Source organism: Stenella coeruleoalba, assembly GCF_951394435.1.
Source record: "Stenella coeruleoalba genome assembly, chromosome: 15".
In the NCBI taxonomy this organism is placed as follows: domain Eukaryota; kingdom Metazoa; phylum Chordata; class Mammalia; order Artiodactyla; family Delphinidae; genus Stenella; species Stenella coeruleoalba.
The window spans coordinates 38,842,532-38,914,620 of NC_137161.1; the positions used below are offsets into that span (position 1 = coordinate 38,842,532).

Consider the following 72,089-nt stretch of genomic DNA (forward strand, 5'->3'; position numbering starts at 1 on the left):
TACTTTCCCCACTTTCTTTCTGATAAATGGTATAGTTTAGTAATGAATAATTGATTTATTGAAGCATATAGGGGTGGGGGGCTTCTTAATTCTAGTTTTGTAAACAGTTGTTTTGGCTGTTTGCCCAAGGCTCCCAGTTCTAGAACTGCTAGTTTAATATTCTGGAATCATGAGTTTGGTGGCCTTTCCTGTTAACACACCTCTGGTCTATGTCTGTAAATAAAATGACTCTGACTCACTTTTGCTGTGTCTGTCTTCCAGGGTTTCAATTTAGTATTCAGATGCTGCTCTGTGAGTGTACGTTTAAGAAATGGGTTGCCAATAGATAGATATAATACAAAGACAGAATTACCCAGTTAGAAATGCCAGAAGACATCTCTGAGCAGTTATGGAGATAAAGACATCTGGAAAGTTTATTGCCCTTAATTTGATGGCGTTTCCTTCCCTCCCCCTTCCCCATCTGTAGGTGTTAGGAGATCTTTAAGGGAGCTTGACATTTAGCTTGGAAATGAATACACTTTTTTTTTGGGGGGGGGGTTCTTCTTAACAACCAGGGTAAGTTTTCATGGGTAATTTAGCAAATGTCAAACTTTTCTAATAATGTAGGTTTGATTTATACAGCCAAGCTTTTTATTCTCATTACCTAGAAGCCTCAGAACTTGGGCAGCTTTCAAGCCAAGTTTCACCACTGGCCTCAAATGCCCACAGCCTCCCAGGGAGACATGTGCCTTCTTCCCTCTTAGCATTTCGGCTCCTGCCTCTTTTTTACCTGCTCTGATTTCGAACTCCACCAGTCAGGATGCCAGTAGGTACAAATATCAGCTGCTTGGGTTTCTTTCTGATTCCTCCTTAATACAACAAAACACATCAACAAGTCACTTCTCTTGATAATCACACAATATCCTGTCTTTTAATGATGCGAGCAAAGTGGGAAGTTTTGGCTTGTGACCAATCAATCAAGACTTATTTGTTGAATGGCATTGCACGCACCGTCCTGTCTACACAAAATTCTTATTTGCTGACCCAGTATCAATTTCCATTTTTTTTCTAGTAATCCTTCTTTTTTCTTGGTGCACGTCATTTGGTTCATGTCAGTGTTCTCCCAGGGTGAAACTGATTCTGCTCTCACTTCCTTGTCCTGTGATCCAGTCTGGCCAATTGGAGCCTAACATCCCCTGGTCTCTGTGATTGGTTAAAGATCAGCAGGTGACCTGATGAAAACCAACCAGAACTGAGAATGACCATGAATAAGAACCTCTTTTCCCACTTCGGTTGCTGAAAAAAGAAATTGCAAGCCTGTAACTGTCAGTGTCCATCTTTGGGTATAGCCTGCCTGAGAATAAACTACCTCAGGGAAAATCAGTCAAGAAATAGAGAAAGAGGCCCACTTTGAATCCTTGGACTGCCACACCTTAAGGCAGAATCCACCCTTAGCCTTTTCTTCCTTTTTCTTTAAGCCAGTCTGAGTTGAATTTTTTGTCATTTGCCACTGAATGAGACATATTCCTCTCCTGCAAGAGCTGGTGTGGGGAGATAAAAGTACCAGGTCAGGTTTGATATATGGGGCGATGGAGGCAAATGGGGGATGGCAAACATCCCTGTGAGTGAGGGGTGTCTGTGAAGGCTTCATATTATGGAAGATTTTGCGTTTCAGCCAGGCCTTGAAGGGTGAAGAGGATTTGGAGAGCCAGAGAAGGTCCTCATGTGAGCATCTGTTCCTCCTTCTATTCCACCTCCCTGAGACCACTTGGTCTCTGCTGGGTGTCTTCTCTCTCCATTGATCCTTTAATGCTCCTTTTCCTCAGGATTCTGTGCTTGGATGACTTCCCATCATGCTCTCTAGCTCTTGGTTCAATCAACACCCAGAGTTTTTGATTACCACCTCCATATGCAAATGATTCCCAAATCCATTTCTCCTACCAAGATGTCAGTTTTGAATTCTAGCCCACATTTACGACTGGCACCAATTTTCACCTTTTAAGTCTTAGAGGCTTCTCACACTTAATATACTAAACTTAAACTCATCACCTTCCCCGCCCCTACCTCTTTCCTTTCTTCCAGGTTTTATTCCTAATTTTGGCACACTGTATTGTCCACATCAAGGAATAAACCCTGAATTCATCCCCGATTCCTCCCTCTTTGAACTTAAAATAATCAAAAAATTTTTTCTACTCCCTCAATATCTTGGAATGTTATACCCCTGGCCTTAGTCAAATATCTCTGCAGATTTTTGCAAGAGTTCTAGCTGGTTTCCCTTACAACATTTGCCTTTACTGACAGAAAGATTTTTTTTCAGATCTATTTTTATCATATCACACCCATATCTTGGGTTCCCTTTTGACTAACAAGGTTACATGCAAATCCCTTAGCATGGTATATAACACTATTCATGGTCTGGCCCCTGAATTCCTTTTCTTGCATTATCTTTCACAAATCACCAATGTACTCCCAGCTGTATCAAGCTAATTGTAGTTTCCCAAACACACTGTGTTCTATTCACAACTGCTGAATTGGCAAGTGATTTTTGTTGGCTTAGATGGGCAGAAAGACCAGGCACCAGTAATCTTTGGGTAAATCTAGGATACAAAGAGAAGTCAAGCACGGTCAGCACTCAAGGCAGAGACACTAGCCATCTTCTCCAAGATGGATGGAGGTGCACGTTATGGGCTACAAGGTCCTTACCAAGGGGGTGCCCAGCAGAGGATAGTCAGGTATGAATAAGGGAACCTCATGGTAGACCTTCAGGAGGCCTAACTACTTCTTCCAGGCCCACCCTTACTTACAGAAGACTGAGCAATTTCTTCCTCTAAGTTTAGATGGAAATATGTCAGGAATCATCTCGCCTGGGCCAGGTGCCCCACATAAATCTTGGGGTTAAACTATGTAGATTGTAAAACAATCAGGCATGAACACAAGCCTCATGCATCACTCTTGGATTAGGTTAATGCTGCCTGGCTCAAAATCGTTCCTGAACTTGGGTTGGCTGTCCAGTCACCTCTGGGGTCGTGCTCATCAGTCCTTAGACCAGCCATAGGGATCATGCTGCAAGACACCATGGTCCCCATCCCAGTTCAGATGCCAGGTATGTGAGTGAAGCAGCCCCAGCCAGGTCCATCATTCAGGTGACTCTCACCCCGCCGCCACCTGACGTCAACCACACGAGAGACCGTGCGTGAAAACTTTGCACGCTCCCTATGTCTGACCTGCCCTTTTTCTCCTTCTCTACCTGTGAACTGCTGCTCACCTGTTAAAATTCAGTATGGATGTCACCACCTTTGTAAAAATGTCTCCGTCCTCTCACTGTTAGAGAAGCAGCTCTGGTGTTCTTGATGCACTTTGTATACCCCCTCTTGTAGAGCTCACTGTGTTGCTGTGATTGTCTCCCCTGACCACTTTCTGTTTATCTTGGCATCCCCAGGATATGCGTAATGTCTGGCCCATAGCAGGTGCTCATAAAGAGTTTTTGAATAAATGACTGAATGAGGCGAGGGATGGAATGAGCAAAAGTAACAAACCCAGAGAGTCAAATATACACAGCTTGCTTGTGAGAGCTTGTTGCAGGTGTGGTGGAAAATACATTGCAGACATAGATTGAAGAGGTCAGCTTTATTTTTGTAGTAAAATGTAGTAAAATTGCTCTAAATGTACAATATTGTGAATTTGATTGAAGAAAGTGTGAACTATCTAAACAAATGTATTAATGGGTTCCCATTGAAAATGGTGTTATAGAAATGTATTTGTTGCTAGAAATGTTCAATTTCGACATCAGTTTAAAGTACTGATGTAGGACAAAGTCTCACAGGATTGATTCTGGGAATGAACTAGATGTATGCATCAGTGTAGTTTAGCTGTTATAACAAACACCCCTCAAATCCAATGTCTTGACCCAATAAAAACTTAATTGTTGCTCACGCTTAATGCAGTGAAGATATTCTTGGTTGGGTGGCTGTGCTCCAAGCAGTGAATTAGGGACCAAATTGTTTCTACCTTGTGACTGTACCACCTTGTAGCTGCCTGCTGGCAGCAGGCATAGGCAAGAGAGCAGGACAGTTCCACAGGACCTTTACTCTCTGTCCTCCTTTGGGGTGTGTGTGTGTGGCTGACTAGGATTATAGCCTAGAACTCAGTTTTGTGGCCCTACTGAAGTTCAAGGGGGCTAAGAAATGTGGCCTTCCTTTATGGCTAGGAGGAAAATGGTGTGGTTTCATAACCATAGTACACTGCTCCTTCTGCACTAGAAAATTAAAAAAAGAGAGAGAGTATGCATTTAAAACAAATTATAGCTCAATGGAAATAATATTCACAGCTCTAAGTCTACCCTAAAAAGACCTGTAAAAAATTACAAAAGGCATGTGGCATTATTTTTCAACTGTGGAAATGGTTGCTTTGTACTCATTCAAGTGGACAGGATCATTTAACAGCAGTGACTCTATCAGCATCACCATCATCATCCTCATCATTATCACATCTTCATTGAAAGCTAATATGATGGATAGGTCACTGCACTAGGTAATGGAGTTTCAAGGAGGCATAAAGGCCTTGAGGATCTTATAATTGAGTTGAGAAGTCAGAGTAACTACATTTATAAGGTAAATCATACTGCAAGACTGTATGTGCTTAGTGCTAAATGAGTGGCACTGATATTTTGGAGAATTGGGCTTCCTCAAGATGGATATAATGGACTCTAATAAATATGGGTATTGCCTGTGTCAGAGCATCGTGGACTATGAAAACCATGATGGCCTTTAGGGATATAGGCCACCTCCTTCACTTAATAGCTGAGTGTAGCAACTCTTCTCTAAAGATGCCCCCCTTTCCAGATCTTATAGAATTATAATCCCACTCTTATGTAAGACCCTCTCCTTGAGTCTGGGCTAGCCCCCTGAGTTGCTTTTTACCCAGAGAATGTGGCAGATGTCACACTGGGCCAGTTGCAGGGCTAAGCCTGGCAGCTTCTGCCTTGGTTTGCTAAGAATGCATACTCTGGGGGAAGCCTGCCACCATGTCAGTGGGCAAAGCACTGTGAGGTGCATGCTGTGAGGAAGCCCAAGCTAGCCATGTGGGGAGGCCATATGGAGGGAGAGATGCCAGCTAGCCGTTAGCCATCCCAGTTCAGATGCCAGGTATGTGAGTGAAGCAGCCCCAGCCAGGTCCATCATTCAGGTGACTCTCACCCCGCCGCCACCTGACGTCAACCACACGAGAGACCCCGCGTGAAAACTTGCCAGCTGCGTCCAGTCAGCTCACAGAACCATTGTTGCCTCGAGCCTCTAGGTTTTGGAGTGGTGTATCACACTGCCGTAATGATCAGAACAACGAGGAAACTGGGATCCCAGGGGCTACACGAGCTCCCCAAGGGCAAGCACTGTTTGTGACAGAGGCAGGAGGAGGGCCACGTTCCTCGACTGATTTGCAATCATGTGTATCTGAAAGCAGGGCTTCGTGAATGGTAGTTTAGGGAGGGTGCTAAGGCTTTGATTCCTGGGCTCCACCCTCAGCTGTTCTGATTCAGTACGGCTGAGCCTGAATTTCTAACAAGCTCCCACGTAACATGGATGCTACCGATCCGCACGGCACTTTCAGTAGCCCTGCCTTAGACCAGGCCAGAGCTGGTATCTCTCCCCGCACAGGGTTGGCAAACAGCAACTGCTCCTTTCCCATGGTGCCTTTTCGCAATTGCCTTCTTGCTGCATTTCCAGGTAAGTAATTGAAAAGTGCAAAGTGACAGGCCTTGTTCAGGAAGTGCCCGGTCACAGCTGAGCCAGATTTTTGCTTTTCGAGCTGTAGGTTGAAGAGACCCATATGGTCTGTGAGAGGAGCCCCACTTCTCTGAGCTCTGCTTTCTCTCGCTATGACAGCCTGAGTCTCATAACCTTGTTACCAGAAGCAATTAGGGGCATCATCCAGATTTGCAGATCCATTTCCCATGGAGATGCATGTTAGGAATCTCCCACAGTGAATTTAATTAGCAGAAAACGCGGTTCAGCCAGCGACCTGCAGTGCAGAAAACAGTCATGGCTGCCCAGCAGTCGAGGCTCCCTTTTCTTAAAAAATGACAAGTTTTCTTAAAAGGTGGTGATGAGTCCCAGCCAGACATCAGGTGGGACTCTGTGCAGTCTGATTTCCTGTAACCAAGCAACTCACACATCTTGCTTCTATTCAGTTTAAAGAACTCACCTAGGCAGAGATGCCGGTGAGAGACAATAATGGCTTGCAAATGATGGTGTTTCCTTAGTGTACCTGGACATAGGTTGGCCACTGGTGGACCTCTGCAGATGTTTTGGATGTGATACAGTAATCATATTTACTTCTGGGATTGTTAATGAAGATTGCCTAATGCGTGTTTATATCCTACCTTAGTGATGGGTGCACTGTGAATTTGCTTTAGCTGTCTCTGCATAAAAAGCCAGAGGATTAGAGTCTTCTTTCACTGTGTGCTGGAGATGAAAGGTGACCTTGTTAGGCATGAATGAAAGTCATGGGCAAACATTTGTCAAGCATCAGTGGGGGAATAGACCCCTCTTCTGCAGAATATTCATGCTATTAGAATACCTATTATATATGATGTGAGAAATTGATTGAATATGCTCCTTGTACTAGAATCCTATATGAGGATTAACGAATATATTAGGTACCAGATGGTATAATTTGGCATTGACTAAAGTTATTGGTAAGCTGAGAATTTTTAATGGGCCCCAGTGTTTCTGGTTTGGACTAATTGATTGATGATAAAATTTAGCCAGGGCTTCTGCAGGGCTGTGACTTAAGGGTGGGTGTTCATGGCGGTAACTCCAAGGGGAGGATTTAGTTGTGAACGAGGAGCTCTTGGGTCAGTTGGTGAGTGCCTCTTACTTTTGATTATAATACCAATTTACATGACCATAAGCAGCCATAGTTGAAGATGTCCATCCATCTTTCTTTATCATTTCTAAGATGGAACAGTGTTATTAAACAAACAAAAAACCCTGGTTTGTCGCACACCTCTTAAAAATCATACCTATTTGTTTTTATTTACATTTATTTGATCACTACTGAAATATGTTTTTTTCTTACATTTATTGGGTACTCACTTCTTTCTCTTTCTGCTCTATTCATGAACATTAACTTTTTTTTTTTTTCCATTGGTATTTTTGTCATTCTTTCTCATTGATTAGAAAGATTTTAAATATAAAGGCTGTTGAGCCTTGAACCATGTTGGTAAGCATGGGTATTGAGGGCACTTAGGAGTGTGCTTGAGCTGTTGGGCCAGATAAGTTGGTTATGCAATGGGTGATGGGACAAAAAGGTGGGTTCTGTGAACGCCACCTAGGTGTTTGCATGCAGAGCAAAAGAAGAATATTTGCAAGTGGGGCTAGTGGACAGCTGTCTAAAAAAGTTGAAATTTGGGGTAATGTATTACTTTAATTTACATTCACTTTACAGTCTGTGCACATGAGAATTATTTAGAAGAAGTTTAATTTTACTAGCTGCTGAAAGCAGGAAGGTCGCTAGCAACAGAGCAGAAAGAGCTAGGCAGTTTGTTAATGCACTGGGACAATATTGTAACAACGCAAGGCAAGGCTAATGGCTCAGCGGGGGAGTCCATCGACCTGCAGTTCTCTGGCTTTGAGGGTAATTTGTTTTACTGCACCAATATGTTTTCTTTCTAGCTAGCATTTTCTGTAGTGTTCTGTTGTTGCCTCAGTTTAAAAAGCTTGTAAATACAGCTTGAAGGTGCTCTGGAAGGACAAGGTATTGCCAACTTCATCCTGGTGGATTAAATTCACTGCATCCACTTCTTTTCCCATGAAACCCAAACGTGCTGACCTTGTATGTCTTTCGAATTATGGCAGAACTGAACTTAAAACCTGGACCTTGGGGCTTCCCTGGTGGCGCAGTGGTTGAGAGTCCGCCTGCCGATGCAGGGGACACAGGTTCGTGCCCCGGTCCGGGAAGATCCCACATGCCGCGGAGCGGCTGGGCCCGTGAGCCATGGCCACTGAGCCTGCGCGTCCGGAGCCTGCGCGTCCGGAGCCTGTGCTCCGCAATGGGAGAGGCCACAATAGTGAGAGGCCCGCGTAACGCAAAAAAAAAAAACAAAAAACCTGGACCTTTTCAGGTGGGTGGGTCCTCATCTTGAGTAGACCCAAAAGAACTCTTAAACTAGCCAGAAAATCTAATTCTGTTCTATCACAACCTACCCAATTTTGTCACATTTATTATGTTTAGAGTGACTTGAATGTTTAGCCATTTTAATCAGTGAAAAAACTATATTTGGTCGAAAATTTAGTTTGTGACTACTGGGAAATTTGATTTATCTGTTTTAAGCAACCATCTGGAGTAAGTTTATTTGTACTACGTGTCATGCATATATTTATGCTGCAAGATCAAAATCCTTAAATTGCATCTTTTTGAAATTGTATATATTATATAACGACAATTGCCAACATCACAATGAAGTGATTACATGGCTTTAATCACTTAAAAAATGTAAACATTGTGCAACAAAAAGATTACAGTGTATAATGAGCAAGTTCATTTACTAGAATATAAATGTGTGGTGAATAATGAAATGTATACACTGTGAGCTGAGATGAATCTTCTGTCATTAGAAATACAATTACAGTGTATTGAAATTTCCAAGGTCTAACGAAAGTGAATAGATTGTTATCCAGCCGAAAACAGATCCAATTCATTTGTGAAAGTTTTCCTTAATTATGCCATAAATATATTAATTTATATTTAATAAAGACTGCAAAATATTGATAATGTGTACATACATATGTGTATTTTTTTCAATCAAAGAGCAGTGTTTGTCTGGGTCTGCTCTGTGTAAAATTTGAAGTCTTCCCAGGTGGTCTTCAGTGGCTACTATTGTCCCTTTACCCCACACCCCCTGTATCTTCCTGAGAGCACCATTGCATCCCCTTATGCTTTATATTCTCCCTATCAAAATCATTTCATAGGAAAAGATCTGAGGAACACAGCCATACAAAAGGATGAGCTAAGGGATACTAATTCTTCATGCGTCTGGCATAGCAGATCCCTCCTGTCGCTGGAGTCATACCAGCTTGGGTTGAAATTCCAAAATTGCCACTTCCTACTTGACCTTGGGTAAATTACTTAACCTCTCTTGAGTTTTCTTTTATGAAATAGACTATCCGTAATATCCTCTTAGGGTTTTGATGAGGATTAAGTGGTGTATTTCATATATTGCTCTTGATAGAATGTGTTGCTCATGATGGGTTAATAATGTTACTTCCGTTCCTCTACTATAATGTCAATTCCTTTCTTTTGCTAATTGCAGTGCGATATTTTTGGTAATTAGCTTCTCCTGTCTTCTTTCCTGTTGTGTCAGGTAGGACATTTCAGACATGTAACATAACACCCACCTAAAAGTAGTTTAAATTATGAGAATATTTATCATATCACATAGCAACAAGCATAGCAATTGGGGGTTCAAGGATTGGGACAGTGCTCAATGGTGTCATCAAGGATCCCTCTTTCTGCTTCCTACCTTCACCATATTGAATTGGTCCTTTAGCTCTCTCTCCTCAGGGTTGCAAGATGGCTGCTACTGTTCCAGGCATCACACGTAGCCATGACCATATCCAGCTGAAGAAGAATAGTGTTTCTTCCTTGTATCTCTTTTTATTGAGGTGAAAAAGTTTTCATTATTTCTTACCCCTCTCCCAGCAGACTTTCTCTCAGGTCCTATTGGCCAAAGTCATGACATTGTCCCATGTCTTAGTTTCAAGAAAGGATTGGGAAAGTATATAAATATTTATTATTTAGAATAAAATAAGGATATTTTAGCCTCCTTTTTGAGGAATAAGACAAGGAAAATTGGGAAGGCTCCCACAGGCATTTGTACCATCTCTAAATCATGTAAAGTACTTATCTTGATGGGGTAGTATGGAGATGAAATGAGGCATGTGGCATATATATGGTTATCAATAATAGATCATTTTAAGGAAACCCAAAGGAATGTTTCTCAGGGAGTGAGGTTATGTGTATTCAACCTGTGATTCATGGGGCATAAATTGATTTACACAGCAGAGAATGCCATCCAGATGTTCTTCCATTGCACCAGGTGGGTGGGAATCACCTTGTCCTAAGGCCTTTGCAGGAGGGTTTGGGGGGTTATGGGAGCCTGAGACTTTGTCTTACCTTAGTTATGCATAGGAAACATCCATCTGGGGGTCCAAATTGATGGGCCTGGGATGGATAAGGAGCTACAGAGAAAATGATGAGTGGTGATCCCTCTATTCCACCCAGAGTCCCAACAGGGAGATTTTCGGAATTTGAGAAAAACACCAGCCACTTCTGGAAGGGCCAGCCCTGAATATTCATATTTTGTTTATTCTACAAATATTCATTGAGAACCTATTGTGAGCAGACATTGGGCTAGATGCTGGGGATTTAATGGGTAACAAGATAGGCCTTGTCCTCAGGGAGCTCCTGGTCAAAGTGACCAAGGCAGCCATGTGACAACTCGGTTCAGTTTATGGGGCTGTTTCAGTAAGCTGTTTCACGGTGTGCTAGCGGGGAGCATGTGGCCTGTAGCTCTGCATGGATGAGAGGTTGTCAGGAAGTGTCCATGTTGATGGGTATAGGTTTCAATGTTAGTGAAGGAGGAAGAGGGCAGAAGACCATTCTAAGTCATGAAATAATAATAAATTCCACCATCAACGTTGTGTTCCATGCTTTGTGTACATCATCACAATCCTGACAACAGCCAGGAAGGGAGGGTGTCATCTCAAGGCGCTTTCTTCCATTTTACAGTTGAGTTTTCTGAGGCGTGGGGAGGTTAAGTGCCCTGTCCAAAGTCGCATAGTAAGTGGAGAAGTTGGTGTGGGACCCCAGGCAGGTTTGAGGGGGAGCGTATGTTCTTTGTGAGAATGATACTGCCTTCTCATTGTCCCAGGGAGACACCGAGGCTTCAAGAAGATGACATGAGAATCATATCATTTGGTTGCATACAGAAGTGCTCTATCTTACTGCTCAGTTTTCTTTTCACAGCAAGTTTTCTACACAGTGGTACTGTGACCTGATAGTCTACACATCCATCTCTGGTTAGGGCACCCTCCCCAGAGCTACACCGAGAAGGTGGGTTGGAGAGAAAATGCAGATCTTGCAAAGGTTCTAAGAAGAGCCCAAGGGAACCCTCTTTAGTCTAGCATTTTGTGTATATTTGATTACAGTGTGAACCAACTTGGAATCCTGTGTACTGTGATGTCCCATGTGTTAAATCTTGGTTTAGCTCACTGATGTTCCACTACATATTTTTATAGTTTTTTCATTTTGTATCACTTAGTTTCTGCAGTTAGTAAATAAGACACAGGTTTTCAATGAAGACCTTTAAATCCTGGCTCCACACTTTCTTAGTTTCCATCATTGCTTAAGAGTTTACTGACAGCACATTCTCAGTGTTATTCGTAAAGTCAAATGAGCTAATATTTGTAATGTACCTGGCACATCCATCTACCTCTCCTCCTTCTTTATACATTTAAGCCACCTGCAAATTCTCAAACAGGGAGACCTGACATTTCTGGGTCTGTTGGTTTAGCCAGGGCCTTGGTTGCAGCTCAAGCTACATATTAGAATCACTGGGTGAATTAAAAAAAATACTGAGCCCAGGACTCACCCCAGACCAGTTAAATAAGGATCTTTGTGGCACACTAGTGCTTTTGTAATACATTCCCAGGTGATTCTAACAAATGGTCTGGACCACAACTGGACCAAGAAGCAAGAGGAGCTTGAGGATAAGATTACCTTATGGACAGAAGTATTATTTGCAATAAGTCTGGGGCAGCTAGACAATGTTCCCAAGCCCTGGTAGGCTACCTCTTATCTGGAATAAATGTTTAGGCAAGTGGACTCCATTGAAATGGCCCACAGATTTCGCCTCCTCTATGTCTTCACATCATAAAGCCATAGCAATGAGGTCTGGGGCCACAGAGAGAGAATTTAGAGTTCCAAGCATGGTAGATCTTCAGTGTCTGTTGGATGAACTGAGATTCTTGCTGGAGGGCTGATGTTGGCCTGCTGAGATGCTGCTGGAGACTCGGGCACCAGAGGACCTTCAGGTTTATATCAGGGAGATACCTTCACTCTTCAGTGAAGTTCAACACAGAGGGACCACTTAGGTCTATAAAGACAGTGCATTCAGACTTAACTTGCATAGATTGGGGGTAGGAGTGGGCAGTTGTTCAGATTCCTACCCCAGAGTTCTCTAGTCAATAGGTTTGGGTGGGGTCTCAAGAATTTGCATCCTAACAAGCTTCCAAGTGATGCTGCTGGTCTTGGCCACACTTTGGGAAGAACTCTTTGAAAAGCCAGCAAAGGAACACTTGACTGGGAGCTTCTCCACAGACCACATAGATGGCTTCAGAGCAAAAGTTCTCCTAGGTTATTTCTCTGAGCCAGAGATCTTCTGGGAGAAGGTGCAAGGATGGACCAGCCATGGTGAGGGAGGCATCATTTTTTCCCCATTCAGCCTCCAGAGGTGAAATGGAGAGCAGAATTCAGGGTGACACTACAGGATATTGGGGTGCAGGTGAGTGAGGAGGGGGTCTTCCTGAACATCTTCAGCCGTTAGAAAGAGGATGGTGGGTGACAGGACAGCTGGTTTCCAGGGTGCAAGGGTGCTCTCCTGTTTATGTCAGGACTGTCCCCCGAACTCTTGCTGGAGGGCTGATTAGACTACCCGCTGCTTAGTTACCAACAGGGATCCTTCTTGCCTCCCAGTGGTGCCTGTACCAGGAAGGCGGGGATATGAAGAAGCAGCAGTTTCCCCTGGAACCAAAGAGGCTCTGGAAGCTGCTGTGAGGTGGACACATTAGGGGGCAGATATGCAGAAGCACAACTTTTTATTTTATCTGTAATTGAACTCAGCTTGCTCACCAGTGCCCCACCCCCACCCCCATTTAAGACAACTCAGTCCCTCTGGTTTAAAATGTAACCTCTGTGAGGCAAATACGCAGGGGATTCAGACTCCGGAGCGCTCCTTTCTAAGCAAGGTGGTTCTCTGCCTCTTCCGGGTTCCTTCTTCTCTTCGTTTCCGAGGAGGACGGCTCAGTCCAGAGGCTGCACATCTGGAATGAGAGGAAGGGATCTAGTACATGCTTATCTTTGAGTCCCCACTGTCTTCTCCTGCGGGGGGAGGCTGGGAGCGGCCCCCACCTCTGTCCCCATCAGCCCTGGACGTTGGATGTGCTCCGGGGTCTACTGCTCATGTCTGTCCTGGGCACTGCTTCCAGGCGAACGCCTGCTTTCCTTGCTTGGTTGGGGGTCGGGGTCCTAGTCCATCCTCTCAGAGCTTTCTGGAACTCCCTGTAGCATGTGTGGGGGAGAGGAGGTAGGTTGAGGTGGGAACTCTTGACCTTTTTGCCTGAACAGGGCTTGCCTGCCACCCCTGAGGCTGCCTTACAAACTGTGGGGTCTCCTAGGAGATCCTCCTCCCAAACTTGCCAATGGGAACCCAGGCACCTGTCCTCTGCTGACAGGCTGCCTCCGGATCCCGCCACCAGCCCCAGCCCAGGAAGGCTCATTTCAGTACTTGTGGTTCAGGAAATGCCCCAAGTCACACCGGATTCTGAATCTTCCCTACTCTCTGGCTTTCCCTCAGCAAAACAAACAAAAGTAAAAATACTCCTTTTTCTCCTTTGAACCCTGCAAGCTTTTTTTTTTTCTGGTTTTGCAAATGAAAGCTTTGTTTATTTCCTTTTTTTTTTTTTTACATCTTTATTGGAGTATAATTGTTTTACAATGGTATGTTAGTTTCAGCTTCACAACAAAATGAATCAGTTATATATATACATATGTTCCCATATCTCTTCCCGCTTGCGTCTCCCTCCCTCCCACCCTCCCTATCCCACCCCCCTAGGTGGTCACAAAGCACTGAGCTGATCTCCCTGTGCTATGCGGCTGCTTCCCACTAGCTATCTACCTTACGTTTGGTAGTGTATATATGTCCATGCCTCTCTCTCGCTTGGTCACAGTTTACCCTTCCTCCTGCCCATAGCCTCAAGTCCATTCTCTAGTAAGTCTGTGTTTTTATTCCTGTTTCACCCCTAGGTTTATCATGACATTTTTTTCCCTTAAATTCCATATATATGTGTTAGCATACGGTATTTGTCTTTTTCTTTCTGACTTACTTCACTCTGTATGACAGACTCTAGGTCTATCCACCTCATTACAAATAGCTCAATTTCGTTTCTTTTTATGGCTGAGTAATATTCCATTGTATATATGTGCCACATCTTCTTTATCCATTCATCCAATGATGGACACTTAGGTTGTTTCCATCTCTGGGCTATTGTAAATAGAGCTGCAATGAACATTTTGGTACATGACTCTTTTTGAATTATGGTTTTCTCAGGGTATATGCCCAGTAGTGGGATTGCTGGGTCATATGGTAGTTCTATTTGTAGTTTTTTAAGGAACCTCCATACTGTTCTCCACAGTGGCTGTATCAATTTACATTCCCACCAACAGTGTAAGAGGGTTCCCTTTTCTCCACACCCTCTCCAGCATTTATTGTTTCTAGATTTTTTGATGATGGCCATTCTGACTGGTGTGAGATGATATCTCATTGTAGTTTTGATTTGCATTTCTCTAATGATTAGTGATGTTGAGCATTCTTTCATGTGTTTGTTGGCAGTCTGTATATCTTCTTTGGAGAAATGTCTATTTAGGTCTTCTGCCCATTTTTGGATTGGGTTGTTGTTTTTTTGTTATTAAGCTGCATGAGCTGCTTATAAATTTTGGAGATTAATCCTTTGTCAGTTGCTTCATTTGCAAATATTTTCTCCCAGTCTGAGGGTTGTCTTTTGGTCTTGTTTATGGTTTCCTTTGCTGCACGAAAGCTTTTAAGTTTCATTAGGTCCCGTTTGTTTATGTTTGTTTTTATTTCCATTTCTCTAGGAGGTGGGTCAAAAAGGACCTTGCTTTGATTTATGTCATAGAGTGTCCTGCCTATGTTTTCCTCTAAGAGTTTGATAGTGTCTGGACTTACATTTAGGTCTTTAATCCATTCTGAGCTTATTTTTGTGTATGGTGTTAGGGAGTGATCTAATTTCATACTTTTACATGTACCTGTCCAGTTTTCCCAGCACCACTTATTGAAGAGGCTGTCCTTTCTCCACTGTACATTCCTGCCTCCTTTATCAAAGATAAGGTAACCATATGTGCGTGGGTTTATCTCTGGGCTTTCTACCCTGTTCCATTGATCTATATTTCTGTTTTTGTGCCAGTACCATACTGTCTTGATTACTGTAGCTTTGTAGTATAGTCTGAAGTCAGGAAGCCTGATTCCTCCAGCTCCGTTTTTCATTCTCAAGATTGCTTTGGCTATTCAGGGTCTTTTTTGTTTCCATACAAATTGTGAAATTTTTTGTTCTAGTTCTGTGAAAAATGCCAGTGGTAGTTTGACAGGGATTGCATTGAATCTGTAGATTGCTTTGGGTAATATAGTCATTTTCACAATGTTGATTCTTCCAATCCAAGAACATGGTATATCTCTCCATCTATTTGTATCATCTTTAATTTCTTTCATCAGTGTCTTATAATTTTCTGCATACAGGTCTTTTGTCTCCTTAGGTATGTTTATTCCTATTTTATTCTTTTTGTTGCAGTGGTAAATGGGAGTGTGTTCTTGATTTCACTTTCAGATTTTTCATCCTTAGTGTATAGGAATGCCAGAGATTTCTGTGCATTAATTTTGTATGCTGCTACTTTACCAAATTCATTGATTAGCTCTAGTAGTTTTCTGGTAGCATCTTTAGGATTCTCTATGTATAGTATCATGTCATCTGCAAAGAGTGACAGCTTTACTTCTTCTTTTCCAATTTGGATTCCTTTTATTTCCTTTTCTTCTCTGATTGCTGTGGCTAAAACTTCCAAAACTATGTTGAATAAGAGTGGTGAGAGTGGGCAAGCTTGTCTTGTTCCTGATATTAGTGGAAATGCTTTCAGTTTTTCACCATTGAGGATGACGTTGGCTGTGGGCTTGTCATATATGGCCTTTATTATGTTGAGGAAAGTTCCCTCTTTTCCTACTTTCTGCAGGGTTTTTATCATAAATCGGTGTTGAATTTTGTCAAAAACTTTCTCTGCATCTATTGAGATGCCCATATGGTTTTTCTCCTTCAATTTGTTAATATGGTGTATTACGTTGATTGATTTGCTTATATTGAAGAATCCTTGCATTCCTGGAATAAACCCCACTTAATCATGGTGTATGATCCGTTTAATGTGCTGTTGGATTCTGTTTGCTAGTATTTTGTTGAGGATTTTTGCATCTATGTTCATCAGTGATATTGGCCTGTAGTTTTCTTTCTTGGTGAGATCCTTGTCTGGTTTTGGTATCAGGGTGATGGTGGCCTCGCAGAATGAGTTTGGGAGTGTTCCTCCCTCTGCTATATTTTGGAAGAGTTTGAGAAGGATAGGTGATAGCTCTTCTCTAAATGTTTGATAGAATTCGCCCGTGAAGCCATCTGGTCCTGGGCTTTTGTTCGTTGGAAGATTTTTAAGCACAGTTTCAATCTCAGTGTTTGTGATTGGTCTGTTCATATTTTCTATTTCTTCCTGATTCAGTCTTGGCAGGTTGTGCCTTTGTAAGAATTTGTCCATTTCTTCCAGATTGTCCATTTTATTGGCATAGAGTTGCTTGTAGTGATCTCTCATGATCTTTTGTATTTCTGCAGTGTCAGTTGTTACTTCTCCTTTTTCATTTCTAATTCTATTGATTTCAGTCTTCTCCCTTTTTTTCTTGATGAGTCTGGCTAATGGTTTATCAATTTTGTTTATCCTTTCAAAGAACCAGCTTTTAGTTTTATTGATCTTTGCTATCATTTCCTTCATTTCTTTTTCATTTATTTCTGATCTGATTTTTATGATTTCTTTCCTTCTGCTACCTTTGGGGTTTTTTTGTTCTTCTTTCTCTCATTGCTTTAGGTGCAAGGTTAGGTTGTTTATTCGAGATGTTTCCTGTTTCTTAAGGTAGGATTGTATTGCTATAAACTTCCCTCTTAGAACTGCTTTTGTTGCATCCCATAGATTTTGAGTCGTCGTGTCTCCATTGTCATTTGTTTCTAGATATTTTTTGATTTCCTCTTTGATTTCTTCAGTGATCACTTCGTTATTAAGTAGTGTATTGTTTAGCCTCCATGTGTTTGTATTTTTTACAGATCTTTTCCTGCAATTGATATCTAGTCTCATAGCGTTGTGGTCAGAAAAGATACTTGATACAATTTCAATTTTCTTAAATTTACCAAGGCTTGATTTGTGACCCAAGATATGATCTATCCTGGAGAATGTTCCATGAGCACTTGAGAAAAATGTGTATTCTGTTGTTTTTGGATGGAATGTCCTATAAATATCAATTAAGTCCATCTTGTTTAATGTATCATTTAAAGCTTGTGTCTCCTTATTTATTTTCATTTTGGGTGATCTGTCCATTTGTGAAACTGGGGTGTTAAAGTCCCCTACTATGAATGTGTTACTGTCGATTTCCCCTTTTATGGCTGTTAGTATTTGCCTTATGTATTGAGGTGCTCCTATGTTGGGTGCATAAATATTTACAATTGTTATATCTTCTTCTTGGATCGATCCCTTGATCATTATGTAGTGTTCTTCTTTGTCTCTTCTAATAGTCTTTATTTTAAAGTCTATTTTGTCTGATATGAGAATTGCTACTCCAGCTTTCTTTTGGTTTCCATTTGCATAAAATACCTTTTTCCATCCCCTTACTTTCAGTCTGTATGTGTCTCTAGGTCTAAAGTGTGTCTCTTGTAGACAGCAAATATATGTGTCTTGTTTTTGTATCCATTCAGCCAATCTGTGTCTTTTGGTGGGAGCATTTAGTCCATTTACATTTAAGGTAATTATCGATATGTATGTTCCCATTTTCTTAATTGTTTTGGGTTCGTTATTGTAGGCCTTTTCCTTCTTTTGTGTTTCTTGCCTAGAGAAGTTCCTTTAGCAGTTGTTGTAGAGCTGTTTTGGTGGTGTTGAACTCTCTCAGCTTTTGCTTGTCTGTAAAGGTTTTAATTTCTCCATCAAATCTGAATGAGATCCTTGCTGGGTAGAGTAATCTTGGTTGTGGGTTTTTCTCCTTCATCACTTTCAATATGTCCTGCCACTCCCTTCTGGCTTGCAGAGTTTCTGCTGAAAGCTCAGCTGTTAACCTTATGGGGATTCCCTTGTGTGTTATTTGTTGTTTTTCCCTTGCTGCTTTTAATATGCTTTCTTTGTATTTAATTTTTGACAGTTTGATTAATATGTGTCTTGGCGTATTTCTCCTTGGATTTATCCTGTATGCAACTCTCTGTGCTTCCTGGACTTGATTAACTATTTCCTTTCCCATATTAGGGAAGTTTTCAACTACAATCTCTTCAAATATTTTCTCCATCCCTTTCTTTTTCTCTTCTTCTTCTGGAACCCCTATAATTCGAATGTTGGTGCATTTAATGTTGTCCCAGAGGTCTCTGAGACTGTCCTCAGTTCTTTTCATTCTTTTTTTTTTACTCTGTTCTGCATTAGTTATTTCCACTATTTTATCTTCCAGGTCACTTATCTGTTCTTCTGCCTCAGTTATTCTGCTATTGATCCCATCTAGAGTATTTTTCATTTCATTTATTGTGTTGTTCATCATTGTTTGTTTCATCTTTAGTTCTTCTAGGTCCTTGTTAAATGTTTCTTGCATTTTGTCTATTCTATTACCAAGATTTTGGATCATCTTTACTATCATTATTCTGAATTCTTTTTCAGGCAGACTGCCTATTTCCTCTTCATTTGTTAGGTCTGGTGGGTTTTTATCTTGCTCCTTCATCTGCTGTGTGTTTTTCTGTCTTTTCATTTTGCTTATCTTACTGTGTTTGGGGTCTCCTTTTTGCAGGCTGAAGGTTCGTAGTTCCTTTTGTTTTTAGTGTCTGTCCCCAGTAGCTAAGGTTGGTTCAGTGGGTTGTGTAGGCTTCCTGGTGGAGGGGACTAGTGCCTGTGTTCTGGTGGATGAGGCTGGATCTTGTCTTTCTGGTGGGCAGGTCCACGTCTGGTGGTGTGTTTTGGGGTGTCTGTAGACTTATTATGATTTTGGGCAGCCTCTCTGCTAATGGGTGGGGTTGTGTTCCTGTCTTGCTAGTTTTTTGGCATAGGATGTCCAGCACTGTAGCTTGCTGGTCGTTGAGTGAAGCTGGGTGTTGGCGTTGAGATGGAGATCTCTGGGAGATTTTCGCCGTTTGATATCATGTGCAGCTGGGAGGCCTCTTGTGGACCAGTGTCCTGAAGTTGGCTCTCCCACCTCAGAGGCACAGCACTAACTCCTGGCTGCAGCACCAAGAGCATTGCATCCACACGGCTCCTTAATTTGGGATGATTCGTTGTCTATTCATGTATTCCACAGATGCAGGGTATATCAAGTTGATTGTGGAGCTTTAATCCACTGCTTCTGAGGCTGCTGGGAGAGATTTCCCTTTCTCTTCTTTGTTCTCACAGCTCCCAGGGGCTCAGCTTTGGATTTGGCCCCGCCTGTGTGTGTAGGTTGCCGGAGGGCGTGTGTTCTTTGCTCAGACAGGAAGGGGTTAAAGGAGCTGCTGATTCGGAGGCTCTGGCTCACTCGGCGTGGGGGGGGGGCGAGGGGAGGGGCACGGCGTGCGGGGCGGGCCTGCGGCGGCAGAGGCCAGCGTGACGTTGCACCAGCCTGAGGCGCGCCGTGTGTTCTTCCGCGGAGGTGGTCCTTGGATCCCGGGACCCTGGCAGTGACGGCTGCACAGGCTCCCCGGAAGGGGGGTGTGGCTAGTGACCTGTGTTCGCACACAGGCTTCTTGGTGGCGGCAGTAGCGGCCTTAGCGTCTCATGTCTGTCTCTGGGGTCCGCACTTTTAGCCGCGGCTCGCGCCCGTCTCTGGAGCTCCTTTAAGCAGCATTCTTAATCCCCTCTCCTCGCGCACCAGGAAACAAATAGGTAAGAAAAAGTCTTTTGCCTCTTCGGTAGGTCCAGACTTTTCCCCGGACTCCCTCCCGGCTAGCCGCGGTGCACTAACGCCCTGCAGGCTGTGTTCACGCCGCCAACCCCAGTCCTCTCCCGGCGCTGCGACCGAAGCCGGAGCCTCAGCTCCCAGCCCCGCCCGCCCCGGCGGGTGAGCAGACAAGCCTCTCGGCTGGTGAGTGGCGGTCGGCCCTGATCCTCTGTGCGGGAATCTCCCAGCTTTGCCCTCCGCACCCCAGTTGCTCTGCTCTCCTCCGCGGCTCCGAACCTCCCCCACTCCGCCACCCGCAGTCTCCGCCCGCGAAGGGGCTTCCTAGTGTGTGGACACTTTTCCTCCTTCACAGCTCCCTCCTGCTGGTGCAGGACCCGTCCCTATCCTTTTGTCTCTGTTTATTTTTTCCTTTGCCCTAACCAGGTACGTGGGGGGTTTCTTGCCTTTTGGGAGCTCTGAGGTCTTCTGCCAGCGTTCAGTAGGTGTTCTGTAGGAGTTGTTCCACGTGTAGATGTATTTCTGGTGTATCTGTGGGGAGGAAGGTGATCTCCGCGTCTTACTCTTCCTCCATCTTCCTTGAGCCCTCTTTATATTTCTGCTTCGTTCATTTCTCGCTTTCCCTGAAAACTGACTTTCTCTGCATCCGAGGTAGAAAATGGCTGTCCACAGCCTCAGGATTTCTTGACTCGCAGGCCTATCACTGTTGTGGCCTCTCTTGTTGCGGAGCACAGGCTCCGAACGCGCAGACTCAGCGGCCGTGGCTCACGGGCCTAGCTGCTCCGCGGCATGTGGTATCTTCCTGGACTGGGGCACGAAGCCTTGTCGCCTGCGGCAGGCGGACTCTCAACCACCGCGCCACCAGGGAAACCCGAAAGCTTTGTTTTTAACTAGTCTTTTCCCTCCCTGAAATGGGCTTCCAGAGGCAACTTTGGAATCAAAACCTGAGAATTGAGTCCTTTTATTCTTCCCTGGACTCGGCTCCACCCCAAGCAATGAAGGCCTCAGCATCAGTGGGAGGGAAGTTGGTGGGAGCGGGTGGTGAGAATCACTGGGAATGAAAGTATTTTGGATAATATTTCAAATGATGGCGCCAGAGCACTCTCGGGGCCCGCTTAGCCCTGCAGCTCCTGCTCTGGTCCCTGCAAACATCCTTACTTGCTTTTTTCCTTCTCTTACTCCCCTTTCTCCTCTTCCTTCCTCTCTTCCTCTATTCTGGGTTCCCTGAGTTATTATAGCTCTGGCAGCAGGACCAATGTGATTGAGCAAGATAAAGTCAAAGATACTTTACCTTTCCTGTGCAAAATTCAAAGAAATAGCGTTCTCAGAGAACACATAATCTTTTTCAAATTGTCAGCAGCATCTAAAAGTTTCTCTCTTTTTTTCCTTTTAATGTTTTTAAGCTAAAGCAAAAGTGAAAAGCAGCAGAGTTTGCATTTCCTATGAAATAATTTCTCTTATACATGGCTTTAGATGTCAAGCTTGGGGGAATATTACTGTGACCTCAGTGGGGCCTACTGATGTTTAAAGCTAGTATATGTTAGTAGGAAAAGTGTGCGTACATTGAGAACTATTCTCTGGAACTCAGCAGATAGGTATGTTGAAAAGATAATTATGCAGTCAGAGGGAAGCTCCGTTTCAGCGTGCTGACGGCCATTTCCAAATGCACGCAAGTCTGCCTGTATTGAAAATCTTTCCACAGACAGCCAGGGAAGAGCACTGCAAATCTGAGAAGCAAACTGTAAAAATGCAAGCAGTTGCTAGAGCACTGGAAGGCTCAGGGGAGAGACCTTGGGAAGCCAGCGCTGGAAATGGTCATTTAAAGAGATTGGGCTTCTTCTGAATAGTATATTCCGTTTTTTTTTTTTTCTGGTGACGAAATTAGTATGGACATAATTAGGATCCTAGAAATTAGTGTTAGATTTTAATGTTGAGATTATTTATCTTGATTCATCGTTTAATTATTCCTATCCAGAACACCTTATATCCAACTGGCTCTTTTCTTAATTTGGATGGTGGTTGTCATTGTTATTGTTTGAATTAGAAGCCTAACCTCTATGTTAACAGTTCCTTGTATGTAGTTAACAGATATTCTTTAACAGAATATAATGGTCTGAGGCTCTGGGGCACAGGTCAAGTTCTAATCCTTGATTTGGACCGTGATTACACAGGTTACATTTTGTGAACATTTTAATCTGTCATTTTTCTGTTTGGATGTATTATTTACCTCAAATAGCTTACTTTGGAAATTCAGAAAAATGGAGGCACATTTATAAAATCATTTTTATATAGTTTACACGTTGAAGCTCATTTTATTATTAATTTCAAACCCAGGAATATCCCAGGGCAATTGGTAAAGGTGGCTGGGTATATAAAATTTGTGAGATAAAAGGAATTTTAAAATATTATAACTCATCCCATTCATTTTGCCAGTGAAAAAGATAGGGACCAGAGAGTCAAGTAACTTAAGAAATCCTGGCTCATAAGTGGTAGAGGCAGAATTTGAATGCAGAGCCATCTTTTCCACTCTGCCATTTGCATAGTAACGTATGGACTCTATGCTAGATAATATAAGAGCCTATCCTTTATTTGAATATGAAACATTGTGTATACATCATCTCATTTAATCCATAAAACACTCCTGTTGGCAGATGGAATTTTTATTCCCATTTTTCAGATCAAGAAACTGAGGCTTCTCTAGATAAGTGACTTAGCCAAGGTCACACCATGAGTGTTGGATTTGAATTTGTCTATCGGTATATCGTTTTTTGTATACATTTAAAAAACATATGCCAGTCCTTTATGTCCTTAGGTATTAGCATCAGCATGCTATCTACTTAAATGAGGATTTTACCAACCACAATAAGTCTAACTATGATATTAAGCCAGTGAGCACAGGGGCTGCTAGGAAGGACTTGTTCACTGAACAAAGACCTCTTCAGCCCTTGAATGGAAATTAAAATTTTCTGTGGTGGAGTAAAACTAAACTGGGCTTGGCTGCCCACCCTAATGACATGTCCTGTACCCACATCAATTTAGGGAAGCAAATAGTTGGCCTCAAGGATGCCAGCCACAGACTTGTGTGAAAGCCAGACACCTTCACTCCAGAATTATGAACTGAGTCTAGCTCAGTGCTCTGTGAAAATAGGTACTTTCTGGATGATTTGTGATTGCTTGGATGATGGCATAGACACTAAATGCTGTCATTACTGAGCTATAACGACTGGAAGTAATTTTTTCTCAGCATCAGGGACCACAGAGAACTTGTTCTGTGCCTGTTATGAGTCTACATCAGAGAGAAATTCATTCGCTCAAGGAAAGTTATTAAAATACTCTAATTCAATATTTGTGTGAGAAATCATATAATTGACAAATTACAGGTGAGCAAGGTCAGTGAGCTCTTTTGTTTCTTCTTTCTGGGACCCACTGCAAATTTCTTGTGTTTACTGTGTTACAGCTTCTTAGATGAATGATTTGTCTATTTGAGTGTGGGATTAAAGACACATGTTCTTGACATAAAAGCCAAATGCAGCTGAAAGATCTACTCTGCTAGAATATCACCATGCATAGTGCTACCGTTAGCGTGTGTGTTTTATCCAAAGGTGACCACAGCCCTGTTTTGTATAGGACAGTCTTGATTTGTCAACAATAAATAAGAGATCATTCTTGGAGCTACTGACTTTAACTCTTACCTTATCCTTAACTTGTCCCATCACTCAAGGAGTTTAACAGTTTATCAGGGAGCCTAAAATAAGTGCACAAGTCATTTTATCTTTTCTTGATTTTCACGTTGAAATGCACCATAATTTTCCTCATGTTCCTTTGAGAGTCTTTCTATGGTATTTTTATTTTGGGTGGGGAAGGGGTCTTTTGTTTGTTTGTTTTTTCTGCTTTTCAGCCCCTAAAGGAATTCTCCAATTCTCCAAAGAAAGTGCAAACTTTCTTTCCTTTCAGTATATACCTTCTCATTCCATGATCTCATCCACTCTCTTGCCCAGTACTTTTCAAACTTTAGTGGACATAAAATCATCTGGAGAGTTTGCTAAAATACAGAAATTCTGACTCAATAGGTCTGAGGTGGAGCTCAAGAAAGTGTATTTCTTGGTGGGGGAGAGATAAGTTAGGAGTTTGGGGTTTAACATATATACACTACTGTATGTAAAATAGGTAAACAACAGGGACCTACTGTATAGTACAGGTAACTGTACTCAATACCTTATAAAATAACCTAAAATGGAAAATAATCTGAAAAAGGATATATATATGTGTGTGTGTATATATATATATATATATATATATAACAGAATCACTTTGCTGTACACCTGAAACTAACACAACATTGTAAATTAACTATACCTCAATTTAAGAAAAATAGTGAAAAGGAAAGTGCATTTCTTATATTCTTCCAGATGATGCTGTTGGTCTGTTGACCATGCTTGAAGTGGTCCTGCTTTGCAACTCAGATGGTCACATCTAGGTAATGATACCAAGTTCTAGGCCTTTCTCAAGAGCTTGACACTGATTTTTCAAACTGCCTTCTGCAGGGCTCTCCTGGATACACCTACCAGAGTCTCCTGTGTAGACTGCCCTCAGCATTGCCACCTCATCTTCTTACCTTCCTGTGTCTACTAATAGCACCTCTTTTATCCCAGGTAGCCAAGCTTGAGGCCTCAAAGTCCACTTGCTCATATCTCTCATCTTTTGGCTTTTGTCATTTGGTGCCAAATCCAGCAGAGCCCACCTAATTAGCGACCCTCACAGCCACGAGCTCCACTTGTGCTCCCCAGTTTAGCTACAACCATACCAAGCGCTCAAATGGCTTTGTGTCTTTAAAAGTGCTGTCTCCTCAGCCTGTAGCAACTGTTTCCTTCTTTTTTACCTATTACGTGGCTACAACTGATGGGTCATGGATGTATGGAGAGCAGGGTTCTATTATTTTAGAGACTAGGGTAATTTAGACTAGAGAATCCTAAAACAACCTAGTTCAATTTAGATAGAACATTCTTGGGGGTAAGTTGGAGTAAGGATCTGTTTCTTCCCCTGTTTTTCTCAGCTCCACCCAACTGCCTCTGAGGTCCATGTCACCCACATTGACTGACATCCTACTTGGTGACCTTAGTTTGCCTTATATTGTACCTCTTGCTGCCCCTCGCCCTCCCCTTGAGTAATAAGCTCTTCATAATAATTAGTGTCATTCTATCTTCCAAGTAAAAATCTTTAGGTCTAATAGGAAGTCTATTTGGGGGACACTTTTTCAGTTTATGAGAAACCTAGGTCAGAGTACCTGAACTGGAAACTGACCAATAGAATAAAGGTAGCTCTAAACATTCATGAATATTTCAGATTTCCACAGCTTTTCCTTTTAGAGCATGACAGATTTTTGAAACATTTGTTGAAAGCTTTTCGAAAACATATTACCCATTTCTGTGCTTTCTGAAACAAAAATTCAGAACTAAACTTGTCTTTTCTTGATGATTCACAACTGCCATAGCAAATACCACTTTCTGTGTCATGATGTGTTTTTCTGTCTTTTCTCCAGTTTCCGGTTGTGGCTTTAAATGTAGCTAGCCTGCAGCTCTCTGCCTTAACAAAGTGCTGATTTTAATTGGCAGAGTCTGGCAAGTTAGATAACCAGGAATGTAACAACCATACGCAATATATGTCAATAGGCTCAGGGCGAACTGAGGACCCATCTGCTAAACCATGATTTTCAGCATTTGTACTTTATCACAGTCATTTCAACAACCCAGAGTGACTCTGTCTTTACTTCCTTTTCCCTCTTCCCTGGCTCTCTCCTTCCTTCCTTCCTTCCTTCCTTCCTTCCTTCCTTCCTTCCTTCCTTCCCTTCCCCCCCCCCTTTCCTCCCTCCCTCTCTCTAAATCTCTCTTTCTTTTTGTAAACGACTTTGCATTGCTCAGCTATGTCTCTGTTTTCTACATAGCTGTGTTCTCTGGTGGAAGACTGACCTTCAGATGAGTACAACTCAGTTACGTTTTCACTCTTTCACGAATGTAATGTGTCTTCATTTCTGAGAAATACGCTTATTTAAAGCTCCCATTTGATACACTGGCCCCATTTGCATATTTTGTTTTTTGCAAAATGTTAAGTTGAAATTTTAAATCATTTTGCATAATGAGGACTTAGAGTACACGGTCTAGAAATGGCCTTTACTCTAGTGGCATAAATCGTGTTAATTACAGGAGGTTTTGGAGTTAATTGGGAAAGAGGAAGGAGAGGTATTATATTGGATTAAAACTGTAGTGTTAACTACCAATCTCTATTGCTAGTTACATTCTATATTGACAAACTTAACTTGCTAAGGGCTAAAAATTGATTTGTCCAGCCTCATTTCCATTAGAGTTAAAGTCATATGTGAAACAGCAACAAATTTTGCAAAGGAGAAAAAAATGTATCTGTCCTCACAATTAACTAGGAAATTGGCATTTTGGTATTTCTGGCTATTGGGTCCTTATTATACAGAATATAACTGTTAAAGATGTGATATCCTGAAATGGCAGCTCCCAAAGACTTAGTTAACCTTTTCTATGCTCTCGCAGTAAGGTTAGATGCACCCCTTGCACTATGAAACCTAAGTGTAACTGTAGACTTTTCCTTTTTAGCTGATCGGTTAATATGTATCTGCAAAACAAGGTAATATGGCATATGAAATTATAAGAAAGACACATTCCCTATCTATGAGGACCTGCTATTTTGCTAGAAAGGCAAGACAAATGAATAAAACCTATGGTGAAGGCACGTCTTGTGCATAAAGCCAGCACATACAGAGTTCTTTCAGGAGCAAAATCGCATGGGTAGATGTTAAGTGAATAAGGAGATAAAAGAGATCAGTGTGGGCTGGAGTTGGGAAGAAGTTCTCCTGGAGGAAACAGTGCTCAATTTTGACCTTAAGTGTTCTCTAGAAAAAAGTGGAGCAATGAGGCAGAGATGGTTCACCAGAGTCCTGCCCAAGATGGAGGTTGCCTGGGATACATGAAGTGAGAGGAAGGGTTAGTAGAAAAAAGAGACCTTTAAGGATGCTGAGGAAAATGGCTGTGTAGCAACCATCCCTGTGATTTGAGAAGCTGGTATTTAGAGTGTAGATAAGTGATCTACACTCTGAATACCAGAAGAGAAGAGTGCTGCTTCCTCAGAGCCAGTGGGAGGGAAGAAGGGATAGAAGGATGTTGACAGCACTTCTGATGGGCAGCTGGAGACTTTTCAGGAAAGCAGATGTTCTTCAGCTGGGATCCTTAGAAGCTGAGCCTGAGACAGTGATTCTGGGACTGGTGATTTATTGAGGGAGAGAGAGAGCAATAGGAAAAAAACAGGATAGGGCAAGGGAAGAAGTCATCAATACAGGCTTTCCACTAAAATTGAGCCTCAGCTGATCCCATGGGAGTTCTAGAATGTGAATGGCACCAGAGGGCTGTTCTGTCTGAGGAAGCTTCTGTAGCCTGTGTCCATCAGTCATTAGCCAGCTGCAGGTTGCCTCCAGGTCAGAAGAGGGAGGGCATAACCTCCCAGGCATTTCCAGTCACATGGCTTCTATCTGCTGAAGGCCATTCTCTGGCAAAGGGGGAAGGTATGAGTCACTGGCAGCCGACACTGACACAGTTGGGAGAGGTGGTACACCTGCCCAGGAAAGGGGATTGGGATGGGGACCCAATGAATCTACCAGGTAGATCTTCTTACTCTTAAATAAAATGCTCTTTATCAAGTTCCCTCCTCCAAGTTGGTCACATATTCTCACAAGCCAGCTCTCTGATGCATCCTTAATTAGAACGTAAAAACAGTCCTACCATTTCTGAAAGTCCCTCCCTCACTCCCCAGCGATCTACAGATGTCACCTCCCCTTTGTTCCTGGTTTTGCCAGATTCATAGCCTAACCTAAATATTAAGTAGCAAAAGGCTTTGTATCTGTTTCATCCAGCTTCCAGAGGAAAGGTAGGAGGGCCTTCGGGGGATAAATTCTCTCAACCATCCCATAAGTGATAGTCCTAGATATTGGCTACTGGGACAGAAATCACTGTCTTCTTGCCTGAACAAACTGATGGACATATAGAGGACCATTTTTCATGTAGGAAGACAGATTTGTCTTGTTCTCAGTGATACATGTGCAAAAGCACACACACTTTAGTGTTATCCAGACCTAAGACAACAAAGGCCCACTCACCTAGAATTTTAATATTTGGAGAAATCAGGGCAGGAAGAGGCGTATTTAATTCTAGCCAGGAAGTTTTGACTCTGGCTGCATGTTAGAAACCTGAGAAACTTAAACAGAACAAAATAAAGTAATATCTAGGTGGATTAAACAGAATCACAGCATAGAGACAAGGGGTGCAAGGATTGGTATATTTTAAAACTCTCAGAAGACTCTAACGTATAGCCAGGACCTAGTCTCTATCAGAGAGCTATTACTATTCAACAATCCACTAAAGCTCAGTGCATTAAAACAGCAAGCCTTTATTACTGGACCCTCTTGAGTCTGAGGGTCAGCTGGACAGTACTTCTGGTATAGGCTGGGCTTACTCATGCCTCTGGGGCTCAGCTGTGCCTTGGGGAGGTGGTTCTGCTAATCTTGGCCAGGTTCTCACATGGCCGGGGGTCACCTGGCTGTTGACTGACCTAAGGGGGCCAAGCCTGGACAATTGGGCTCTGCTCCGTGGGGTCTCTCCTCCTACAGTATGTTCAGATCGAGACCTGGCAGAGCTCCAAGAAATAGAGCAGAAACACACAAAGGCTCTTGAGTTCTAGGCTCAGAACTAGTAGGGCTTCACTCTGCCACATTCTGTTGGCCAAAGCAAGTCACAAAGCTGGCCTGGTGTCAGAGCAGGAAGGGACCCCAAAGTTCGAGGGCCACGTGTGTTGATAGAGGGAGGCCAATAATTGAGGCCAATAGTGCATTTGATCTACTAATTAGACAGAACCCCTAACTTTATGGTAGGACAACTGATTTGTCAAAGTGGTTAATTTAAGACTTAGATATTTCATCTACAGACCTGTTCCTTGCCCCCTTCCCCCAACCTCATTCACAGCTCTTAATCTGAAGTTTGGCCTGTAGCCATGGCACAGACATATGTACAATAAAATACATATCTATCTCTACTTTTAAACGTCTAGTTCACTTTTGTTTTGTTTGTGCTCTGGACTCAACTTACAGAGAGTAGATCTGTAGAGAGTAGATAGATGGACAAGTGAAAGCACATACTTGAAATCCATTTTCTAAAGTATTAGCAATGGAACATTAATTGTGAAATATGAACAGCTGGGGTATGTTCTAAGAAAGTGGGCGTTTACTCTCTCACATTTTGACAATCCACTCTAATTCTTCTTACTATATTTTTGTGGGTTTCCTTACCTGAAGAAGTGTCGATCTGAAATTGGTGGAAAGATAATGGAGGAGTAAGTTTCCCGTGTACCTTCAATCTGGACAGAAACACGTTGAAATACTTATACACCTGCAAATGACCTGTCATTCACTTCCCAGCAGATTTTTCAAAGTGCAGATGAAAGATATTGTTTTCTCTTTGGGTTTTTCCATGACTGGTGCCTTCACCATCTGGCCCTGCCTTTTCTACTTAGCTTCACCTTCTCTGGCCTAGGATCTGGCTTGACTAGAGTCATTCCTGGCCCATTAATCTCACTCATGTTGTTCCTGCCTCTTCCTCCACCTCCCTGGCGTGTCATCCCCTTCCTCGTCTCTCTGCTCTTTCAAATCCTACTATGTTCTCAAGAAACTGCTCCAAACTGTCCTTGGGGTCTCCTAAGACTGTTTTGGCCACACCAAACCTTCCGTCCTTTGAACAGCCATATAACTTATTATCTGAACCCACTGACACTGTTCTGTCTTGAACAGCTGTCTGGCTTTTCTAGGTATGTACGCTGGCCTCATCTGATTGGCCTGTGAGTCAGGTGTGTCAAGACAAGTTGACTGTTTTGGCTGCTTAGTCACAAGTTGACTGTTTTGGCTGCACAGCCACAGTCACAGGAGTGTCAGCTCCACTAGGCCTGGGAGTCCCTCTGCTTTGCTCATTCCTGTATCCACCACACTGAGCACATAGAAGATGCACAACCACATCTATTGAATGAATGAAGAAGAGCAGGCAATCAATAAATAATAACTTGGTGTTTCAGCCATAAGAAACAATGAACATTTTGAGTGTGGTAGGAATCCAGTGTTTGTACATTTATCTATTAAAAATGAGCCCTTATTATAGGGAAGGCATTGGGGAGTTAAGCATAAATGAGACCTCACTGTGCCATCGAAGATCTCACAGCCTGATGGGGGGAGGCCACCGTTATTGAGTGCCTTTTGTATACCAGGTGGTATCGCAGTTACTGGCTTGTGTTATCAGCAACTGCAATGGTGTTAAAGGGCCCAGACCCTAGGACTTGAACTGTATGACTGTTGACTTCCAAACAGCTGAGGGCCTTGAACAAGCCATTTATCTGTTCTGGGACTCAGGGTTCTCAACCTGTGAAATGAGGAGAACATCAGAAAGGCACCCTCTAGTTCTCACTTTCTTTGACTGGATTGTCTTAAGAAAGGCTTAATATCCTTCTGATGAAATGACATGATTTCAAATTTATGAGGACAAATGCCAAACTGAAACGTGTGTCATCTTTCTTTTAATTGTCTGGCAGGCCTTTCAGTGTCAGCACAACCTGCCTTCACGCCAGTGTGGTTGAGAATATTAAGGTTCTCAAGGCAACTCTCCTAAGACATTTACCCAAAATTCTATTCAGCATCTCACATCCTACCATCCTGAATTGGTTAACACGAAACAACACAGCAAGAACAGAAGTTATTTCTTCCTGACTGGGCCTAATCTAAAGGGTATTTTGTTGAATTCTGTTTCTCATCCACCTACCCAAATTCCCTTTGAACCTGCCTAGGAACAGGATGTAATGTGTGGAAATTGATCACTGTTAGCCGTTGCCTCAACAAACTCAACAACTCAGTAGAAGAGTGTTGGTACTGGCTCTTCCCGGACCTCAGTGTGGAGTTCTCAGTGTTGTCCCCAGAGGAGTTGGACAGGATTCTAGCCCCTGTGTGTCTCAGGAGTGGTGACCTGCCTCCCTCCAGACTCACTGTGGCCACCATCATCATGGGGCTTTATCTGCCCCATGTTTGGAAGGCTGTCCAGTTTTACAAACTTCCAGAGTGAGCACTTCTATAATCTCAGCCCCAAAGGGAGCAGATACTGCACTTCACATTGGTGCATTAACCTATTTAAAATGTCAACAAGGATGGATTCTTTTATGAAACTAACACAGTATTGTAAATCAACTATGCTTCAGTTTTTAAATAAGGGATGGATTCCTTCAATGCTCATCTTTCTGAGCCTCTCAGCATTGAAAAACACTTTCCTGCATGGACCGCGCTTGCCTGTCTTCCCCGACGATGCAGCAAATGTCTCCGTGCCAGGTGGGCCACGCTGCAGTCCCCCAAAGTCAGCCAACAAGAGGCTTGTTGAGCCAGAGGGAAAACAATGTCCAAAAGCCTCCATGGAAAGCACACTGTATCTCACCCCTTTTGGGCATCTATGGGTCTAAGTTGGCTGAAACCTAAATGTGCATGGAAGTTGAATTCTCCCAGTGACACGAGGCAGTGCTGGCCAGCATCCCAAGGGTGTGTGCTTACCATACAGGTGACTATTACAATTTTGTGACAGGAAATGGGCTGGTCAGATCAGTCTCTGAGTGAGTTTGTCACCATGAGCGCAAAATGTTGCCTGTGGAAAGTGGAAGGAAGGCTCCCTGTCTTCGAAAGAATCTCTGCCTGAGGGCAGGAGACATGTGCTTGCTGGAGGCTGTCTTCTTGATGACACCCCGGTCTCAGACAGTGACCAGCATTTACTTGTTGCAGGTGGCTTTCCCATTAGTGTTAAAGGCAAAGAATTTGCAATGGTGTGTAAAACCCTCAAGGACCGGCCCCACCCCTTAACTGTCTCCTAATCCAAGGCCTTCCTCACTTGTTTTGGTCACTTAGCCTTCTGACTACCCCAAAACTGAGTGGTTGAAGGTGACAAAAATCATTCATTTTGCTCATAACCCTGGGGTTATGTGAGAAGGCTCAGTGCTGCTGTACACGGTGTCAGTTGACTGGGCTCAACCCTGGGGGATGGAGCACGTGCTTCTGCTTCTCATGTGGCTGTGCAGTCAGCTGGAAGCTCAGCCTCTGTCCCTCTCCATGCAGGCCTCTGTGTGGCCTGGGCTTCCTCACAGCATGGCGGCTGGTCCCAAAGGTAAACATCCCAAGAAAGAGAGTGGAGAAGAAGCTGTTCTGCCTTTTATGACCAAGCCTGGAGGTCACCTAGCATCTCTTCTGTCATACTTGCCATACACTACAAGTCAGGGCAACCACAAGGTCCTGCTTAGGCTCAAGGGGAGGAGACATAGACTCTTGATAGAGGGCAGGGATGGCAAGGCTCTGGAAGGTCGTGGGGGAGGGGAATATTGTGGTGGCCATCTTTGGAATATAAAAGCTGGGCTGTTTCTGTATCACACCGGGCATGTTCCCTCTCAGGGCTTGGCATTCACAATATGTTTGTAATGCTCTTCCCTTGGTTATGCATGTGTCTCACTTCCTCAACACCTTGGGTTCTTGACCCAAATATTTTCTTCTGCAAAATGAAAACCCATACCCTAATCCCTTCCCTGCTTTCTTTTTCTCAATAGAACTTGACACCATTTACATACTGTATGTTTTACTTATTTATTCTGTTTTTTACTATTCCTGTCCTTAAATTGTAAGCTTCCATTAAGGGAAGGATTTCTGTCTGTTTTATTCATTGCTTTTTTTCCAAAACTGAAAGAGTGCCCAGCACATAGTATAGACTCAATAAATATTTGAGTAAATTAATGAGCAACTCCTCTTATAAAACATAAGACATGGCAGTGATTATTCTTATTTCCTTTGGTCCTTAGGTCTCAAGGGCAGTGCCAAGAATATAGACACTTTATGATAATTTAATTAGTGAACAAGTTAAATAAACATAATGGTTTAAAACTGTTTCTTGATTTGAAAAAATCAACAATAAACCAGCAGCCTCCAAACACAGTCCCTTATTCCCCCTTCTCATCTATAAAGTAACGGCGCCACCCAGTATGGATATTAAATTCTGCTCTAACAGTGCTGCTTCTGCCTCCAATTAGAGCCGGGGAGTTATCAGAACAGAAAAAGGAGAAATCGTGGGGGATGCCCAAGAGAACAGACACGGCTCTGACGGTGAACCTCTGGGTACCTGCCTGATCGTTCCTCTGTTGTTTGTTATCTGAAGGGGTTGACCTGTAGGTCAAGTCGGGAGGAAGGTGGCTTTCCCCCAATGTGGTTTAGTGTTCACAATTCAGATAATAGATATCTTAGAAAATGGGAAGAAAGCAGGAAGACAGTTACTTCACATGTTATCATGGGCACTTGACTGGGCACTTTTGCTGTCCGTGAGGAACGACCTCTCTTGTTTCACTGCCTTGTGCTTGTTGACACATTCTCCAGAGGTGTTTGGAATAAAATAGTGACATTTCAAAATGGATTAATAAAGGATGCTCTAAATTGGATACACTCTTGAATTTTGCTGAAATATTATTCACTAAAGAATACAAGTTGGTATCAGGCTGGAATGCCCTGGACCCCATCATCAGGTGTATTATTCCTGAAGTTCAAAAGAAGTCTGCTCTGAGATGTGCCAATGATGACATTTCAATGGATGTTGCATTTGGCATTTTTCTTTCCCTGACAAAGTAAAGAGAAGCAAGAACCGTGGCCCCAAAGAGCTCCAACTTGGTGGACAGGATTGTGACAGTGACCTAGATGTGTCACCTGAGTCACACAGGGTCCTTGTCACTCCCTCGTGCATCAGGACCCCGAATCTGGGACTATCTAGGACAAAGGCAGAGGGTGGCCTGTTCTCTTTGGGAGTGTATGAGGCAAAGGGCATCCCCGGACCTGCCAGGGTTGCTTCCTCCTAAAGCAGAGGTCACAAGAATGAAAGGATCAAACATGCTTTGAGCTCCTTCTGTGACAAGGTATGGAGAATATAAACTATTAATGTAATTTATGGACAGGAGAACTTTGCATATAAATGAAGCAACCAATGGCCCTTTTGTTTGGCATTTATATCTCCTTTTATAGAGATCACACAGAGTAGTGTTATAATTCTTGACAGTGTTTTTTTTTTTCAAGGCACATTTAATTTAATATCAAGAGTGCAATACAAAAGGCCCAAATACAATGAAGGAACACATTCCCCCATTAACACCAATGACAATGCTCTTTCAACATGTGCCTGTTGAATGGAATGGGGATTTGATAAATTTCACTACTGAAAAAAATAACGCAGTGAGTCTCATCACAGCTAATATCCTTATACAATCTAGTTGTGAAATGAATGTTTATAATGCTTCAAACAGTTTAGACCTGAAGTTTGATACCACACCTTCATTATTTGTACAGTCCTCAATAAGATTATCTATAGTATTAGCAACCATTCAAAGAACAAACCATTGAGTAAAACCACATTGATTTAAGGCTCAATCAAGTAATGTGGAGCCCCAAACTAAATGGTTAAATATGTGAACTACTTGTACTGACATCTATTATTTGATTCTCTCATGACTATTAAGTTGGTTCTTAGAAAATAAACCCTTTAAAGGCAAAATTCACCTCATGTGAGTTTGACCCAGAAGTTCAACAACAATCACGAAGTCCACAGTCTTATTGGCAAAACTGATATACAGTGTCTCTAAGTCACTATGCTCAAGGTTAAGAGCGACGCATATGCCATCTTTACATTTACTGGAATTTTACATGTTCAGTTCATGATTTTAAATCTCTAGGTTTTCATTCCTCCAAACTGTCTGAAGACACAGTGTGCCACAGACTTAAGACTTCTGTTTCTCCCTCTATTTTCTTCAAACAGAAACACTTCTCAAGTGTCTACATGTCCCAGAAGGGGAATTTTTTGGAGGTGGCCACTTCTTCGGAATAGTCCGACGCCATCAGGCCTCTGAAGCAAGGGGAGGGGGAAGAGAAAGAAGCTGAAACACAAGGTTCATCTGGTAAGTTTTACATTAACCATTACAAGCTGGATAGTATAAGAATGTGGCTTTTTGGCTCAAAAAGTCTGAGTCTTGGTGTGGAAACGAGTCCTTGGCTGTCCCACCACAGCTTTCTTGCAGTGGGACTGTCAGGGAAGTGTTGACTGGGGAGTATGATTTGTGGGCTTGTTCCAGTTTGTCTTTAGTCTGTTCCAGTTCACCTTTCATTTTTAGGGAAAACAAGTTGATTTCTGGGTCTACCATTGTTGATCTCAGCTGGGCAATGCTAGGCACTGGACTTGCTTGAGGTACTGGATTTGAGTAGTACACTCTTGCAGCTCTTGCTCCTTGGTTGCTAGTTGCATTACAATAATGTTTTCCCTGCGTGCAGACTCTTGCTGTTGTTGCTTTAGTTTTTCTTCAGATTCCCTTAAGCCAGTTACATCATTAGAGTTAAGATCTGTGTACTTGCCCTCCAAAGCTTGTACATACGCTTCGTATTGTTTCCACCTGAGAATGAATTCATCTCGTGCCATAACTTTGAAGTCTGTTTCACTCAGTCGAACCTTTTTAGGAAGAGGTTCCTCGTTGGTCATCTTGAATCCTCTCCTGACGGAGGCCGCGCCGGTGCCTCCCAGTCACGTAGGCTGACCCCGCACTACCCGCTCGCTGCCCAGGCCGCCCGGCCCCGCTGCCGCCGGCGCCCGTGCTCCTCCTCCCGCAACAGCCCCGGCTCTCCCATTTATTTGCGGGTCTCGCTGCCACAAAATGGCGCTGAGGCTCTTGACAGTTTTGATTGTACAATATATGGGACTTTAAGCTCCCTGGAAGAAAGCAAAGATGATTAATATTAATAATGGACAACTAAGTACACAGCAGACATGAGTAATACGTTTTGTATTTATATAGCTATTGTTTTGACTCACTGGGAAACACTATATGCTTTATTGTCAGGAATGCAGTTATGATAAGACACTCTGTTGTCTAGGTCACATAGAAGAAGACGTTCAAGCTAATCCCTAAATCCTATTAATTTATTTACTCACATTACAGAAAAAACAGTAGCCATTTGACTCTACCATTCAAACTAATGTATTCAAAGCAATGTGCCTGATTAAAGACATAGATCAAAATTCAAAGAACTTCATGCAAATGCAGTTAGTCCCAGAATCGTTTGGAAGTGTCCAGGAAGGCTGTGGATCTCAAAAGAAAAATAAATAAGAGACTGAGCAAATCAAAGCATATTTATATCACAGTGATGAGTGTATTTTGTGCTTTTTCTTTTGTTTTTTTTGTTTGTTTTTCCTTCTATGTGCAGGAGGCTGAGTGAGGCAACTCTGGGCTCTGTCAGTAAAAATACAGTTCTAATAAGAGTGTGTATTGTTATGGAGAAAATTATTTCAATAGAAAATGCACATCTCCTAGATTATATCTAGTTCTTGGAAAATTGCAAAATGTTTTACCACCTCTATTTCCCACTTCCTCCTCCCTTCCTGTGACTCTATCCATGGCCACGGGGGAAAAAGTAGAAGCAGAAAACAAGGAAGAATGGACATTGTGGTCCCCTCAATTTAAGGTGTGCCTTTGAATCAAAATAGAACAAATCAATAAGTAAATGTTACGTGTGTCAAGTCTTCATTCAAAAGGCATTTGGAATGTTTTAAGATAAATATATTAGAAAAAAGGTGAAAATGAAGTGGAATAGAAGTAACAGTTTGTATACTCTGTGGAAAAATACACTGTGGAAAATATGCCCCCCTCCCAAATAAGTAAATGAACAGTATGTTGAATTCTGAGAAGTCCTAGTCATTTGTTAGAAGTAGGGCTTAAACTTGGATCTGATTTTTTTTAAACCAAAGAGAAGAAAAACACATGGCCAGCTACCTAGTTTACATAAGCAGAACTACTGTTTTCAGAAAAATATACCTGGTTCATTTTCTAAGATTTGAGAGGAGCTGTTGTTTTGATTTTACTTTGTATTTTTTTGTTGTTTTGTTTTACTTTCTCCATGGGCTTTTAACATCAGATTCTGATGGTAGAGACAGAAATAAATTCTTCCATCCTATCCCCTTTACAATTTGCTGTGGTTTGGGAGGCTCATCTCATACGAGGAGGTGTTATGGTTCCCCACTGCACATTCACCTCTGACATCCTATACCTTATTTTTAGTGATGTGCCCATTAACCTTTGCTGCGTAAATAAGCTGTTCCAAAACTTAGCAGCTTACACCAACATTTATTTGCTCACAATTTTGTGGGTTGGCAATTTGGGCTGGGCTAGACTGGGCCATTCTTCAGCCTGTCTTGCCTAAGTTCCCACTCATGCAGCAGCTGGCCCTGGCTGCTGGTTGGGCAGGATGACCTCACTCACATATCTGGAGGTTGGTGGGCTGAAGGCTCAGGTGCTATGTTTTCCTCTCATTTGGCCTCTCCAGGAAGCTAGCTTGAGCTCATTCAAACTGCTATCTCTGAGTTCCAAGAACAGCAGAGAAAGAGCAGGCCTCAATGTGCAAGCTCTTTTCAAGCCTCTCTTTGCATTATATTTGCTTAGGTCCCATTGGCCAAAACAAGTCACATGACCAAGCCCAGATTCAAGGGGTGGAGAAATAGACTTCTCTTTTAAGGGTAGGACCTGCAATGAATTTATGGCCTTTTTTTTGCATTCTACAATGCAAGTTTATTGCTGCCGATGAAGGGAAGGGACCACCATACCCTTGTTTATACTGTAGCTTGAAGAAAAGAACTATAGCTTCTACTCTCTGCATAAAATCCTATGTCCTAGAAGGAGGTCAACTGTGGGGCTTGTGAGATGCTCTTTTAGAAACAGAGGAATTCACTTCTCTAGTCGCTGTGGCAGGGAATGAGAAACCACATGATCTAAGAGGTGTGGGAGAGTAAGGAGAGATAGAAAAGACACAGGTGAACAATGTGTGTGTGAGAAGGTTGTTTTACATCCATGTGGAGTGAGAGATGAATAAACCTGTCTTTCGGTGTTAACCAGTTTTTTTTTGTTCTTTGCTTTTTGGAGAGCAAAGGAGAATTACTGAACAATTTCAGACTTTTATAAGTCATTTTTCCCAATCCACACCAGGTGGTGGAGTAAGATAGTCAAAAAGATTATCATGAAGCATTCTTTCTTCGGCAGGACCTTTCAGGGTGCCTTGTTTTATTTCTGACAGTTTCTCAGAGGCGTCTCCAATGTTCTCACAATCACAATCCTCTTAGTGACCATGTGGTGTCTGCCATATTCCCTGCTTCAGTTCCCTGCAGGGATGTCAGCTGCCGAGGCCTCTGATGCTGCCAAACGGCCTTTGAAGATTCTGCGTATACTCCGGTGCTGATGCAGGCTTTGTCTCCCACCTGTGATGAAAGTGCTAGCATCAACATTGTTGGGTTGGCAGGTGCCCCCTTGGGTTCTTAATAAAGCGCTTCCTACAATAGCCACCTATAGATTTGCTGATTCTTATATTTGGTTTATTTGGTTCCTTGACTCAGTTGGATGAGTTCTTCTGTAGTATTTGTTTCGTTTCTCATGCAAATAGAGCTGTGATGGACCTGCTCACAGGTCCTTCATATAAACCTTGTATCAATTACCTATGGCCGTGAGATTCTATGTACCAACCAACCACAAAACCTCAGCTTTGGGTCACCTGAGTGGCTATGGCTTGGTGTATAATGATAATCTACCTGTGCTCAGCTGTGTGTAGTCAGGTGGCTTTGTTGAGCTTGGCTGTGCCCTTTAACATATCGGGGGGGGGAGCTTAGATTGAGGGATGTGGCCCCACTCCATGTCATTTCCTCCACAGCAGGCGAGCTCAGGTTTGTTCTTATGCCAGTGGCAGGGCTCCAAGAGAGGGCACATGCTCACAGCCTCATGAAGCTGAGGCTCAGAGTCTCCACCATGTTACCTCTCCTGTTCAAAGCAAGTCACCAAGCCCCTAGGATTCAAGGATGGGGAAACAGACTTTATCTACTTGATGGGAGGAGCTGAAAAGTCACATCACAAGGGATATGGATTTGGGAAGGGCAGAGAATTGGAGCCATCTTTGTAAACAATCTAACACATCCGAAAACCTCTGAGTCTTGGGTGAGCGCAGGTTGGCAACCCAGACAACTTCAAATGCATGTTAGAAAGATTAATTTGGTAATCCTTCTAGAAGGTGGTAGATAAACTGATTGGGGTAATGGGAGGGGAGGTTGGTGTAACCAGCAAATGGCTTTGCTTTAATACAGTAGGGTCTAGAACAGGGATAGCAATCAGGCTGCACACCGTGTGACCCATTTGTCATAAATGCCTTCAGTGAGGAGTTGAGGAGAATTATGTGGCCACTTTCCTGGTGAACAGAAAACCGAGGCCTGATGGATTGGCCATGGTCATTGAAGGGGGGAGTGACAGCACAATCCCAGGTATTTGCCATTTTTGTCCTATCAAGGGCAGTGGCAGTGAGGTTAAAGAGCCTTATGAAATCAACGAGGAGGTGGAATTATAACGTATTAATGATCAAGTGTAAAGGAGGAAAACTCTTATTCTAGGATAATCCTAAATTTTGGATTCAGGTCCTATTGAATGATAATGTCATTTCTTGAAGTGGGTCATAGTATACAAGGAGTAGACTTGATTCAGTATTGTATAGGTCAGTCCTGTACCCTATCGTATAAGGAGAACATATTTTTTTGTTACCTGTTGGTGTACAACAAACCAGCCAAAAGCTTAGAAGTCGTGATGGTTAATCTTATGTGCCAGCTCGACTGGGTCATGGGGTGCCTAGGTATTTGGTCAAATGTTATTCTGAGTGTTTCTGTGAGGATGTTTTGTTTTTATTAGCAGACTGAGTAAAGCAAATTGCCCTCCCTGATGTGTGTGGGCCACATCCCATCAGCTGAAAACCTGAATAGAACAAAAAGGCTGACTTTCCCTGAGTCAGAGGGAATTCCTTCTGCTTAACTGCCGGGGAACTGTGACATTGGCTTTTTCTTGCCTTTGGACTCAAATGGAAACATTGATCTTTCTGGGTCTTGAGTTTCCTGGCCTTTGGACTGGAACTACACTGTCAGTACTCCTGGTTTTCAGGCCGTTGGACCCAGACTGGAACTACCCCATCATCCCTCTTGGGTCTGCAGCTGGCCGACTCACCTTGTGAATCTTGGGACTTCTCAGTTTCCATAACTGCATGAGCTAATTTCTTATGATAAATAAATAAATTAGTAATCAAATAAATAAATATTTTATACATACATGCATATCCTGTTGGTGGTTCTTCTTGTCTGGAGAACCCTGTCTAACAATGCAGAAGCTTAAAACAACAACCATTTTACTTCTCAGGATTCTGTAGGTGAGACATTTGGACAGGATGGAGTGGGGATGCTGGGTGACATCTGGGGCCTGTAGCCTTCTCCCCCTGACCTCTCCCTCTACCTGCTCTCATAACAAAGAAGTCTAGTCTGAGCTACTTTAGAATTTGGCAGATGCCTCCCAGGAGTGAGCATTCTAAGAGGACAAGTTCTTCTTAAGGCTCTGTTTCCACCATGTTTGATAACGTCCCATTGGCCAAAGAAAGTCCAATGGCCAAACCCAGGGTCAGTGTGAGAGGGGTCTACACTAGGGCATGGGTGCCTGGAGATGTAGTTTGTTGGGGCCACCAAAGTTAAAGTCTGTCACTGTGGGGAGGTTTGATGCCCCATCTTGGGTGTGTTGGCTCTGATGTGTCTATGTGATGTCAAAGTAGGGAGAGTCAGGTGACAATATGGGTCTGAGGCTAAGAAAAGATAATTTCTTATTAATGGATAGAGACATTTGGAAATCATGAATACATAGGGGTATATGAAAATATTCCACAATCAGTACAACATGGACATCAACCAGTCAGAACAGATTCTGGCTATAGGCTTGAAGCAGGGTCTCAGGGGTCACCTGTTACGCCAGGCATTTTCCCTTTAGTTATTGGATCATTGGGAGGTGTCAGGAGTACCAGGAGAGGAAGCAGGACAGTCAGGGTAGTGGGAGGGCACGAGGCACCGACTATTTACCAATTGGCAGGAAATATTGCAATACTTCAGCAACTGGTCTGAGTATACAAATGACAGACCCCGTATACAAATGACAGCTGAAGCCAGGGACAGTATGGTTAACATTGCATTGGGATAGGGGATAAGGTTAAGCTGTATGATTGACCTATATTTATCCACTTCTGGTTACAAAGAGCATAAATTTGTATGTCAACCTAATCCAAAATGAGACAAAACTAGGTCTAAAGTGGACCCAAAAATTTAATTAACAGGCAGTTGAGCCCCCAAAGGAAATCGAAAAGAGTGACTCTGTGGAAGCCAAAGGAGGAGCACAGGAGAGGGAGAGAAGGGGTAAAAGTCTTGAAGACTATGTAGTAAAGTTCAGGTGAGAGAAGAATGTGTGTATTTTTTTAAAATTATTTTTATTTTTAAAATTATTTTTTTCTTTTTATTGAATGAAACACTCTTTAAATTCTAGAGTGCTTTACAGTTTTCAAAAGTTTCACACACATTATATGATTTCATATAATCCCATAATAACCCTTTTTCTTTTTCCCCTACCCTACATTGCCTCTCCCCCCTTCCCTCTCCCCACTGGTAACCACTAGTTTGTTCTCTATATCTGTGAGCCTGCTTCTTTTTGTTTTATTTACTAGTTTGTTGTACTTTTTAGATTCCACATATAAGTGATACGATACAGTATTTATCTTTCTCTGTCTGACTTATTTCACTTAGCATAATGCCCTCCAAGTTCATCCATGTTGCTGCAGATGGCAAAATTTCATTCTTTTTTATGGCTTAATAGTATTCCGTTGTGTGTGTGTGAGTATGCCACACCTTTTTTATCCATTCATCTGTTAATGGGCACTTAGGTTGCTTTTATACCTTGGCATTTGTAAATAATGCTGCTATGAACATTGGGGGTGCATGTATCTTTTTGAATTAGTGTTGGTTTTTTTGGATATATACCCAAGTGGAATTGCTGGGTCATAGGTAGTTCCATTTTTAGTTTTTTGAGAAACCACTATACTGTTTTCCACAGCAGCTGCACCCATTTATGTTCCCACTATGTGCAAGTGTTCCCTTTTCTCCACATCCTTGCCTGTTATTTGTGTTCTCCTTGAGCATGGTGATTCTGACAGGTGTGAGGTGATATCTCATTGTGGTTTTCATTGCATTTCCCTGTTAGCAATGTTGAGCATCTTTTAGTGTATCTGTTGGCCACCTGAGGAGGTGCATTTGGTAATTAGGAGGCCATTGGTGACGTTGGTGAGTTCAGCTGCAGGGAAATGATCAGGGCAGGTCATGTTTCAGAGGCTTATGAAGCATGTGGGAAGTGAGAACTTGACAAAGGTGAGTTTAGAATAATGTTTCCAGAAGCTTTGTGTAATAGTGAGGGGGAAAAAGGGGTAATTGATTGGGAAGTAGGGTTGGGGAAGATTGCATTTTTTAAGATGAGACAGAGTTGCCCATATTTATATGAAGAATGGAAAGATAACATTTAAAGATCCTTCAACTCGATGTTGTAAACTAATCTGTTAAAAAGGTAAGATGTTGAGCGGAAAGAGCAAAGTCCTGGGATCACGAGCCTGGGGCCCTTATTCCAGTGTTTCTAGTCTTGAGGGCCAGTTTGGCCACTTCATAACAAATCTTTCTTTGTAAACAGTGGTTCTCATCTTGATTGCACAGTAGGATGACCTGTGGGAGCTTTTAAAATGCTCCACGCCCAAATCTCATGCAGACAGTTACATCAGAATCTATGGGATGTACCCAGGCTTCAGTACGTTTTAAAGTTCCTAGGTTATTCCATGTATGTTCGAGATTGAGAACCACCACTGCTTTAGAATGTTAGTTATTTATCTCCTATTCCCTCAGCTTTGGTGTTTTAGTCAACAAAGTCCCGCTCAACATTTATCACCCTCAGTACCAGCGGTTCCCATGACAATAGAGGCCATTGCAGACCTTCCCTCAGCGCAGTGATTCTCAATCCAAGCTGCATGGTAGAATCTCCTAGGCTACTCACAATATAGTGGTGCCTGGGCCTCACTCCAGAGACTTTGATGTAATTGATCTGGGTTGGTTTATGGGTTGAGTTTTGTCTCCCCAAACAGATATGTTGAAGTCCTAATCCGTAGTACCTCTGAAGGTGACCTTATTTGGAAATGGCATCTTTAAAGAGGTAATCAAGTTAAACTAAGGTCTTCAGGGTGGGCCCTAATTTAATATGATTAGTGTCTTTATAAAAAGGAGAAATTTGAATACAGAGGAGACATGCAGGAGGGAAGATTATATGAAGAGACATAAAGAGATCACCATGGTAAGATTCGATTGGAGTTATGCAGCCACAAGGAACATCTGGGGCTACCAGAAGCTGGGAGAGGTAAGGAGGGATCCTTTCCCTACAGGTTTCAGAGAGGGAGCCTAGATTTCAGACTTCTAGTCTCTGCAACTGTAAGATAATAAATTTCTGTTATTCTCAGCCAACCAGTTTGTGATATTTTTATGGCAGCCCTAGGAAATTAATACAAACAGGCTTGGATATCGATAGTTTTTAAAGTGGCCCAGGTGATTCTAATGTGCCAGGATGGATTTATTGATTTTTGTAACTATTAAACAACTTAAACGTATAGCAGGTATAACCCAAGTAGAAAACAAAGTCAAAATGAGTTTAGGAGCCACGCAAACCTAATTATCACAAGTCTAATATTTAAAACTTAGTCACATGCTGAGTAATTTTAATGCCTAGTAATATATTTCTTCTTAACTTACGGCTCTGTATTGTAAGAGAGGCATTTGCCGTCTTGCTCCTCCGCAGTTCCTTGCCTGGATACTTATTTTTAGTGTAATTTTTCACCTTGAGTGATGAGATTCTGGGTTTCCACTTCACATGTGCCTTACAGGTCGCCTCATGGTGTATTCTTTATTTTTCATGCCTAAGGGCACCGTCTAGCACCTTTCCCTGTTGGACTTTATCCTGTTCATTTATAATGTAACGTTTCTCCAATTTGTCAAAGTTACTTAGAATTCTGATCCTGCACTCCAACATTCTAATTCCTAGTACTAAAGGAGAGTCCCCAGGACAATTGAATTAAGAATTATATGAACTCCAGGAAGAATCAATTTGGAGAAGATCAGATAATGGAAGGGTTATTATGGGCTGCATTAAAGTGAAAAGATGTATAAAAGATAAATGGTTAGTGCATGAATTATACAAAGAGTTCCTTAAGCGAGATGGTAGGATCAGTCCTTGTCCAGACATCATGTGAGATTTGGAATCTTGCCGCTGTCCCTCAAAGTGTGCTCCACAGACCAGCAGCATTGACATCACCTGGGAGCTGGTTAGACATGGAGCATCTCTGACTCCATCCCAGATCTAGTGAATCTGAATCTACATTTTCGCAGGGTCTGTAGGTGAAGCGCATGCATCTTAAGTTTTGAGACACATGATGTAGACACGGCCACTACCTTGAAGAGCTCACCGAGTAATCTGGTTGAACTTGGTAGATCAGTGTTTCTCCAAGTGTGGTCTGGAGGCCCAGCTGTATTTGAGTGGCCTTCAACACTTGGGAAAAGACAGGATACGTTTGGCCCCTTCACAGACCTCCTTAATTGGAATCTTTGGGGGTGGGACTCAGGAATTTACATTTTTTGATAAATCACCCAGGGGACACTGATGCACATTAAAGCTGGAGAATCTCTTCCCTAGAACAATAAACATTTATTTTGCTTGAACACACCTGAGGAATGTGACACCCGCCCCAGCCACCTTCCCTTAGTAACAGTGGTTCGTAAGAGCAGTGTTATGGGGGTGGCAGCTGCAATCTCCTAGACCAGGATCATTCAAAGGACGGTCCATTGGTCAATCAATAGCACGGCTGTCTCCTGGGAGCTTGTTAGAAATGCAGAACTTCAGACTTCACCGGTATCTCCTGTTATAGGATGAATTGACTTCCCCCATAATTCATATGTTGAAGTTCTAATCTCCAGAACTTCAGAGTATAATCGTATTTGAAAGTAAGGAATTTAAAGAAGTAATTAAGTCTGGTTGTCTGAGATCTGCAGACATCTTGAGACCAACATTTAGTAGCAGCTAGTAGATTCGACAGGACATTATTCCCTTAATGAGTTGTAGATCAGGGAAAAAAATATTTATTTATTCAGGAGCCTCTGTTTGGCTTATATCAGTAATCTTTAGTAAATGAAGCTCATTTAGCACTTCATAAGTATGTTTGAACTTGACTCTATCTTTCTGGCTCACAGCAGGCCTCTAAGTTTAGTCAACACCTTCCTGTAGATGCTCCTTTGATCTGTTCATAAACTGTTCTCGCCTGCTGGGTCCTGACACACGTGTCCATACAAGCACACATATGCACATGTAACCATCAGCAAGGAAAAAAATTAAACAAAGGTGAGTCACAGAAAGACTCCAAAATGGCACGTGTATCTTAAAATACCTTTACAGATGTGCTCATTGTTGACAAACTGCTTTGCGCAAACCTAAATCCAGCCTGATTTTTTTTTTTTTTTTTTGGTTACAATATAATTAGGCTCTGAGTCAGCTTTGAATCTTATGTTAATGAGACCCCCTAGAGTCTTGCCTCATACCTTCAAATTAGAGATTGATCTATAATTAATATGGCTTATAATGCCAGTGTCTGAGACAAAAGAGATCATTGGGCGGCTGGGGAGGGAGAGGAGAGAGGTGTACCACATACCAAGCTGGCTCCTGGTGACAGAAGCAGGTGCCTCTGGGTAGTATTTCTGCTGGCTCAAGCTCTTCTGATGAGGAAAGCAGCTAAACTGCCCCTCTGAGGTCTTAGGAAGGGACATGGGTGCTGCAACTAGCTTCCACCCTTAGCAAAACATTCCTGCTCAGAGAGACCCTGGTTGGCCCCTGCATGAGTTTTCCAATCTTACACTGAACTGCCTTTGAATTCTGAAAAAAAGCACCGGGACGAGGAGTCTTTGTTTTTGGTTTTTTCCAGCTATTTTTGGAGCCAATGTGACCTCCCTACACTGTAGTTTTACAGCCTTGAAATTCCCAGTGATTGGAAGAGAAGAGCACTTGCTGATTAATTAAAATCCAATTTTCTCTTCTATCCTAATTGCAGCAGTAGAGGGAGAAAAAAGGAAGAGTTACTATTCCAAAAATGAAGATGATCCCTAGACTGTTTGGGCTTATTATGAGCTCCATGTTACAATTTGTTTTAAATTGAATCAATAGAATAAACATGGAAATAAGCTCTGTGAAATCATTTATTTTTAAAAGATTTAAATGAGAGCCTGCATCATTTTGTTTAAAATTTTTTAGACTCTGCCTGGGTAGACTTCTTGATAAAGACAAAGGAAAAAAGAGAGCCTCAGGTTTGGGGGGTAGGGCTGGGACCGTCCTGTAGGTCTGCCCGTGTGTAGCTTTATGACCATGATTTTGACCCCTGTTTAGGACCCTGCAGTGGATCAATCCCTGTTAGCACAAGAGATGATCTGGAATCCTACCCCCCAACACACAGATCTCAAAACATAATTACTTTCAGTTCACTTTGAATTTTTAGACTCTGTGTGATACTGAAGAGTTGGGGTGGCTGAACTGAAACACAGGGAATCATCAGAGGGGCTGGGATGGCTCTGTCCCCTGATTTGGTGCTGAGCATGTGGGCTGCGGTGGGAAGGGCATCAGTGTGGGAGGTGGTGACCCAGCACCTTGGGATGGGGGCTGGCTGTCCCAGGAATTACCTGGTTCACTGGTTCTCATGGGAAGGGAGAGGTGATTTTTACCTCTTCTCTTTCCACGAAGTCTTCATGTAATCTGTAAAGTTTTATAGCCTCTAGTTGGAGGCTGGGTGTTTGGGGGAAGGGAGAAGTGGTCAGTGGTGGACACCTGGGCAATTTAAAATTTGCACTTTGTAACTGTCCTGTTTAAATGAGTGAAGTACAATATATTGCTAAGAGTAAAAAAGTAGGTTACAAAGTTGTGTATGTATATTTACATTTACAGAAAAAATATATTATCTATATTATGTATTTATATGCCTAATATTTATATATTTATGTATATATTTATACATATGCATATTTCACGTAAAGTACGTTATATATAACATATACATATATTAATGTTATATATTATGTACATATTTGTATATCTATAGTTTTTAAAGTTTTTAAATATATGTATATATATTACATGTGTGTCATATATAGTATCTGTATATATGCATATATAATACATACCATAAATATGTAGGCATATTTACATTTCTATATATAAAATATGTATAAATATGTATATAAATGTGTATTTACATTTTAAAAATATTTCTTACGTATACAGCAGTGTGTATGTGTATATAGCTGGATAGGATATAGAATATACATCAAAATATCAAATGGATAAAGTGGCTCTATCTGGAGAGCAGGATTGTTGATCACTTTTATTTTCTTTGTATCTTTCTATATTTTCTCAATATTCTATGATGATAAGTATTGCTTTTGCAATCATAGAAAAGTCATTAAAAGGGAAAATAGAGAGGCCTTTCTGCATGTCTTGGGCATCTCCAGGACAATTCTTTTCCTTCTGTGATGAGTGAGGGCTCCTGGTTCCCCAATCATGAGTTCCTTTCTTCATCTCAGATTGTCATCGGTGTCCTCTGGGCCCAGGGAGCACAGTCTGCAGGCTACAAGGGTTTGAAAGGCTCTAGGATGGGTCCCTGTCTTCCTCCCCTTCCCCCTGGCATGCATAAACTCACGCATCTGATATGATCGCAGAGAATCCCCAGGGTCCCTTAAATGGTCCTGTTCTTTGTGTTCACTGATGCTGATCTGATTTATCATATAGTGTCTTCCATCCCTCAATCTTTCATAGCAGACAAGGGGGAAACAAAGCTGTATCTAATATACACACATGAAGCTCAAGTTCTGGACCAGTATTGTCTTGCGCTTAGGGACTGGGAGGGCCTTCAAACAAGAACACAGGCTCCCACCCCACAGAGATTCTGATTCAGTGAGTCCAACGGAAGCCTGAGGTACTGCGTTTCCAACAAGTCCCCAGGTGATGCCCAGGCTGCTGGACCACCCTTCTCCAAGTGTGGACCCCACTCCAGCAGCACCAGCAACTAAAAGTCTGGGATTTCCACCAGTGGACCCTGGTTCTCAGGCCTTCAGACTTGGACCGAATTGTACCACCAGCTTTCTTTGTCCTCCAGCTTGCAGACGTCAGATTGTGGGACTTGGCCTTCAGAACTCTGTGAGCCAATTCCTATAATAAATCTCCTCTTATATATATCTCTATATTTGTTCTGTTTCTCTGGAGAACTCTGACTAATACACTATTTCCAGAACACTTTCATCACCTCAGGTAGAAACTCTGTAACCATTAAGGTGTAACTCTTCAGCCTCAGCTTCCCCAACACTTGGTCACCCTAATCTACTTTCTGTCTCTGAATTTGCCTGATTTAGGTAACACATATAAGTGCAATCATGCAATATTTTTCCTTTTGTGTCTGGCTTATTTAACTTAGCATAATGTTTTCAAGGTTCATCCATGTTGAAGCTTGTATCTGAATGTCATTCGTTATAAAGGCTGAATATCATTCCATTGTATGTTTAGACCTCATTTTGTTTATCCATTCATTTGTAGATGGACACTTGGGTTGCTTCTACCTTTTGACTATTGTGAATAGCCTGCTATGGACATTGGTGTATATGTATCTGTTCAAGTCCCTGTTTTCCATTCTCGTGGGTATATATCTAGGAATGGAATTGCTGGATCACATGGAAATTCTATCAGTATATTTTACTGCTTAAGGAACTGCCAAACTATAAACCATTTTACTTTCTGGGGGCCCTTTTAAAGTCAAGAATTTTTAAAAAGCCTTACGTTTACACATACAAAAAAATATTCTGCTACCTTCAGGATGAGGTGATGTCTTCCCTCTTAGACATAAGTTGGTGGCGCCGTCATCCTGCGAGCGTATTGCCAAAGCTTCTTTCAGAACTAGTGCAAGGGAGGGGCTTGGAGCTTCAGTTTCATTAGCTTTGTGATAAGTCCATCTCTGTATATTTCCATCCAAGGACAACTACTTTTCATTTGCTGAAAATCACTGAAGTTCTGATCTGCAAATAAAATAAACTGAAAAATTGAAGAGTTATTTTTGGTGTTCCTGGGGACTAGCATTTTGATCGGGCCTTGGCATTCCAGCCCATCTCTTTGTCACATTTGGGTTAACATCATCCCTTAACTGGCCAATCCTCAGCCCACTTTAGACCCAGCCAGGAGGGGCCCCTGCTCTAAGCCATGCGCTTTGGAGGGCCCGATGCTGGCTGTGTTCCAGAGACCAAGGCTTTTTGTCTAGATTATTCTTCAGGTACCCAGGGCCCTAATATTTCTTGCCAAAGTGCCATTATTTGTTTTCAGTAAGTTTGTTTTGCAGTGAGCTGGTATAAGAGGTGCCCTGAGCAGCGAGAGGGGCGCCACCAAGCTCTTTCCCCAGGACCTACACTCAGCATCTCAGTGTCAGGCTGCCATAGCTTTGAACTGTGTCTGTGAGCATCTGTGCTTTATCTTGATTTACCTTTTGCATCCATTAACAAGATGTATCCTAAGGTAATTGCTGCTTCACTTTATGCCATTTTGGCTTAAGAAGGGTGTCATAGGAACACTCTACTCTCAGGTAGCAGGGAAAAACTGGTACAGTGGTCCCTAAGTATATGCAGAGGATTGGTTCCAGGACTCCCCTCAGATACCAAAATCCACAGACACTCAAGTCCTTTATATAAAGTGGGGTAATACTTGCATATAACCTAGGCATATCCTCCTGTATACTTTAAATCATCGCTAGATTACTTATAGTACCTAGTACAATATAAATGCTGTGTAAATATTTGCTGGCAGGTGGAAAATTCAAGGTTTGCTTTTTGGAATATTCTGGAATTTTTTTTTTCTAATAATTTTCATTCGAGGTTGGTTGAATCCATGGATGCGGAACCCATGGATATGTAGGGCTGACTATATCTATTTCTAGACAAATGACAGCAAAACAGAATGGTTTCTTTGATTGGCTTAGACCAATTAGGATTTGTCCTCTGGGGGCTGGGCACAGCTGCCTGAAAAAATAAATCAGGTTACTCTCAGCAAAAAGGAAGAGAGAACTTGGTTTAGGCTGGGAAGCCATAGCAACAGATAGAACAGTTACTTTCCTTAGAATTGTAAAGGACGATTAGTAATTAGGAAGGAAAGAAGGAAAGAGGATTTGTCACAGGGTAGAAAAGGCAGCCACAGCTGAGCTTGTAACAAGCAGATTGTGAGAGGAGATTGTTCAAATGAAGTTCTCTGGGCCTTCATTATAAATAGTGAATGATTAATGACAGTGCATTTCCTTAAATTTACGAGTCCTATTTGTTACATAACACATCACTAATAAATAACGTCTGATGAATTAATATTGCTGTTCTCCCTCAATATTTTCATGATGTCATTTCACCAGAATTAACTGTGGCCAGAAATCAACCCTAAATCCTTCATTGCTCATGAAGTAAAATGACTTAATCAGCTCATCCTAGAATAGCTGAAAAGGAATCTGGAGTCACCATTTAAAATCCTGATGAAGCATTCAACTTCTGACATTCCAAGAAGGAGAGGCAAGTGGGCTTGACTTCTTGTTGTCTTATCCCGGGGACGAGCATAGATGTATTGTAGGAAAAGGCACAGATGCCAACAAGGTACCATACATCTGAAGGCTGCTCAGATGCTTGTCTGACCCCAAGGTATTTCTTACACTGATCTGTCACCTGCCTGCCACTCAGCATTTACATCCCAGTGGTGGCAGCTTTATGGCATCCTTTTCTATGCAAAGAATAATGCATTTATATGGACCATAAATATTTTGACCTATAGGTACCACATATATAACAAGTGGCCTGGAGGTCAGAATGACATCTCAGTAGCTACATTTCTACATTGTCCTGCAAAGTGGCACTTTGGGTTAGGAAGGGGCTATATAGATCAATAGAGGTGATCTCCACTTTTGGAAGTGAAGTGGTAGGAGGTCACAATGTAGATCCACATCTCCAAGGTAGAACATTCACTTCTTCCAAGAGCAAGCATTCCCTCCAGAGACAGGAAGTGGAAGCTGTCAGTTTCTTAAGCCCTTGGCCCTGGAATTGGCATGGCGTCACTTCTGCTTTTCTCTCTTTGTCAGTAGTCAGAGAGCCTGATTCAAGGGACAAGGGGCAGGGACATAGAATCCACCTCTTGGTGGGAGGAATATCCAAGAATTTGGGTGCCCCATTACAAGACTGCCACATCATCTTGAATGTCATCTCTTCAGAGAGGTCTTGCCTGGTCATCTCCTCTTAAGCAGCCCTGGCCACTGCCCAAATCACTATCACGATACTTCTTTGATTTTCTTCATATCACCATTACCTGTGAATGCAGGTAATGCATTCACAGGTAATGAATGGACTTTTTTTTTTCTGTGAATGCATTTATTTAATTGCATAATTTTAATCTCACTCCCTGCCCAGTATGTGATTTCCAGGAGAGCAGGAACTTTAGGGATCACGTTAACAGCTCTACACCCCCCCCACCCACGTAGCTTAGCAGGAGTTCCGTACAGACTTGGTGCACCATAAACAATGGTTGAGTGAATGAAATTTTTATCACCTAACTCGTTCAATAGCTCAAAACACAGAGATGCCTAATACTCACCGTCTTGGTCCCTCAGCTTTCTTCTATAATCTGGGGTTCTCATTAATATGACTACTTTTGGACCTGAGAAATCCAGCTAATTATCACAGACTTACCCTGTGGAGCTCTTAGTCGAAGCTGCCTAGAATCATCGTGGATGTGGCTGATCCTTGCCTTATGGAAATGTACCAAATACCCTGTCACACAAATTCCTAGCTCTGACATGAAAAAATTGGATTAGGAAATAGCTAAGGAAGAGATATTCATGAAGAGACAGCTTTCTGAGGTGCAGAGAAGAAAATGTCTCTGTGTATTTGTTACTGTCCGTGGTTATGCAGTTATTGGGAAAGCGAACAGTAACATTGCCGCAGTATCCTAAGAAAATGCGCTGAGTGATTCATTCCCTGTTGGTTCAGAGCCTGCAAATCTGTCTTCCAAAGTGCAGCTGGAATAAAGCTGCAGAATAATGTATGGCTTTTTACCTGCTCCCAAGTCCTTTATTGGGTCCCAGGAGGGGAAAGTTGAGAGGGAAGAGGAATAGAGAAGCTTGTGTACCAGATTCTGTGTATGCTGCAGGCTGGCAAGCTGCTAGATGGATATTTACCAGCCTTCAACTTGCATCTTAAATTAGTGATGCATCTTCATTAATGAGGGCAGATCTCACCATGATGGTGCATCTCTGTTTCCTCTTGAAAGAAAATAAAGTCAATTAAAATCATTGCATTTTGGAGGAGAAGCAATTCATACAGTTTTTTATTAGTAGCACAATGGTGTTGTTTCCCTTTGTTACCCAGACAGCAATTAACAGGTTTGTAATGGCTCAAAGGTGGGTGACAAGTAAAACAGGCTATTAGGAAGGTGGCTGCTGTCAGGCCTCTAAACAGAGTAGGAGGTTTGAAGGATTTTAAAATGAAATAAAACCCATACTCTGTGCCATTGGTATCTTCAGATGAATCTTTACACCTGCTGCCAGTCACAGGCCTTACACTGTCTGGTTGAAACCTACAAAGAATGGTATTTTCCTGGTGCATCTCAAGTAGTAAAAGAATATAAAGCAAACTTTTAAGTCATTTTTGAAAAGTAAAGAGTGATTGTATCAGATTTGATTGCTGTAAGGTTCCAGATGGGAGTTTTGGTGGTTATTTTTACATGTTGTATATTTTAATATTTATTATTTTTATTTTTGATTCTATTTATGTATTATAATATATTTATTTTTTTCTATTTTGTTCACAAGTTTGGCTTCAGGAGAGAATTAAAAGAAAGACTTTGTTGGAAGTTGTTGACGTTTTCCTCAAGAAGTCCCTGTGAGGCTGAAGAAAGTCGAAATCAAGGAGATAACGTGTGACCAAGATCAGTGAGAAAAATAGGAAAGGACCCCAGGTCTATGGATATATTTAAAACTGAACAGGGAAAATACTCAGTACAGAAACCTAATACGATCAACACAGAACTCTTCATCTTTCCTTTCATCCTAAAATTGCTTTTTCCTCAACTTCTCTAACCCTCTCCAAAAATGTCACCATTCTTCCGATTTACCAGGCTGGAATATTCTACTTATGATTCTTTCTATCTCCTTGTCTTTTATCTTCTTGTCTTCCTCTAAGATTTGACCTTTAGATGTGCCATTTCTTTCTTTTTTCTTATATCTATCCTTTTTGGTTGTTTTTAATTGTTGCATTTCCAGTTTGGAATGGATTTTTGGTTTAGTTATGGATATACTGAGCTTGTACATAACATTCAGGGTGGAATTTTCACCAGACTGGTATGAACACAGGGTTGGAATTCAGAGGAAGTCTCAGGGTTTCCAGGGAAATCTAAATTTGAAACCCATTCAGAAAAAGTCACAGTGCTGGTTTTGACATTGAACTGGTTGGAGATGGTCAGAGAGAGATTAGGTTCAAGCCTATTCTTCAGGTTAATGGGAGCAGGAAATGAGTCAGAGGAGGCAGGTTCAGAAAGGGAGGAAAGAACACAGTATATGCAGCCCTTGGAAAGCAAAGGAGACCTGAGCTTCAAGGAGTTAACAAGTCATCACTGTCCAATATTCAGGAAGGATGGAAAATGAGAATAGCTGGTTGAGTTCAATGTCCAGGAAAGGACATTCCAGATTTAGCAGAGTCTTAGGACATTAACTGGAATAGAAACAGAAAATGACTTATGGTGAAGGAGTCTAAATGGGAATAAAAGTCTTCAAAATGGATCTGAAAGCTTCTCAAGTCCTACTCACCTCTGCTGTTGCCTTGGTCGGGGTTTCCCCACTCCCCTCCCTAAACAGAGCTCAAGGAAAGGGTGTGAGTGCAGGTGGATCACTGTGGAAAGTGATTCCCAAACAGAAGTGGGGTCTGGGGTGCAGTGAAACGGGGAAGATGAAAAGGCACACGAGGATGTGTGCCCATCAGCTGAAGCTGTTTGCACCCCAAGGCCAAAAGGTGGTGTAAATTTTAGGCTAGTCCCCCATTTCTTCCAAAATGCAACTTTTTTGAAGCTCTTGCTTCGATGCTTTTGAAGAAACATCTGGCTAGAATACCCTTTACTCACCTTGATAACCTCCTAGGCCCCTCCCCAGATCTAATGAAGGTTTCAGCCCCCCAAGCCTCCTGTACCCACTCACCTCTCTCTGCCCCCCTCCAGAGCACAGGGACTATCTTCTATTGCCTCACCTGGAAAGGAACCTTCTCTGCTTCTTCAGATCACTCCAGGTATTTCTTTTATTCCCATTCCTGTCATTGGATCTAAGTCTTTGGAGACAAAAGCCAGGATGTTGTTCAGACAACATATGTGGATTTGTCGTCTAAGATAGCCAGCCCCTCCACCAACACACACACACACACACACACACACACACACACACACACACACACACACACACACACACACACACACACACACACAGAGCCAATGAAGCTGATGGGTAAAAGCTCCCCTCTCTCCTCCCTACCAGGAACAGGTCCCTGACAGGATGGAACCTGTCCATTTGATAACATGCCCTTGGAACTGGTCTTCCCTCCTTCTTCTGAACCTGAATGAGAGAAACTAAAGTGGAGAAAACCATAAATGAGTATCTCCAAGTGAAACTGCTAGGTCGTGTGCTGGGGGCCTCCAAGGAGCTCTGGTCCTTTCTGTCTCAATGCAGAAAGAATTCAGTAAGAGTCAAAGTGATAGGTAAGGAGTGATTTATTAGAATAGGATGCTTGTGAGGCTTACTAGCAGGCAGGCAAAAGGGTGCCACACCCCGAGAACTTAGTGGGCTACATTTTTATAATCAAAGGAAAAGAGGGGAGGTGGAAAAGACCACCTTCTTTCTTATTCTTGAGTAGACGTCATGCTTCCATTATCAGCACCTCCTCCATGTCCGGTCGGGGGAGTTTTTTTGTCCCTGAGTGATCAAGCCGGGACTGTCATGGGGAAATGAAAATGGGCAAAAAGGTGGTAACACAAGTATTATATTCAACTATTAATATCTTCAAATGAATACTTGAATGGGAGAAAGTAAGGGCAATAAAGTGAGAGAAAGCCATAAGTTAATAGTTTCAAATATCACCCAGTCACAGAAGTTTTATTGTTTTTCTCCTTAGCTTGACTGTAATAGGCTATAAATTCATTGAGATTGGGCATACACTACCTGTATTTTATCCTCTTCTATTACCTAATATGGTGCTGCACATATGGTCACCACTGCAGTATTTGTACCTTGGTTATATCCTTGACTCTGAAAGGTTTTTAAATATGAGGGCTATAGAGGACTTCTTTTTTTCAAATAGCTACTAAAACAGGTGAGTACCTCTATTCTAGTTGGAGAGCAATGCTGCCTGTGGGTGGGTTCATTAGGTAATCAACAGCCTCAAGGAAGACAAGGAGCAGCTAATGGCCTGTGTGGGCGAAATTGCCTGCCCTCCCTCTGGGCTTAAACGCCGTTCTCTTCAGCACCTCGGAGAGGGAAGGAGTAAGCATCACACATCAGTGTTTTTGCTGGGAGGTTCCTTTTTGTTTTCCAGCTCCCTAAATGGGTCTTCCAACTTTAATGGCCCAGAATTCTCATCTCAGCCTAATTTCCCTGCTTCTTTACTAGAGTAAAACCCTTGACCTCATCTTCCTTCACAGCCTTACCTTGGTAAATACTCCTAGTATGATCAGTTCTAGCTGTTTATGCTGTAAATCAGTTCTTTCCTCTTGTCTTCTTCAGAAAGCTCCTGGTTCATTTAGTGTGTAAGAAATGCCAGGACACACACACACACACACACACACACACACACTCGATTCTCAATGCCTTCTTTTTCTTCTCCCTCAATTAAGATCACTTGTTGATATTCTCAGAGAGACTACTTTACCCAACCAGGCTTGTTTTGCCCGACATGCAGCAATTCGAATGCTGAGATGCTGAGGTTGGCAACAGAGAAAAGGTTTATTCGAGGCAGCCAAGCGAGGAGATGGGAGAACAGGTCTCAAATCCCCCTCCCCAAAGGCGAGGGGCTTGGGGTATTTATGGGTAAAGAGTACAGGAAGGTCAGAGATGCAGGTAAGGTGTTTGGAGGCAGGGAAAGGCAAGGTGATGGCTGTTCTGCACGGGAGCTACTGAGCTTCATGCTTCTCCCTAGGATGTCTGTCAAAAACCTGGTGGTATTGGAATGATCCAAGGGTGGAGTTTTCAGCCCGTTGATGTCAAAAGTTCGCCCACGAGACACTCACTCACACTCAGCTGAAGGGTTGGTGATCCTGACTGTTTCGAAGTAGATGGAGAGCTGATGCCAAGTTCCTTAAAAACAACTTGGGCAAATGTTTTAAGGTTAATATGTCAGAGAAGCTATCTATAGGGGCAGTGCAGGGCGTCTTGTGACTTACTGTCTAGGCTACATGATTCTGGGAAGGCAGTTTTGCAAGAACAAAGGCAGATTACAATTTACTACTTACTAGGCAAGCAGGTTATAGTTGAACGGATCTAACTAATGGCAACCCTGGATTTTACCTATCTATTTTAAACTGCGTCATTGTTCACCATTGCATAGATTGTGTGAAGTGAACAATTCTCTGCTACATTATAACTGGGCCAGACTGAGCACCCTCGGTTGTTTCCACTTTGTCTTTATTTCCAGAGACTAGTATCACTGGGGTGGACATTGAGGGATGATTTATTCCAACACTGTTTCCATTCGGACAGCAAGTAAAGCACCCACACTTACTCACACAGAATCCGTTTCTAATAGCAAGGAAATATTTTAGTGATTTTGTTAGTATGTAGCACATTTTAAAAAGATGTTCCCAACTAACCTGAACTCTGCATAGGCCTTGAAAGAGGGTTCTATATGAAGGAGATCTTTCATATCATATTTTTGACAGAACCGAACGAATAGCCCCGGATAAAGATTCTACGGGCTGTTCTTGGGACCAGGATGGGGAGGAACAGAAGGGAGCCTGTTTTCTTCTGTGTCTGCCGAAGATGAAGGAGAGGATTAGGACCAACTGGACATTTTTATTCCTAAGAAAGGTCACTGGCACTTCCCGATGCATTATGTAGGAGCTTATATCAAGGCGTGATATTAATGAAAAGTTGTTAAACTCCTGTTCTCTTGGTTCTGTTGCTAACAAATTCCCAGGCTCAAGGTATTAGACCTTTTGTCTACCTTTTGCCCAGTTTTCCCCAAGGGCAAGGGGATCTTCTTTCCAGCCAGACTCCTGGGTATCTTACTGGGAACCAGTTTCTAGTAAGATGATACTCATCCTTGTTAAGGTGATAGGAATGGTTTTGGCAAAAATACCTTTCTCCTGAAAATCTCTAATGTTCCCAAAGAGTATTCTCACATAATACATATAAGAAATAACATCTTCTGATATAACCTTGGCAGTGGTCTCCCCATCTTCATAAGCAAACATTAAAAATACATCTTTGGGAGATGGTTATGTATTTCCTTCTCAGACTTCCAAGAGTAGGCTAGATCATGCTGTGAAAGTTAGGTGAAGGGAAGGACAAGCAGGTGCTGGGATTCTCCAGTGTGGCCACTGAGAGAGACTTTCTCCTGGATAATATTATCAACAGATTCTAGAATTGGAGGAAAATAAGACCTTTAAAAAAGTGTGTTCCTTAATAGTTCCTGGAATGGTATTTTCCGCGGAGATACCCAACATTATCCCTGGGAAAGACAGAGTGAATGCAGAGAAAGAATAAAGTACACAGGGGACACTCTAATTAGAAACTTCTTAATGTAAAAAGTTAATAAACAGAAACCTCAACTAAATGGAGTCAGGAGACCAGAGGGGGGAGCTCTTGCACCCTGTGACAATAGCAGATCCCAACAGAAAGAAGAGTCTGCTTCTTTGCTGGCAAGGACTCAGCCAGTGAAAAAGCATGGACCCTTTGTGTCCTATGTCTTTGTAACTTCCTTTTCCCCACTACAAAAGAGTGCCCCTTCCCTTCCTGTGGGGGACTTGTACATGGCTGGCCATGGTTGCAGATCCCAAATTGCAATTCTCTGTTGAACCCAAATAGACCCATCTTTGCCAGAGAAATATCTGGCAGTCTGTTTGTTTCAGGTCAACATTAGTCAAGACTTTCTCGACTGTAAGTGATAGAAACTGAACTGATTTTAGTGTTAAATAATCACAAGAAGATAGAATTCCAGGCAGTGTTTGGAGTTTCCACATCTGCATCTTATGTTTTTAAAAATGTGATGCCTTTCTTATTCTGAAAATTAGCTAAAAGTTTGTTTGTCTGGCCTTCGCTTTTTTATCCTTGAAGTAATGAAGGCTGTGCCCCTGGTAACTGCAAGGTTGACTGAGGTGCAGCAGCTAAGCTCAAAGATTCATCTTCCTCAGCCTTCACTTCACTTCATTAGTTTTTCTCTCCTGTTACTCTCTGTGATTGGACTAAACAGGTCCCAGAGTGAAATCTCAGCCTTTTTGACCCTTAATTCCAATTTCTGAGCTACCGAGGAGTTGCTTGTTCCTAGTACATTGCAATTTTGTGGCGACACTTTAAACACACCCAGGAGCTGCCTTTGTGTGAGAAATGGAGCCTTAGTCTCAGAGCATTTTCCTGGGATTGGAGTTGAGGCACATCTCCTGCAACACACGCTAGGCTAGCAGTTGCTTGATTCATTGAAAAAAAAAAATCATTGAAAGCAGGAGGTCATAAAAAATGATTCACACACACCTTAAACATTTTTATTCTAACATAAAACATATAAATTGACATTCATTTGCCAATCTTTGATGTAAAGCTGAAGTCTTTTCTCTTAATTGGCGCTATATGTGGTCTCTCTTAATAAATCACATCCTTAATGCATCCCCTAAGATTTTCAACTTCAGTTCTTTACATTGGAGCAAGAACTAAAGTGACTTGCAAAGCAATCAGATTGAATAATATCCCTCGATTGTTACAATTTTTCCCCAAGCCCCTCACAGTTTTCTAAGCCACACGAATTCAACGGTTTGTATGAACTCTTACTGGCTCGCTTTGATGAAGCCATTCTGAAGAATTTGACTTATTTTTCACTGATATATCTCTCTTTGTGCACTCATATTTCATCGATTTCACACATTTAATTTACATAAGATTCATTTGCTTACATAATAACAATAACAATTATAACTTTAACACATTTGGGAATAAACACAGCTGATTCTTGGTGAACAGTACTAAGTTATCAAGTCAGAGTTGAAGTGCCCTGGTTTACTAGAGAGAAGCCTTTTTTTTTTTTTTTTACATCTTTATTGGAGTATAATTGCTTTACAATGGTGTGTTAGTTTCTGCTGAATAACAAAGTGAATCAGTTATACATATACATATGTTCCCATATCTCTTCCCTCTTGCGTCTCCCTCCCTCCCACCCTCCCTATCCACCCCTCTAGGTGGTCACAAAGCACTGAGCTGATCTCCCTGTGCTATACGGCTGCTTCCCACTAGCTATCTACCTTACGTTTGGTAGTGTATATATGTCCATGCGACTCTCTCACTTTGTCACATCTTACCCTTCCGCCTCCCAATATCCTCAAGTCCTTCTCGAGTAGCTGTGTCTTTATTCCTGACTTGCCCCTAGGTTCTTCATGACTTTTTTTTTTTAATTCTTAGATTCCATATATATGTGTTAGCATACGGTATTTGTCTTTTTCTTTCTGACTTACTTCACTCTGTATGACAGACTCTAGGTCCATCCACCTCACTACAAATAACTCAATTTCGTTTCTTTTTATGGCTGAGTAATATTCCATTGTATATATTGCCACATCTTCTTTATCCATTCATCTGATGATGGACACTTAGGTTGTTTCCATCTCCTGGCTATTGTAAATAGAGCTGCAATGAACATTTTGGTCCATGATTCTTTTTGAATTATGGTTTTCTCAGGTTATATGCCCAGTAGTGGGATTGCTGGGTCATATGGTAGTTCTATTTGTAGTTTTTTAAGGAACCTCCATACTGTTCTCCATAGTGGATGTACCAATTCACGTTCCCACCAGCAGTGCAAGAGTGTTCCCTTTTCTCCACACCCTATCCAGCGTTTATTGTTCCTAGATTTTTTGATGATGGCCATTCTGACTGGTGTGAGATGATCTCATTGTAGTTTTGATTTGCATTTCTCTAATGATTAATGATGTTGAGCATTCTTTCATGTGTTTGTTGGCAGTCTGTATATCTTCTTTGGAGAAATGTCTATTTAGGTCTTCTGCCCATTTTTGGATTGGGTTGTTTGTTTTTTTTTTAATTGAGCTGCATGAGCTGCTTGTAAATTTTGGAGATTAATCCTTTGTCAGTTGCTTCATTTGCAAATATTTTCTCCCATTCTGAGGGTTGTCTTTTGGTCTTGTTTATGGTTTCCTTTGCTGCACAAAAGCTTTTAAGTTTCATTAGGTCCCATTTGTTTATTTTTGTTTTTATTTCCATTTCTCTAGGAGGTGGGTCAAAAAGGATCTTGCTGTGATTTATGTCATAGAGTGTTCTGCCTATGTTTTCCTCTAAGAGTTTGATAGTGTCTGGCCTTACATTTAGGTCTTTAATCCATTTTGAGCTTATTTTTGTGTATGGTGTTAGGGATTGTTCTAATCTCATACTTTTACATGTACCTGTCCAGTTTTCCCAGCACCACTTACTGAAGAGTCTGTCCTTTCTCCACTGTACATTCCTGCCTCCTTTATCAAAGATAAGGTGACCATATGTATGTGGGTTTATCTCTGGGCTTTCTATCCTTTTCCATTGATCTATATTTCTGTTTTTGTGCCAGTACCATACTGTCTTGATTACTGTAGCTTTGTAGTATAGTCTGAAGTCAGGAAGCCTGATTCCTCCAGCTCCATTTTTCGTTCTCGAGATTGCTTTGGCTATTCGGGGTCTTTTGTGTTTCCATGCAAATTGTGAATTTTTTTGTTCCATTTCTGTGAAAAATGCCAGTGGTATTTTGACAGGGATTGCATTGAATCTGTAGATTGCTTTGGGTAGTATAGTCATTTTCACAATGTTCATTCTTCCAATCCAAGAACATGGTCTATCTCTCCATCTATTTGTATCCTCTTTAATTTCTTTCATTGGTGTCTTATAATTTTCTGCATACAGGTCTTTTTTCTCCTTAGGTAGGTTTATTCCTAGATATTTTAGTCTTTTTGTTGCAATGGTAAATGGGAGTGTTTTCTTGATTTCACTTACATATTTTTCATCATTAGTGTATAGGAATGCCAGAGATTTCTGTGCATTAATTTTGTATCCTGCTACTTTACCAAACTCATTGATTAGCTCTAGTAGTTTTCTGGTAGCATCTTTAGGATTCTCTATGTATAGTATCATGTGATCTGCAAACAGCGACAGCTTTACTTCTTCTTCTCTGATTTGGATTCCTTTTCTTCTCTGATTGCTGTGGCTAAAACTTCCAAAACTATGTTGAATAATAGTGGTGAGAGTGGGCAACCTTGTCTTGTTCCTGATCTTAGTGGAAATGGTTTCAGTTTTTCACCATTGAGGATGATGTTGGCTGTGGGTTTGTCATATATGGGCTTTATTATGTTGAGGAAAGTTCCCTCTATGCTCTATGCCTACTTTCTGCAGGGTTTTTATCATAAATCGGTGTTGAATTTTGTCAAAAGCTTTCTCTGCATCTATTGAGATGCCCATATGGTTTTTCTCCTTCAATTTGTTAATATTGTGTATCACATTGATTGATTTGCATATATTGAAGAATCCTTGCATTCCTGGAATAAACCCCACTTGATCATGGTGTATGATCCTTTTAATGTGCTTTTGGATTCTGTTTTCTAGTATTTTGAAGAGGATTTTTGCATCTATGTTCATCAGTGATATTGGCCTGTAGTCTTTCTTTGTGACATCCTTATCTGGTTTTGGTATCAGGGTGATGGTGGCCCCATAGAATGAGTTTGGGAGTGTTCCTCCCTCTGCTATATTTTGGAAGAGTTTGAGAAGGATAGCTGTTAGCTCTTCTCTAAATGTTTGATAGAATTCACCTTTGAAGCCATCTGGTCCTGGGCTTTTGTTCGTTGGAAGATTTTTAATCACAGTTTCAATCTCACTGTTTGTGATTGGTCTGTTCATATTTTCTATTTCTTCCTGATTCAGTCTTGGCAGGTTGTGCCTTTCTAAGAATTTGTCCTTTTCTTCCAGGTTGTCCACTTTATTGGCATAGAGTTGCTTGTAATAATCTCTCATGATCCTTTGTATTTCTGCAGTGTCAGTTGTTACTTCTCCTTTTTCATTTCTAATTCTATTGATTGGAGTCTTCTCCCTTTTTTTCTTGATGAGTCTGGCTAATGGTTTATCTATTTTATTTATCTTCTCAAAGAAGCAGCTTTTAGTTTTATTTATCTTTGTTATCATTTGCTTCATTTCTTTTTCATTTATTTATGATCTGATCTTTATGATTTCTTTTCTTCTGCTAACTTTGGGTTTTTTTTGTTCTTCTTTCTCTAATTGCTTTAGGTTCAAGGTTAGGTTGTTTATTTGAGATGTTTCTTGTTTCTTAAGGTAGGATTTTATTGCTATAACCTTCCATCTTAAAACTGCTTTTGCTGCATCCCATAGGTTTTGGGTCATCGTGTCTCCATTGTCATTTGTTTCTAGGTATTTTTTGATTTCCTCTTTGATTTCTTCGGTGATCTCTTGGATATTAAGTAGAGTATTGTTTAGCCTCCATGTGTTTGTATTTTTCACAGATCTTTTCCTGCAATTGATATCTAGTCTCATAGCATTGTGGTCAGAAAAGATACTTAATACAATTTCAATTTTCTTAAATTTACCAAGGCTTGATTTGTGACCCAAGATATGATCTAACCTGGAGAATGTTCCATGAGCACTTGAGAAAAATGTGTATTCTGTTGTTTTTGCATGGAGTGTCCTATAAATATCAATTAAGTCCACCTTGTTTAATGTATCATTTAAAGCTTGTGTTTCCTTATTTATTTTCATTTTGGATGATCTGTCCATTGGTGAAAGTGGGATGTTAAAGTCCCCTACTATGAATGTGTTACTGTTGATTTCCTCTTTTATGACTGTTAGTATTTGCCTTATGTATTGAGGTGCTCCTATGTTGGGTGCATAAATATTCACAAATGTTATATCTTCTTCTTGGATTGATCCCTTGATCATTATGTAGTGTCCTTCTTTGTCTCTTGTAACAGTCTTTATTTTAAAGTCTATTTTGTCTGATATGAGAATTGCTACTCCATCTCTTTTGGTTTCCATTTGCATGGAATATCATTTTCCATCCCCTCACTTTCAGTCTGTATGTGTCCCTAGGTCTGAAGTTGGTCTCTTGTAGAAAGCATATATATGGGTCTTGTTTTTGTATCCATTTACCCAGTCTGTGTCTTTGGTGGGAGCATTTAATCCATTTACATTTAAGGTAATTATTGATATGTATGTTCCTATTACCATTTTCTTAATTGGTTTGGGTTTGCTATTGTAGGTCTTTTTCTTCTCTTGTGTTTCTTGCCTAGAGAAGTTCCTTTAGCATTTGTTGTAAAGCTGGTTTGGTGGTGCTGAACTCTCTCAGCTTTTGTTTGTCTGTAAAGGTTTTAATTTCTCCATCAAATCTGAATCAGATCCTTGCTGGGTAGAGTAATCTTGGTTGTGGGTTTTTCTCCTTCATCACTTTAAATACGTCCTGCCACTCCCTTCTGGCTTGCAGAGTTTCTGCTGAAAAATCAGCTGTTAACCTTATGGGGATTCCCTTGTGTGTTTTTTGTTGCTTTTCCTTTGCTGCTTTTAATATGTTTTCTTTGTATTTAATTTTTAATATTTAATTTTTGACAGTTTGATGACAGTTTGATGAATATGTGTCTTGGCGTATTTCTCCTTGGATTTATCCTGTATGGGACTCTCTGTGCTTCCTGGACTTGATTAACTATTTCCTTTCCCATATTAGGGAGGTTTTCAAGAATAATCTCTTCAAATATTTTCTCAGTCCCTTTCTTTTTCTCTTTTTCTTCTGGGACGCCTAAAACTCTAATGTTGGTGTGTTTAATGTTGTGCCAGAGGTCTCTGAGACTGTCCTCAGTTCTTTTCATTCTTTTTTCTTTATTCTGCTCTGCATTAGTTATTTCCAATATTTTATCTTCCAGGTCACTTATCCGTTCTTCTGCCTCAGTTATTCTGCTATTGATCCCTTCTATGGTATTTTAAATTTCATTTATTGTGTTGTTCATCATTGCTTGTTTCATCTCTCATTCTTCTAGGTCCTTGTTAAATGTTTCTTGCATTTTGTCTATTCTATTTCCAAGATTTTGGATCATCTTTACTATCATTATTCTGAATTGTTTTTCAGGTAGACTGCCTATTTCCTCTTTATTTGTTAGGTCTGGTGGGTTTTTATCTTGCTCCTTCATCTGCTGTGTGTTTTTCTGTCTTCTCATTTTGCTTATCTTACTGTGTTTGGGGTCTCCTTTTTGCAGGCTGCAGGTTTGTTGTTCCCGTTGTTTTTGGTGTCTGCCCCCAGTGGCTAAGGTTGGTTCAGTGGGTTGTGTAGGCTTCCTGGTGGAGGGTACTAGTGCCTGTGTTCTGGTGGATGAGGCTGGATCTTGTCTTTCTGGTGGGCAGGTCCACGTCTGGTGGTGTGTTTTGGGGTGTCTGTGGCCTTATTATGATTTTAGGGAGCCTCTCTGCTAATGGGTAGGGTTGTGTTCCTGTCTTGCTATTTGTTTGGCATAGGGTGTCCAGCACTGTAGCTTGCTGGTCGTTGAGTGAAGCTGGGTGTTGGTGTTGAGATGGAGATATCTGGGAGATTTTCGCTGTTTGATATTACGTGGAGCTGGGAGGTCTCTTGTGGACCAGTGTCCTGAAGTTGGCTCTCCCACCTCAGAGGCACAGCACTAACTCCTGCCTGCAGCACCAAGAGCCTTTCAGCCACATGGCTCAGAGTAAAAGGGAGAAAAAGAAGAAAGAAAGAAAGAGAGAGAGAGAGAGAGAGGGAGGGAGGGAGGGAGGGAGGGAGAGAGAGAGAGAAAGAAAGAAAGAAAGGGAGAAAGAAAGAAAGAGGATAAAATAAAATAATGTAAGATAAAATAAAGTTATTAAAAGAAATAATAATTATTAAGAAAAAATAATATTTTAATTAAAAAAAAATGGATGGACAGCACCCTAGGAAAAATGGTGAAAGCAAAGCTATACAGACAATATCTCACACAGAAGAATACACATACACACTCAAAAAAAGAAGAAAAGGGGAAAAAATAATAAATGTTGTTCTCAAAGTCCACCTCCTCAATTTGGGATGATATGTTGTCTATTCATGTATTCCACCGATGCAGGGTACATCAAGTTGATTGTGGAGATTTAATCTGCTGCTTCTGAGGCTGCTGTGAGAGATTTCCCTTTCTCTTCTTTGCTTGCACAGCTCCCGGGGCTCAGCTTTGGATTTGGCCCAGCTTCTGCGTGTAGGTTGCCGGAGGGTGTCTTTTCTTCTCTCAGACAGGACAGGGTTAAAGGAGCAGCTGATTCGGGGGCTCTGGCTCACTCAGGCCGCGGGGAGGGAGGGGTGTGGATGCGGGGCGAGCCTGCGGCGGCAGAGGCTTGTGTGACGTTGCACCAGCCGGAGGCATGCCGTGTGTTCTCCCGGGGAAGTTGTCCCTGGATCCCGGGACCCTGGCAGTGGCGGGCTGCACAGATTCCCCAGAAGGGAGGTGTGGAGAGTGACCTGTGCTCGCACACAGGCTTCTTGGTGGTGGCAGCAGTGGCCTTAGCGTCTCATGCCTGTCTCTGGGGTCCGCGCTTTTAGCCGCGGCTCGCGCCCATCTCTGGAGCTCCTTTAAGCAGCATTCTTAATCCCCTCTCCTCACGCACCAGGGAACAAAGAGGGAAGAAAATGTCTCTTGCCTCTTTAGCAGCTCCAGACTTTTTCCCAGACTCCCTCCTGGCTAGCCGTGGTGCACTAACCCCCTTCAGGCTCTGTTCACACCGCCAGTCCTCTCCCTGTGATCCCACCGAAGCCGGAGCCTCAGCTCCCAGCCCTGCCCGCCCCGGCGGGTGAGCAGACAAGCCTCTCGGGCTGATGAGTGCCGGTTTGCACCGATCCTCTGTGCGGGAATCTCTCCGCTTTGCCTTCCGCACCCCTGTTGCTGTGCTCTCTTCCACGGCTCCGAAGCTTACCCCCTTCGCCACCCGCAGTCTCCGTCTGCGAAGGGGTTTCTAGTGTGTGGAAACCTTTCCTCCTTCACAGCTCTCCCCCACTGGTGCAGGTCCCATCCCTATCCTTTTGTCTCTGTTTATTCTTTTTTCTTTTGCCCTACCCAGGTACGTGGGGGAGTCTCTTGCCTTTGGGGAGGTGTCAGGTCTTCTGCCAGTGTTCAGTAGGTGTTCTGTAGGAGTTGTTCCACGTGTAGATGTATTTCTGATGTATCTGCGGGGAGGAAGGTGATCGCGTCTTACTCTTCCGCCATCTTCCCCCTCTCTCGAGAGAAGACTTTGAATGAGGGTTTGCAGATGTTTGGGGCTTTGTGGCAGGTGCTGGCTGTGCCCTGCCCTTGGCTCCTTGGTTCACTGGGATGTCACCTGCAGCTTTGGCGTCTTCCTCCTTCTAGTGACATGTCTCTTTAACTAAGGAGAGTCTGGACATGCCAGGGAGCCACTCGTAATGCATGAGATTCATTAGAGTGGGAGTTGATGGAGAAACAGTCCAGCTTTCTGTGCTTCAGTGGGATTTTACTCAGTCCGTAGGAGCCCATGGAGATCACTGGCTCACTAATAGCCTCTTTATTAGGTCCTTCTCCTTCCAGCTTCCTTCCCCATTCCTCATGGGTCCTCCTAGTGTCACCTCCCCAGTCAACAAATTGCACCCACATTCTTGACTCTAGGTCTATCCTTGGAGGAAACTGAACCTGAAACAAGTCCCGCTCAGGATGCTGTGTAGAGAGGATGGAGAGGCAACATCAGGTGAGTGTATTCAATGCAAGCCATGTGAGAAATATCCATCCTTCTGGGAAATCTAATTTGGTCTTTCCCTCCTCAGACCATGAAGCAATTTCTGCCCTTGTTTTCTACACACATGGTGCTTCCTTGCAACCAGCTTTGCCTTCCTTGTTGTAAGCCCGAGGAGGACACGTCTCAGGGAATCTGTTACAAGCTTCTGGCTGGAACAAGAGTTTGATGGAATTTATCTCAGTCCTCCAAACCCTAGTCTATCTCTTTAACTCTTCATTTGCCTTGAACTTCACAAACTGGCCATCCTGGGCCTTTGGCATCATGTGTGTCCCAGTTTCTGTTTTCCATCCTGATTCTTAGGTCTGCTTCACCTACACCTCAATTTACCTATGGTTCTGAGCTTCTAACTATAGGAATTTACCACTTAGCCAAGACCCTGTCTTGGACTTCTGCCCTGAAACTTCGAGGCCCACTTCCAACTCTCTTTTCCTCCCCACCCTTCCTCTTACTTCTACTGTGGTCCTGGACTTGGACCCCTCCCTCACCTGTGGAATCTAGGCAGTATTTCTAATGCACATGTTGATGAGTATTTTCCTATAAAACTTACCTTCCTACCACTTAACGCCATTTAAATGTTTTTCTTCAAAGATACACAATATTGAATTAATGCTCTTTCAGCAACAACAAAACTATTGTACTCTCTCTCCCCCATTCTTAAGTACAAGTGTTTGGATTGTAAAGTGATTAAACCACACTCCATTCTCTCTTATTAATGGAAAATTGGTGATAAATTGCTGAGGCGTGACTAGCTCATTTCCCAACACAGCTGCAGATGCTTTATGCTGGGCTCACTTTCGATTCCTCAGAATGAACGGAGAAAACTCTGTAGAGCTGACACCTTTCCAAAGGGTACCCAGCATCACTCCCTAGAGATGATGGATTGAAGGTAGTGCCACCTTTAGCCAAGGCTGTTTTCTTGTTTGTCTTTATCATGTTATGGTTTGGTGGATTCAGCTGCAAACCTTGACAAGGCAGGTATTAAACATTTTCTTTTTTAAACAAAATCATTCTAAAAACCAATGTAGTAGAGGACCTTCAAGATGGCAGAAGAATAAGACGTGGAGATAAACTTCCTCCCCACAAATACCTCAAAAATACATCTACATGTGGAATAACTCCTACAGAACACCTACTGAATGCTGGCAGAAGACCTCAGACCTCCCCAAAGGCAAGAAACCCCCCACATACCTGACCATGTGGCAGACATGGTCTTGGTGCTCTGGCCGGGTGTCAGGCCTGAGCATCTGAGGTGGGAGAGCTGAGTTCAGGACATTGGTCCACCAGAGACCTCCTGGCCCCTCATAATATCAATCGGTGAGAACTCTCCCAGAGATCTCGGTCTCAAAGCTAAGACCCAGCTCCACTCAATAACCAGCAAGCTACAGTGCTGGACACACCATGCCAAACAACTAGCAAGACAGGAACACAACCCCACCCATTAGCAGAGAGGCTGCCTAAAATCATAATAAATTCACAGACACCCCAAAACACACCACCAGATGCAGTCCTGCCCACCAGAAAGACAAGATCCAGCCTCATCCACCAGAACACAGGCACCAGTCCCCTCCACCAGGAAGCCTACAGAACCCACTGAACCAACCTTACCCACTGGGGGAAGACACCAAAAACAACGAGAATTACGAACCTGCAGCCTGTGAAAAGGAGACCCCCAAACACAGTAAGTTAAGCAAAATGAGAAGACAGAGAAATACAGAGCAGATGAAAGAGCAAGATAAAAACCCACTAGACCAAACAAATGAAGAGGAAATAGGCAGTCTACCTGAAAAAGAATTCAGAGTAATGATAGTAAAGATGATCTAAGATCTTGGAAATAGAATGGACAAAATACAAGAAACATTTAACAAGGACCTTGAAGAACTAAAGAGCAAAGAAACAATGATGAACAATGCAATAAAGGAAATTAAAATTTCTCTACAAGGAATCAATAGCTGAATAACTGACACAGAAGAACAGTTAAGTGACCTGGAAGATAAAATAGTGGGAATAACTACTGCAGAGCAGAATAAAGAAAAAAGTATGAAAAGAATTGAGGACAGTCTCAGAGACCACTGAGACAACATTAAACACACCAACATTCTAATCATAGGGGTCCCAGAAGAAGAAAAGAAAAGGAGAGGGACTGAGAAAATATTTGAAGAGATTATAGTTGAAAACTTCCATAATATGGGAAAGGAAATAGTTAATCAAGTCCAGGAAGTGCAGAGAGTCTCATACAGGATAAATCCATGGAGAAACACTCCAAGACACATAATAATCAAACCATAAAAAATTAAATACAAAGAAAAAATATTAAAAGCAGCAAGGGAAAAATAACAAATGATATACAAGGGAATCCTCATAAGGTTAACAGCTGATCTTTCAGCAGAAACTCTGCAAGCCAGAAGAGAGTGGCAGGACATATTTAAAGTGATGAAAGGGAAAAACCCACAACAAAGATTACTCTACCCATCAAGGATCTCATTCAGATTTTACAGAGAAATTAAAATCTTTACAGACAAGCAAATCTAAGAGAATTCAGCACCACCAAACCAGCCTTACAACACATGGTAAAGGAACTTCTCTAGTCAGGAAACACAAGAGAAGGAAAAGACCTACAATAACAAACCCAAAACAATTAAGAAAATGGTAATAGGAACATACATATTGATAACTACCTTAAATGTAAATGGATTAAATGCTCCACCAAAGGACATAGACTGGCTGAATGGATACAAAAACAAGACCCATATATATGTTGTCTACAAGAGACCCACTTCAGACCTAGGGACAGATACAGACTGAAAGTGAGGGGCTGGAAAAAGATATTCCATGCAAATGGAAATCAAAAGAAAGGTGGAGTAGCAATTCTCATATCAGACAAAATAGACTTTAAAATAAAAACTTACAAGAGACAAAGAAGGACAGTACATACTGATCAAGGGATCAATCCAAGAAGAAGATATAACAATTGTGAATATTTATGCACCCAACATAGGAGCACCTCAGTACGTAAGGCTAACGCTAACAGCCATGAAAGGGGAAATCGACAGTAACACAATCATAGTAAGGGACTTTAACACCCCACTTTCACCAATGGACAGATCATCCAAAATGAAAACAAATAAGGAAACACAAGCTTTAAATGATACATTAAACATGGTGGACTTAATTGATATTTCTAGGACATTCCATCCAAAAACAACAGAATACACTTTCTTCTCAAGTGCTCATGGAACATTCTCCAGGATAGATTGTATCTTGTGTCACAAATCAAGCCTTGGTAAATTTAAGAGGATTGAAATCATATCAAGTATCTTTTCCGATCACAACACTATTAGACTAGATATCAATTACAGGAAAAAATCTGTAAAAAATACAAACACATGGACCCTAAACAATACACTACTTAATAACCAAGAGATCATTGAAGAAATCAAACAGGAAATCAAAATATACCTACAAACAAATGACAATGAAAACATGACAACCCAAAACCTATGGGATGCAGCAAAAGCAGTTCTGTATGCAGGAAACTCTAAGACACTGATGAAAAATTAAATATAATACAAACAGATGGAGAGATATACCATGTTCTTGGATTGGAAGAATCAACATTGTGAAAATGACTATACTACCCAAAACAATCTAATGACTAAACTACCCAAAACAGATTCAATGCAATCCCTATCAAACTACCAATGGCATTTTTCACAGAACTAGAACAAAAAATTTCACAATTTGTATGGAAACACAAAAGACCCCGCATAGTCAAAGCAATATTGAGAGCGAAAAACGGAGCTGGAGGAAGCAGGCTCCCTGACTTCAGACTATACTACAAAGCTACAGTAATCAAGACAGTATGGTACTGGCACAAAAACAGAAATATAGATTAATGGAATAGGATAGAAAGCTCAGAAACAAACCTTATCAAAGATAAGGTGCACATATGGTCACCTTATCTTTGATAAAGGAGGCAAGAATATACAATGGAGAAAAGACAGCCTCTTCAATAAGCGGTGCTGGGAAAACTGAACAGCTACATGTAAAAGAATGAAATTAGAACACTTCTTAACACCTTACACGAAAAATAAACTCAAAATGGGTTAAAGACTTAAATGTAAGGCCAGACATTATAAAACTCTTAGAGGAAAACATAGAACACTCTATGACAGAAATCACAGCAAGATCCTTTTTGACCCACCTCCTAGAGAAATGGAAATAAAAACAAAAATAGACAAATGGGACCTAATGAAACTTAAAAGGTTTTGCACAACAAAGGAAACCATAAACAAGACAAAAAGACAAACCTCAGAATGGGAGAAAATATTTGCAAACAAAACTACTGACAAAGGGTTAATCTCCAAATTATACAAGTAGCTCATGTAGCTCAATATCAAAAAACAAACAACCGAATCCAAAAATGGGCAGAAGACCTAAATAGACATTTCTCCAAAGAAGATAGACAGATTGCTATCAAACACATGAAAGAATGCTTAACATCACTAATCATTAGAGAATGCAAATCAAAACTACAATGAGATGTCACCTCACACAGGTCAGAATGGCCATCATCAAAAAATCTACAAACAATAAATGGTGGAGAGGGTGTGGAGAAAATGGAACCCTTTTGCACTGTTGGTGGGAATGTAAATTGATAGAGCCACTATGGAGAGCAGTATGGAGGTTCCTTAAAAAACTAAAAATAGAACTACCATAAGACCCAACAATCCCACTCCTGGCATATACCCTGAGAAAACCATAATTCAAAAAGAGTCATGTACCACAATCTTCATTGCAGCTCTATTTACCAAAACCAGGACATGGAAGCTACCTAAGTGTCCATTATCAGATGAATAGATAAAGAATATGTGGCACATATATACAATGGAATATTACTCAGCCATAAAAGGAAACGAAACTGAGTTATTTGTATTGAGGTGGATGGACCTAGAGTCTGTCATACAGAGTGAGGTAAGTCAGAAAGAGAAAAACAAA

At 41.9% G+C, this 72,089-nt stretch overlaps 1 long non-coding RNA gene and 1 pseudogene across 2 annotated transcripts; one reads left to right on the forward strand and one right to left on the reverse strand.

The window, feature by feature from the left end:
* The first annotated feature begins 19,620 nt into the window (after positions 1–19,620).
* On the forward strand, positions 19,621–54,331 carry LOC307198751. Its single transcript, XR_013831689.1, has 3 exons — positions 19,621–19,944; positions 34,879–35,017; positions 50,484–54,331. It is a non-coding gene; the product is annotated as an uncharacterized lncRNA (long non-coding RNA).
* LOC307198750 (pre-mRNA-splicing regulator WTAP-like) lies at positions 34,898–35,642 on the reverse strand (annotated as a pseudogene). The gene has a single exon. The product of its transcript is annotated as a pre-mRNA-splicing regulator WTAP-like (transcript).
* Positions 54,332–72,089: the final 17,758 nt, after the last annotated feature.